Source organism: Papaver somniferum, chromosome 11, assembly GCF_003573695.1.
Source record: "Papaver somniferum cultivar HN1 chromosome 11, ASM357369v1, whole genome shotgun sequence".
NCBI classification, from domain to species: domain Eukaryota; kingdom Viridiplantae; phylum Streptophyta; class Magnoliopsida; order Ranunculales; family Papaveraceae; genus Papaver; species Papaver somniferum.
This window is the reverse complement of record NC_039368.1, coordinates 75,181,751-75,253,839: the sequence shown is the minus strand read 5'-3', so window position 1 is coordinate 75,253,839 and position 72,089 is coordinate 75,181,751. Positions and strand designations below refer to the sequence as shown.

The window sequence follows — 72,089 nt, the reverse complement described above, 5'->3', positions numbered from 1 at the left end:
CAGATGCAAATCTAAAATCCCAAACTCTTTCAGTTCCACATTTTTTCCTTCCATTGCTAAAAGCAGCGATACCTCGATTTTCAATGGAGGAAGATAACTCCCTAGTAATAAGTTATCGTAGGGTATACGATTTTGGTACAATTTCAGAAAACCATCAATTGGGAAGACATTTTTGGTCTCAGATTGTTGCCGAATTTAGTATTCAAATTGGGAGCGGTGGCAATGCGTATTCTAGACAAAGTCTCCAACAACGCATAACCACGCTTAAGAGGTATTGTATGCTTTTTAGGCAGTATCTTGTTCTTGCAAATGGTAATCGTTCAACGTCAATGACAATGTATGAGGCGGAACAATCACATCCTTTTAGACATTTCGTTGGGAACGCATTATTTGGTACATGCATATAATATTCAACTACGCTATTGGATGAGTTTTTATTTTGTTAATTTTTTCCAGTGTGTTAGTATAATGAAAGGTTTTGTGGGTGTACCTCGATGTAAGCCCTCACGAGACTAAACTCGTCTGTTAGAGTCGCCTAAGGGTTTAACGACTTGTTGCACGTGCTAAGTGTAACCGTGATTCCTACGAAAGTGAGCTAGGTTTTTAATTTATTATCTAAGATGTACTAAGAAGTTTATAATAAAACTCGTCATTAAAATAGTTGTTTTATACATAAAAAAATAAATAAATTCAACACATTACAACAGAATCATACAAGCACACTAAACATACTACGATACTTAACAACATAAACCACTCTTCATCATACTAAAAGACACGATAAAACATCAAACCACAAGTTATGGTCACCAACCTAAGCTACAATGATCCATATCATAATGAAACCTATTCCGCCCGTTCCACCGACTTACATTCTGGACATTTCCAGAAATGTTTCCCAAAGGTGCTAACATCTTTTGAGCGGTGGAGTTTCATAAAGAACCTATAGTCAGGGGTAGAGCAAGAAGCAATCTTTTGTTTTTCGATCTTAATTTTTCCCTTCTTATTCAAGTTTTTTCAAATCTCATCGATCATTTCATCCTCCTTGGCCCTCATTCCATCCGCCAAAAGTTGGGGTTCTTCACAACAGTTTTCATACATACACCTTAAGTATCGAATCTTCTCGCTAGGCGACTCCAGTACCATCTTAATGCCAGTACAATTTTTTTGTTGACACTTTGAGTACATCCAAGGGCACTGATTATAAATTTTTCGTGGTTGTAATAATGAGGTTCAAACTCTCGGATTTGTGAAGGATAATTATTTTAGACTTAATAAAAAAGGATAAATATATACAAAAATATTATCAATGGGCGAGAGGTACTGGGACTAGGATTCCGCCAAATTCATTTCTTAAGGTTCAAATAATAATTCTTTTATTAATAATAGCTCGAAAAATATATTAAATATATCGACTCTAGTTTATTGCCAAGATAGATTCTCAAAATATTAGGTGTAAATGTTAAGCATGGGACATCAAATCATCTAAGCTAAGCATGACCCATCAAATCAAATCACAACTAATTAATTTAAATCATAATTTCAATTAAAATTAATGCAAAAGTCATGAAAAGAATTAAATATAATTACCCAAGTGTCAAATAAGGCTTTTTCCATCGCCCCAGTGTTGGGATTTAGCTTCTCATATTAATCATAATCTCAAAATACATGTATGTTGCTCAAAAGTTGATTAAAATGATAAAAATGAGTAAAACAGTGAATGTACGACCAACAGAAGGCGTCACAAAAAGAACGATAAGGGACAGGTGCTGCTGATATTTAGACTGCGCTGCGACCCACGGATGTGCGTCTTAGACACTGTTTATAAACGACTGCCCACGCGAGTCCGTTCTTCGTGTTCTTGGTGTTCTTCATCAGCAGCAGCAGCAACAACAGAGTTTCATCAATTCTTGATTTCTGCTTCTATGGACCTCCTCTCGACCCCAAACTCTCGACAAACTTGCTATGAGACCCTAGGATGCTATTTATACACAACAGGAGCAACGAATCACTCACAATAACTCCACATAATTCTCATTTACTCGGAAAATATATTTTTTTTTATTTTCTTCACTGTCAGCCAAGATACGATCTTTTCCACCTCCTCTGCTTGCGCAAATGAGCTGTAATACTTCCATAAGTGACATACAAACTTTATAAGAGAAGATATCTTCCCCTGTTTTTCCACAACCTTTCCAAAATCGGCTCACAGTGCACCCGATAATATCTTCCCCTGTTTAACTTTGATTTCCTCCCACGGCTTATCTGGCCCATTTTGATCGATCAAAATCAAATCGAAAATTCAACAGCGTCTGCATGCATGTTTCCCGCCATTTTGAATTTTCAAATCGTGAAGAAGGGTGTCCCCCTAACCACTGTTGGGTGCCTTTAGCACTTGGGTGTCACAGGGTGTAAATAGCAAGTGTATGCCCCTTAGTAATTGAGTACCCCTTATCCAAATTGAGAGTCCGTATAGTAATTTTCTCTCACGAGCGCAAAAACTACTTTTTTAGCCAATTTCGCCGCAAAAGCTTAATTCTCCAAAAATACCTACGGGGACATAAAAAGCCATAATAAATATAAAATCGATCACTAATAATATATACAATTGAGATTATATAAGACACAAAAATGTGCCTATCAGGCACTGAAGTAAGTTGTGGTTATCATTGAAACACAATGGACATATTTCTCTTGCTTCAACACAAACTATTTGTTTTCCTTTTCGATTAGAACTCATTGTTCAATTTTTTTTCTGACTTGGGGTTTTTATTTTTAAAAATCTTATGTAATATGTGGATGTTTTCTTTTAACCTTTTGGGGGTTATCAACGAAAGGTACGTTTATGAACATGGATGGCCTCTGATAAAAAGTTGTTGACGTTTTGGACTAGTAGGGGGCATTTGTAAATAGTGATACTACTCTCTCGAAAAAAGTTATAGTCATTTACTGTAACCCATTTTGTTCTTTATCGGCTGTAAATATTAAAAGGAGTTTTGATTGTTGATGGGGTTATCGAATTTAACTTACAAGTATAAATAATTGCCAATACAAATTAGGAATTTTCTTTAAGATATAACATTACTCTCATTATTATATTTTGTAGGTTAACCCTACTTGTATCTACCAAGAAATGGCAACCAAGTACACGTCACAGGAATATGAAGCTCTAACACGGGATAACTGCAACGTTTCTAATGATCCCGACGTATTAACAGATGAGAAATCTAAGGAGTTTTGGATGTCTATTGGCAGGAGTTACCGATATAATTGGAAATCACAACCTTCGTACTTGTAAATCTTTACAATCATGTATATTCACCATCAAGAATGAGGTCACTTTTTTTGTTGCAATCCAGATACCAATATATCGCAATGTTCCCGAAGGGTGGTCTGAACAAATGATTGTAGGTTTGCCAATCTTAATGCATAAGTGCGTATGTATTTCTTGGTTTCCTTCGTACACTAATCCTAACTATATTTTTTTGTACTACAAGATACAAATGCGCGACAGTTTTACCTCCAAAGGAATGGAAAGAGATTTATGTATCACAATTGCTACCTCAGCATAAGGCATAACTTTTCTTATAAGGACCCCCAATTGTTAGCCCGTTGTGCAGCCTGAGGACATCATACAATTTGGTTTTGTGGGTATACCTCTATGTAAGCCCTCACGAGATTAAACTCGTCAAGTAGGGTCACCTAAAGGTTGAAAGGCTTGTTAAACGGGCTAAGTGTAATCGCGGGTCAGGAGACAATGACAACCGTTTGGATTTTATCCAGTACCTCATCCATTTTTTTATGTGAATGACAATGAGAATCCGAAAACACTTATAATAAATTGGTATTCTGTCCAAGCCAACTTGTCGGTTATTTATTTTGGTGGTGGATATGTATTTCTTTTTTCATTAATGGGTGATGGGGAGTTGTGATAATTATTATCACTTTTTTAGACCTTTTAAAGGGACTATGTTTGTGGACTACCGTTTTTTCAAAATAATTGAATATATGCGTCTCCTACGTGACCACCTAGACGTCTCCTACGTGATCCTACTTTTCTCAAGAGACCAAATATTGGGAACTATATAAGTTGAGTTTCATTCATCTAAAATAAAACGCACCAACAAACCTTCTATTTTATCTCCTCCCAAAAAAGAATCTGTATTTAATCAATTCAGTAACAGTTTCTTAAAGAATGTCTAGATTTACTCGCAATGAGGATGTTGCTCTTATTGGTGTGTGGTGTTCTGTTAGATTAGATCCACTAATTGGCAACGACCAAGAAAGCGTCGTCTTCTGGGACCAGGTTAGAGTAGAATACAGAACCACATGGCAAGGTGAGACGGTAAGGACCAGCCATTCATTGCAGCATAGGGTTAGGATGTTGGTTATAGAAGTTAGAAGATACATACGTTTTGTTAGGCGTTATTTAATGAACTTACCCAATGGATGGGACAATGAACGCGCGGTGAGTATTGATAGACACATTTTTGTGTCTAATTTGTCCTCAATGTCCGTATTGTTGGCACTCGATTTTGTACTAATTTTGTTATTTTATGTATTTGTAGGTATTTTTTGGAAATAAATATTTTAAGAAAATTCGGCTCGAGAAGTTGATTTTGGCACCCGGAGGACAAGTGTTATTCGGACTCTCGCTTTTGGATAAGGGGCGACCACTGGATAAGGGGCGACCTTCTTTCAAAATTTGTTTTGGCGGGAAAATTCTTTCCTTTACTGGCAGATTTTCAATTCGACATTTGAAGGTGTTTTAACGAGATTAAAGATCTGAGACTTAATGGGTATATGTGATATGAGTATATGAAGATATTATGGTGGTTGGGATCGATCAAATTTGTCCAGAAAATCAATTCCCAATCAAAACAGAGAAAAGAATATCGTCTCATTTTTGGAAAGAAAATCACGTAAAAGATGTTGCATGTTTGTGTAGTTAAGCCCAGATATTCTCTTAGGATGCGTATCAATCAGTTTATGAAGATTTCCAATACAATTAACGTACACAGAGGAAGAAATAAGAAATTATTCTCAAAAATATTTTTCTTCATTGTGAAGATTTTTGAGGAGTTATGGCGAGATTCAATGAGGCTTAGGTGTATAAATAGGTTGCTACTATCACAGGGAAGGGCTTTCGAGAGTTGGGAGTCGAAAGGAGGGCCAGAGGAGCAGAAATCAGACTTTTCAGAACTCTGTTGCTGCTGCTGCTGCTGCCCGTGAAGAACAAGGAATCAGCCACGGTTCCTTCATCCATTTGCAACTGTTTCTTCAACTGCTCTGCAACGTTTATCTTCATCGCAACAGTTTCTTCATCATATTTTGCAACAGAGAAGTAAACCACAGCATTTAATTTTCCGTCACCATTTGTTTCTCTGTAATAGTCCAACATCGTCTTCGCAACAGGAATTGCTGTTGCGATTTCTCTGTTGCATTGTTTACTCAATTGTAATCAACTTTGGAGCAATAATAAAACATTTTGAGATTATGATTAATATGAGGAGCTAAACCCAACATTGGGACGACGGAGGGAGTCTATTTTCGTCATTGTGGTAAATTTAATTTATTCTTTTTATGACTTTTGCACTGATTAAAAATTGAAAAATGATTTTAATTAATTAGTTATCATTTTATTTGATGCGGCATGCTTGCTTAAATGTTTGATGTCCCATGCTTACGATTTATAACTAATATTCTGAGAATCTATTTTGGCAAAATAAGAGTTCATATATTTATGTTTTGAGCAGTAATTGTTAAGAATAAATAAAATATACCACATGCATGAAGAATTGGCCAAGTCCTTAGTCCCAATACCTCTCGAACATCTTGTGACAAATTTGTACATATATTTTCGTTTTAAAATCTATTCAAGTCCGAGCAACGAACTTTTACTTACCTCTTGAAAAACTATAACAAAATGGCGCCGCCGACGCGGACTTGTATATAGATTGATTTATTTTTTTAGGTTTATTATTATTTTATTTTTTAGAATTGTTTGTTCCCTTTTACGTTTCTTTTTGTCTTTATTTTGCAGGTTCAAAGTGAAAACTAAGGACTTGGAGAGGAAAAATCTTAAAGCGAAAAGCGAAAAGAGAAGAAAAAAGGACAATTTTAGGATTTAATTTTTAATTTTTTTTTTTAGAGTGTGTGAGGAAAACTGTAATTTTTTTTCTTTATTTATTTATTTGGACTTTTGGACTTGGACTTTATTTTTTTTAACCCTACGGAAGGGTATTATTAAAAAAAAAAAAAATTATATAAACTGTGTGCAGGGAAGGACGACGATTACTATATCGTCTCGGCCCCTCGGGTTCACACGGCATAGGAGTCGTGGCCCGAGTCGACGACAACGGTTCATCGCCCGTCTGGTACGGGAGGTAAGTCCAATCGAAACACCCGCGAATCTCTGCAAGCGGGTTACTGTCTGCCTTAAGGTGATAATTGTTTGAGGACGAACCGGACTGTCTTTATTTTCCTAGTAAAGGGCAAGGCCTGGCCTAAACAAGATAAGGGTTCGGATTTCATCACCGTTCCCTTCTTGCCCGCCTTAGGAAAACGAAACCTAACGCGAACCCAAGCTTAAAATTTGGAATAGAACGAGACCGATAGGGTAACGAGCTTAATAGGAAACTCGTTCGAAAAATATTGGTTGCTCTTTAAGCACACTCCAAAGTTCATGATGGTTTCTGTGAGTTGAATGCGTGACTGCGCCGCCTTGTGATAGCGGTGAGGCCTTGGGTATCAAAGCTCCACTGAGCTTCCCTCGCCTCAATTCAACTTACTTTGACTCGGATTGATTCCAGAGGGGTTTGCTCAAATTGCAACGAATTCCCTTTCGAAAGATAGAAGCTGGTCTAGAAACAATCTAAGTGGAGCCATCATGCTTTTTGTTTGCTAGAAATCTTTAGGTTTGCTTTGGTGGAGTCGAGTCGGCCTTGTTTGTGATTGTATAGAATCCCTCTGTAGTTTATATTTCTTCGGTGATGAATCCTTTTGAGGAGACGCCACCTGCGATGACGTTGCGAGAATATATGTCTAGAAATTCTCGTTATCAAGAGACGTCTTCGGAAATGACTCTTGGTGAATATATGCGTGGGCAGCGATATATGGATACTCCAACTTTTATTGAGGAATCACCTCTAACGATCTATGAGAAATATTATAAACATAGACCATGTAGTTTGGAACAAAGATTGAGAATTCTTGAATTTCAAAAATTGTATCATGATGATGAGGATAGTGATGATGAAGAATCTGAAATATGTGGGAATAGTGATCAGGAATTTGTTACCCCAGTTGAGCCTTATAATGATTATATTATTTCTGATTCAGATCCTAATAATTTTAAAAATTATTCACCTATTCAAAAGGACGAGGATTTGACTAGAGATACCCCCGTTTCAGACGATGTAGTATGTCCTGTTTACGAAACCGATGATGGTTTAGAGGAACCAGTTTATCTTGAGATCGAGTCAAACGATTTAGAAACAATAGTCTTAGATGAACTCGTAGAGATTAGCGAGGATGAACCTGACTTAGAAAAATCAATTGCCGACCTAGAAATTAGGGAGGTTATGACTAGTCTATCTAGAGACGCCGAAAACTCTAAGTTTGGGGGTGAGTATCATTCTCCATGTGCTTTAACTCTTAGTAAGGTCCCTCACTTGGGACTTGACATCAATGCCTCAACCATCTTACAAGATTATCTTCATAATCGTTTTCCAGAACCTAATGATATCCAACAAGAGTCTCAAATGTTAGAAACCCATCCTCTGGTTGATGTGGTTAACCCATGCAATAATACCAAGATTGATTTTGTTTTCCCACCAAATAGTTTTCTTCCAATTGTGGGAACGTATAGATTTCAAATGTGTCACTTATTAAGTTCTGAGACTAAGCCTAAGTACTTTAGGTTAATGGAATCGACACATTTTCCTAAGAATGACCACTACTCTCACTGTGGTCAACTATGTAAGTCATATCTGATTGACTTAGAGGATCCGCAATTATTTAGGTTATTACTTCGTGATTCTAAGTTCGTATTTGAGTTTTTACAGACTCTAAGACCTAGTGATTCGGATCCCATCTATGAAGAAACGCAGCCAATGAAAATATTCTATCAAGATCCTTTCATAGAACCTGAACCTGAACCACAATGGGACATAGGTATCTTCATCAGGAAACTAGATAAGGGTATGCAGTACATGTTCACTTTCTTGGGTTATTGTAGTTTCCTTTGGTCAGCTCTATTTAGTTTTGAAGACCCACAGTTATTTCGACTGTTACTTTATGGTTCGAGTTGACTAATCCTTTCCTAAGTCTGGCTGAAGACTTTAAACTTAGCACTTCTTGGGAGGTAACCCAATCTCACGCAACACGGTAATATCCTTCCTTAACTCTTTTACTTCAAATAGTAACCGTTTCTCCTTGTTCATGTTTTTAATTTTATCTTTAGAACATTGAGGACAATGTTAGATTTAAGTTTGGGGGTATTGGGAGAAACTTTTTAGTTGCGTAATAAATAAACTCCAGAGCCTAGAAATTTATGCGTATTTAGGATAGCACTAACCAATCTAAGTGGATGGAAACATTTTTGTTTTAGGAGTTGAGGAACCAATCTGACTAGATGGAAACATCTATAGAGTCTATTCATAAAAGCACAGAGCTCAGGTGTTAGAAATAACATGATAGTTTCGCCATATCTTGTCGAGTCCTTTTCACTTTCTATTTTTAGTTTTCTTTTATTTCAAGTGATTTGGTGGGGCACACGATTCAAGTTGTTACCTTTGCTAGGGTGAAATAGAGTGACTGAGTTACCTTTTCAAAAAAAAAAAAAAAAAAAAAAAAAAAAAAAGACCGGACCAGTTAGACCAATCGGAATAAGTATTAACACTTGGATAGCAATATGCGTGTGTTCTCCCTGTTTCCGTCGCCTAAGCAAGCGTGGAATGCAGGACCCGTGGGAACTATCGTGTAATCTGCTGACAAGAAGCATGCGCTTGGATCCAAAAGATCTATTCAATGCCGTTAAGTTTAAAAAAAAAAAAAATGATTATTGTTATGTGTAGTCAACTGCTGGTTCCCTTGTATTTGCCAGTTTGTTGATCTAGATTTAAGTTATTGACCACTGGTTCCCTTGTATATGCCAGTGTGTTAATATTAGTCAGACCGGTATCTCAGTCATTTTAGGTTAGGTTCATCTTGGCAGAGGCCTTCAGACAGATATGGGAAACACCGTTCGCTTTTCAACCATCTACATTTTTCTTTTTCCATCTTCTTAATCTTTTCATGTGATTAGTCTGACTCCGAGTGTGATGTCCATCGTGAAACTATCTTAGTAGAGCTCTGTCACTTATATGAATTTTAGTATGCTTGAGTGCAAACTCGTATACAGCAATTGGAATTTCGCGTCAGGGTACTTCCTCCTGTAATTAATAAGTATGCCAACCAAGGAGGTTCTTTAGTGCTTTCCAAGATTTTTTGTAGATAGCTAGGGTCTGGAGTTGGTTTTTGTGGGTACACCTCTGATAAACCCACCCGAGATTAACTCGGTCACTTTTCAAGAATAAATTTATCTCGAGGACTAGCAAATAATAAGTTTGGGGGTATTTGATAGACACATTTTTGTGTCTAATTTGTCCTCAATGTCCGTATTGTTGGCACTCGATTTTGTACTAATTTTGTTATTTTATGTATTTGTAGGTATTTTTTGGAAATAAATATTTTAAGAAAATTCGTCTCGAGAAGTTGATTTTGGCACCCGGAGGACAAGTGTTATTCGGACTCTCACTTTTGGATAAGGGGCGACCACTGGATAAGGGGCGACCTTCTTTCAAAATTCAAAATTTGTTTTGGCGGGAAAATTCTTTCCTTTACTGGCAGATTTTCAATTCGACATTTGAAGGTGTTTTAACGAGATTAAAGAGCTGAGACTTAATGGGTATATGTGATATGAGTATATGAAGATATTATGGTGGTTGGGATCGATCAAATTTGTCCAGAAAATCAATTCCCAATCAAAACAGAGAAAAGAATATCGTCTCATTTTTGGAAAGAAAATCACGTAAAAGATGTTGCATGTTTGTGTAGTTAAGCCCAGATATTCTCCTAGGATGCGTATCAATCAGTTTATGAAGATTTCCAAGACAATTAACGTACACAGAGGAAGAAATAAGAAATTATTCTCAAAAATATTTTTCTTCATTGTGAAGATTTTTGAGGAGTTATGGCGAGATTCAATGAGGCTTAGGTGTATAAATAGGTTTCTACTATCACAGGGAAGGTCTGTCTAGAGTTGGGAGTCGAAAGGAGGGCCAGAGGAGCAGAAATCAGAGTTTTCAGAACTCTGTTGCTGCTGCTGCTGCTGCCCGTGAAGAACAAGGAATCGGCCACGGTTCCTTCATCCATTTGCAACTGTTTCTTCAACTGCTCTGCAACGTTTATCTTCATCGCAACAGTTTCTTCATCATATTTTGCAACAGAGAAGTAAACCACAGCATTTAATTTTCCGTCACCATTTGTTTCACTGTAACAGCCCAACATCGTCTTCGCAACAGGAACTGCTGTTGCGATTTCTCTGTTGCATTGTTTACTCAATTGTAATCAACTTTGGAGCAATAATAAAACATTTTGAGATTATGATTAATATGAGGAGCTAAACCCAACATTGGGACGACGGAGGGAGTCTATTTTCGTCATTGTGGTAAATTTAATTTATTCTTTTTATGACTTTTGCACTGATTAAAAATTGAAAAATGATTTTAATTAATTAGTTATCATTTTATTTGATGCGGCATGCTTGCTTAAATGTTTGATGTCCCATGCTTACGATTTATAACTAATATTCTGAGAATCTATTTTGGCAAAATAAGAGTTCATATATTTATGTTTTGAGCAGTAATTGTTAAGAATAAATAAAATATACCACATGCATGAAGAATTGGCCAAGTCCTTAGTCCCAATACCTCTCGAACATCTTGTGACAAATTTGTACATATATTTTCGTTTTAAAATCTATTCAAGTCCGAGCAACGAACTTTTACTTACCTCTTGAAAAATACTATAACAAGTATAGTTTTTAATAACTTTTTTTTCTATTAATGAAAATCGTGTATTAACACCTGTTGTAAATTTAAATCTAGTACGAGGAAGGTAGAAGGGATTATGAAGAAGATGGACCATCTCACCAAAGATGAAGACATGATCCGGTCTATGATGTGATAAATTTATACTTTTCTTTGTTGTATTATCCCAAGATCTTTGTACAATCAACTAATATTCCCCCGCTTCAAGACGGAGCAGAAGCTTAAGAAAGCAGGGTAATATACACAGGTTTTGTGGGTGAACCTCTATGTAAACCCTCACGAGACTAAACTCGTTCAGTAAGGTCGCCTAGCGGTTGAAAGGCTTGTTACACGGGCTAAGTGTAATCGCGTGTCAGACGACAATGACATCCATTTTTAAATGTGTGTGGTAACAATGACAAGGTAATTTTGTTGGTTAATAAATGTTGATGTGTCGTGTTAAAATGACATATTTTCCTTGATCTTTGACATGCATTATTAACAATGAGTATTTTACCCGAAAATCTTGATACAAATCTTCAAACTTTTGGAGATTTCCTTTTCCTTTATTTGATATATCCCTACCAACGTGATTCAATCAACCACGTGGTTTGAGTATTGTACCCACAAATCATGTCTGGAAAAAAGTAACCAGCCTTTGAGTTACGTTTTGGGTATTTTTTCTAGTGATTGTCTTTTGGATTAAGCAAGGGTTTCTTCGGCAACTGTGCTTAATAAAAAGGATTGTCAGCAAACACATAATAGACCATCTATAAATAGTCTTGGTAATACGCCTTATCAAAACACCATCAACTACTATTACTTTCGTTATCTCCTTTTTAATTTTTTGATACCAATATTTTCTGCTTTTACATACCACAGTATGGATTCATTTTCAACCGAATAGGATGTCGCGTTAATTCGTGATTTTTGCGTTGTTGCCAATGGTCCTGTTATAGGCAGAGACATGGATGTGAGGGTTTTTTGGGCACAAATACTAGGGGAACATAGAGCAGCAATTAACGATGACACTGCAAGAAGCACCAAGACAATACAGTGTCGAATCTCAATATTGAAAAAAATGTTAAGAGATACGTTGGTCATGTGAGAGCTCGTTGTCGTGGAATGGATGCGGGGGGTTATAACGTTGCAAAGGCTGTAAGTTTATTATAAAATTATTATTTACGTTTTATTTATAGATATTATAAGTAAACTAACACGACATATGAATTTCGCGCAATATCATCAAGGGAAAGTAGCATACGAAGAGGAAGGAAAACAATGGACACATGGAGCGGTTTTCGAAATTCTTAAGACGCAATTTTGTGGGGACTATGATCCCGAGTTCTTTCCTCTTCCGTTTCAGGGCAATCCAGAAGATGGTTCCGAAGCTTAAGAAATGAGCACGAACTCTAGAGATTTCATGGCTCCACCTGTATGTAAACCCTCACGAGACTAAACTCGTCCAGTAGGGTCGCCTAGTGGTTGAAAGGCTTATTACACGGGCTAAGTGTAATCGTGTGTGAGACGACAATAACATCCTTTTGTAATATTTATGTATTCCTGGTTTTTGTTGGTGCTCTACCATGCATTCGAATCAGTAGTTACTTGGATTATTGCTAGTGACAAATTGTGGTCCACCTATTATAAATAATAATTTAATTTCATATGGACAAAAAGTTTCTACTGCCAAAGACAGGTCGATTACACTCACCTAGTGGGTAGACATGTATCTTCTTTTCTACAACACTAACATTGAATGAGATAGCACGCCAGTTATGATTGACCCGTATGAGAACACATCAGTTTGTTCTTACCTATAAATAAATGCAGTCGCACCAAGATGGAATACACAATCTTCAACATCCTATTTGGATTTTTCTTCTATTATTTTATACAATTTAAATGAGGAATTCACCATTCAGGAAGACGTTGAAATTATTTCTACTTGGATTAGTTTAATGGCATCTCCGGTTGTGGAAGGGGTTAATAGACCCGTCGAAACCATATGGAAGCAGGTCCATAACAGGTTTGTACAAACATTTTCGAATCCAAGCGGTAGATCGAACCAAGCCTTAAGATACAGGGTTGGGAGCATAAAAAGAGACGTAAAATTCTATGTTATCATGCAAGGAAGAATAAATATATAAGTTCCATCGGCACTTTTTACCGCGGATATGGATATTCTAAGTAATTTTCTTTATAAAATACTTGTTTTTAACAAACATGCTATATCACTTGATCATTTGGTAACTTCATTCAGGAAACAATGACCAAAGCATATTTCCTTGAAAAAAAGGACTCCCGTTTATATTTTACGAATGCTACGTCCTTATGAAGGACGCCTTCAACGAGTACAACCCAACGAGGTTTCATAGGCTCGCACCATAATAGGTCTCGTTATGCCGCAACTAAATGAAGTTGAAGTTGGTGATGTCCCATTGGGTTTTTATGTTTTACCGTGTGTTTTAGTTTGGTTGACGGATGTTTATGATATTAAATGTGGTCGTACGTATTGTTTTTTTATCCTACTTTCAATGAGCTCATGAACAACTTTAATCAAATTCACTCATTGTATCTTATGATCTGGATGGGTAAAGAAAACCAATAAATTTGATGTGTGAAATATCTGTGTGTAACCCATCCATTTATAGGTTCCAAATTACCGGACCGTTTGCGGAAATTATTGGAAACCCATCCCCTACTATTCATAAACATCCTGACTGTTTTAAACACCCCTTGGATGAGGGGTATAGACCTATCACCGACACCCCCTACCTTGTTGCATTTTTACACCCTGTTGGAAATTTTGAAACCTGTGTCTATAACAATGTCATAGTGTTCGGATAACACGCATTATTTTAGAGTGTGTCGAGGGAGGACCCATCCCATCGTATCCTATAAAAAGAGTCCTTTGTATAGATAATTACACACCACCACTTTTAACATCTTATTTAATCTCTACATCTAATTATTTTTTTTTGTAATCTACAATATGGATCATACATCAACCCCTGAGGAGACAATAGCATTTATAGCGTCATGGATTGCAGTAAGGTCAGTTGCAGTTGTAGAAGTAGTTGAAACATATGAAGATAACTTTTGGACACGGGTACATAACCATTTAATTGCAAACTTTTTGAATCCTAATCGAAGAACAAAAGATGATGTAAGACTTCATGTTAAAAAAATACCGAGGCATGTTAGGATGTATGCTATCATCCAAGCTAAGCTGCTCAGAAAGCTCACATCTAATTCTATTCCAAATAATATCGTAAGTATTTTTTGATTTCATTCCTTATTTATAAAAAATTTGTTTCGAGGACGTAATAAATGATTTTATTGTTGTTTATTGTTGACTGCCTTTAGGAATGGATGACCGAAGTACGGTTCCGAAAAGAAAATGATATCAAATTTGAGTTTTATGAAAGATACCTTGTTTTGAAGGACGCCGTGGATGACATAAATCCCTTGTCGCTATAAAATATCATGGGCTAATTGAACATAAGCGTGCTTATTGGTTTTGTGGGTATACCTCTTGTAAACCCTCCCGAGAGACCACTCGGACGCTAGGGACACCTACCGGTCTAAAGGCTTGTTGTGCGTGTAATATCTTTGAACTTTTATATCGTTTAGCCGTAAGTGTACTAATTTTAAATTAATGAAGTAATTATATTATGTTTCAAAGAGATTTAATTCGTACTAGACATTGTATCCAAAAAAATATGTTTGGCGATAAAAAAACACTGGAAGATATAAAATCTTCATGTTATTATTTCCTTAATTAATTATTCAGACAGGGTTAGATGTGAACGATAAATTAAGGTAAAATATTTAAAGTGTATGACATGTGGGTGATTTTTATCGGGTTTATCAACCAACTTGCAAAACAAGATAAGCCTTACACATCATCGCTACATCAAATGACTGTTACATAAGGTCCCATATAAAATAACTTGTTCGTCAACCACAATTAGAGTGCAAAACATAAGATATTCAGATCCATCCAGTAACATATTCTCCGGGAATATTGTATCTTCTCGTGACTTTTATCCGGAAACTACAACACACTTATAATAGCTCGGTATACCATCTAAGAGGATGTTGCAATCAAAAATGCGTGGACAAGTGTCGTTACCCTTCCCGAGTTCGACCATCATATGGTTCCGTCTAACACGGTTTGGAACCGCATATTCGAAGATTACACACAACAGTTCGCAAATATTCATCAAAGATCAGCTGTTGCGATAAAGGGTGGGCTCAGAGTAATAAAAAAGGGGGTGAGGGTTTACGTGCGTTACCATAAAGAAATTTATATTTCCCAGAACGGATCTCCTTTATGGACAGTTGAGAGGCTTGTAAGTAGTTTATCTTTTTACTCGGAACACTTTGTTTTATTCTTAAACAAAAACACTGACTGAGTTATGTACCGATTTTGTGTAGGAGAGATATGCAAATTGGAAATACGCTCAGGATACAGGAAAATATTTCATGTTTTATCAATGCTACTTAATCATGAAGGCTAATTTCTCAGAACTAAACACGATACAACCACCACCAAATCCTCCTCAACATGGGGAGGAAGATTAAAACAACCGCATGAACGACATGATATTAATCGTTTTGTGGGCATACCTCTATGTAAACCCTCACGAGCAAAACTCGTCCGTTATGGACGCATAACGGTTTAAATGCTTGATGCACATACTTGGGGTTGCCTTGCTTTTAGGGAAATTTATCTAAGTTTAGGATTAAATAATCGTTTTCAGATATGTAATCATTCCCTCAATGTATCCTAAGGTTAATATCAATTTATTCATAATGGTGTATGTTTAACCAACACTCACTCTCATTTTCATTTTAATTTGGAGATTATTTATCGTTAAATAAGTATGTTTAAATTTTTTTTTAAGTTTTTAGGATGAGTTACGCCAGTTTACATCAAATAACTCTTTGCTACTACCAATATCTTTTGAAATAAATGTTGTCATGAAACCCCATGTGTTTTCCTTTACCTCACAACTTGCGTTTTTGTCTGACTTTTGGTATTTTTGGAAGAACCGATTTTGTGTCAATACAATGTAGAGGTTTTCGATAAATAGTCAGGGTCGCTAGATAAATAGTAAGCGTCCCTAGGTAACAGTAAATTACTTTCAGAAAAATATTCATGGGTGGTAAAAGTTTTGAGTAGTATCTGTATTATCATTCCCGGATGTATTTCCACCATGAATTGTCATATTTTTTGATGCATTATTTTGAGTGATCAAAGCATCTGCAGAGTTTTCTTGTCTTTACCAAGGGTCGTTCTAATATCTCTTCTTGCCGGAGATTGGTCTTTCATTGTCATCCAAGAGGTGTTTAAAACAGTAAAGGGCGTTTATGAACATGATCAGTTATTTGATATTAAGAAGGGTTTTCGGTGAAAAGTAACCAGTGTGTGTAAACATTATTTCTCTTACAAGTGAAATGGATGTGTTTAAAAAATTTCCACGCAGATTACTAATTTGGATCCTATAAATATACAGGTTTACCCAAAGGTACTTCACACACACGAGTACTTGGTATCCTTCAAAATTGTATTATCTATCTCCAAAAACCTATTTTCATACACCTCGCAAAACTTGTCACGTATTTCAAAACCTCAATTATCTATTTTTACGAACAAAACAATGGGATCATTTGATTCAATTGAAGATTTGTAAATCACCAAAACATGGTACAAAGAATCTCGAGTAGCGGATCTCTCTCCGGTAATGCCAGAGCCCGAAACCTTTTGGGCAAAAATATACAACCAACATAGATGAGATTATGGGAATCCAAAGAGAAGAAGTCTTCAACAAATTCACGATAGGTACCAGATTATACAAAAATCCATTTGCGATTTTATAGCTATTCGACAACAGATCTCCAACGGCGGCCGTATAAGAATGTCATCCTAACAATTTGTAAGTATTTTATAATTTCTGTCGTCCACAGCTAAACTGATTGATTTTAAATTACAACATTAAGTATATTTCGTTGTGTTTTTGTGGCACGAACTCGTTAAAACGGGGTATTTAGAGAAAAAAGGTGAAGCATTCACATTCGATGAAAGCTATAATTTCATGGTATCCAAAATCCTAGAGTATGAATCACCAGACAATTCACCTACTTCATCCTGTTAATATTTATGAAACTCAAATTTATGTTTGTGTAGATTTTATGGGTTAGTCTGTTATCAACCCTCACGAGACCAAACTCGTCCTCAGGGGTGACCCCGGGGTTTAACGGCTTGTTGCACATGCTAAGTGTAATCGCGGTTCCTACGAAAGTGAGTTAGGTTTTTAATTATGTTGTTCTAATGTACTACGATCTTTAAAATAAAAGTCGTCATATAAAAAGTTGTCCGTTGAAGTCGACATTGGTGAATTTAAGAAACAAACAAACCCGCGATTAAAATAAAATTGAAACTCTTCGAGCAGCATGGGTAAATTGGATAATCATCTTCATCTCCATCGTCATCACCTTCATCTTCTGGTGCTTGATAGAATGTATCCCTAAGATTAATATCAATTTATTCACAATGGTGTATGTTTAACCAACGCTAAATCTGAGAAACTATACGCAAATAACTTGTCATTTAACATAAGAGTGTAAACTGGGTGTAGGAAAAAAGGTCAAACAAATATAAAAGAGACACGTAGGTTGTAACCGCGTACAGAAAATACGCAGTTTCATACGACGTGCCACGCAGTTATGAACCGCGTGCAAAAGAATATCTCCGTAGAATATTTCTTGATACGCATTTAAGAACCGCGTATGATGTTTTTTTCACATGCAGTTACAAACCGCGTGCCGGATTACTTCTATCTTGGATCCAAGATGCACGAAGCACTCTCTGGGAATCATCTCAACAGTTCACCTATAAACGACACTTCTATAGTCACAATCTTGAATAATGGATCCCATTAGAGCTAGCCTAAAAGTAAGGATAAAATGGGAGGGTACGATTATTGTGTAGCCTCAACCACGACATACACTAGAATTTTTTTTCTTCTTCTTATAACGGACGGATGCGGATTAGGGGTGACCCGCATCTAATCCGTAAAGTTTCGGATTTGGAAAATCTAACCGTGTCTAACCCAATTACCCGCAAATCGGACACCCGCAGATTAACGGGTGATACGGGATGGATGCAGATTAACCGGGGGTTCTTAGATAGCATTCTGATTGCTTACATCTAAACTTACTCAAGTAGTAACTAATGTAATTGTTATTGTTTCATTTTTCAGGTGAATGGACTGGGATGCTTGGTGAAAAAAAATATATAAGAACAATCTGTTGGGATGATTTACTAGAGGCAATTGATCGTTGTGATGAAAACAAGATGATGAACACTGTCGAACTCATCAACCCACGAACATACTTATGCGCCTTACCATTCTGTCCTGGTAACACTTTAATCAACCAGTCTACAAAAATCATCATATGTTTTTCATTAATTCGTTATTGTGAATCCCGTAATTATAGTTGTGAACATTGCATGATGGAATCTTGAAGTTAAACTCAATTAAGAGAATGTATGATTAAAATCAAAGAAAACTAGCTACTGTTGAATGTTATGAGTATCAATTTCCTACATACGGATGCATATAAATGCTTAAAAATTGTTGAATACAACTAAGCTACTCAGAAACCTCACTAACGGATAAGCATATTGACAGTAATGTGCACTTGTTCTTAATATCTCTTCCTAAAAACACACATGGGAAAGTTTGTGTTCTTAGCTACTGCGTTATGTTGGGTAACATAATATGCTTACACTTTTCCATCCATTCTAACTAGATATACATTTCTCCAGTATAATTAATAACAACATATACATCCCACGGTGCGGGTGAATCCACAGGTTTCAAAGTCCAACTATAACTAAACCGTAAAAAGTGCGAATTTGATGATTTCACCCGTGTCCGGCCCATAAATCTTGTGGTTTGGGTTTCACCGCAATTTTGTGGGAGGATACAGGTGAAATACGCGGTTCTAGACTTTTTGCTCACCTATGTTTCTAATCAACGGATTCAACAAGGTAATGATCATCTCCACAATTGGTAAAATCCAATTAAAGGAACAAACTAGTACATGGTAGACTTGTTAGATTTAGCCCGACGAGCAATCTCTTGAGCAATATAATTACAAATTATTGGTTGAAAAGTAAAGAAACAAGCAATTAAATAGGAAGAAAAGAACAGAATATCATCATAAATAAAATCCTTTCTAGAATCACCATCGAACCTCCCAACAGAAAATTGGTCAATGAGATATTTAGAATCACTTTCAATGATAATATGAGTAAACTTTTGCTCCACAACTTTCTTCAAAACAACCCAAATTTCCATAGCTTCAGCTTCAGTAGCATAATCAACATCAAAGACTATTGATCCACCAAAACAAGCTTTACTTGAGAAATCCCTCATCACATAGTGTCACACCTGCAAATGCTCCAATTTTTCTCGTAAGTATAACCTGGCTATACATTGGTTCAGTGATCTCTTATCACTCACTCGTATTTCAGCCTTACAAGTCTGCACCTATGCAAACAACCAACTTCATTGAGTTATGCAACAAAAGACTTACTTAGATTTTCTCTTTACCAGCAGTGTAGCCCATTCTACAAAGGGGTTGGTGCAATGTTTATGCTTCATAGAAGTATGAGAGTGATATCAAATCAACATGGTACTAATTAAGGAAAACATATAAGCCAACAAACTCTGTTTTATTAGCTTAAGGGGAAGATTACAAAATCAGTCCGACCAATGGACTTACAAACTTATTCACTAAGCCTAAAACAAAATCACTCTCTACTGCGATGTGGTTCCTCAACACATGAAGACTTGCATTTGCATAATTTCTATAGACTTTTTATACTGCTAAGAACCTGAAAAAAAAAACCCATGTGCAACTTACTTGCACGGTGCGGCTGGCATGGTTTGCCATTGGCACAGTGGTGCGGCTGGCGTGGTTGGCATGCCTTTGCGCAAAGATGTGGTTGGCATGGTTTTCCATTGGAACCGTGGGGAGGCTGGCATGCTTGGCATGCCTTAGCGCGATAGCATGAGAATTAGGGTTTGGCATGGATGATGTCAGTCAATGTTAAGGGTAATGCCGTGGAACATGACCCATACAGTAATTCTTACGTAGGCATGCTGATTGATTCAATAAATGTGCTAATGGTCATAGCGATGTCATGTCAGATGTAAAATTTTACGACTTTAACCCTAAGCTAAAAACCACCGTCAACAGCAGGGTATCCAAGAAAGTATTGTAACCAACATATATTGTTGTTGTTTTCCCAATAAAAGTGTCGGCTCCCCGCGTTTGCCGGGTTTCAACGTCTGTTGTATTTTCTCTGATTCCTTTAATAGTGTTATCAGGGTGACCAACGCAATATTGTATTCAATACTGAAGAGATGCTTTCCTGATTTTGCCAATCAGCCAACTTTAATTGTTATCGTTTTCCCAATATAAGTGTTGGCTCTCCGCGCTTTCCGGGTTCTAACGTCTTGTTCAACTTTTCTAGCTTTGAAGTTTTCCAAAAATAATGTAGCTACTCTATTTTTTTATAAAAAAGTGTCCTTATCATAAATAAATTATTGGTCCTTTAACTTTTTGGTTATCAAACGTCTCTTTCTTTGAATATTGGTTGTCAATACATCGAAAGTGGGGAATTATGTAATTTAAGAATATGAGGAGGATTCAAAATAACCTGTATAGCATTACAACTAGATATTATACTAATGAATTTAAAATATATACGTTTCTCCCTTGTGAAATTATAAATAGGATAACCTAGACAGCATCATACGGTACCTTATTAAGAGTAATATTACTCCACTGTGAATTTATAATTTGAAGATTTCAACTCCATCAGTATCAACAATCGAAAGCATACCTAGAAGATGCAAGCGAACCACCAAATCAATTACCGAAATGGAAGCAGAGATAAGGAACAGAAAAAAACATTCAGATTCAAATGCAACTCCGCCTTCATCAGCTAACAAACGAAATCCTATAGCTTATGAAAGCAGAAATTCTCCAGAGGAAATCAAAAAATATGAAGAGAAAATGGTGTCAAAGAAACGAGGTGAAGATCAACGTAACCTACGGGAAAGAATGAATCAAGTTGAGGAAGAGACCGAATGGGTTAAAAATTATTTTATACTCATGGCCTTACCAGAAGAACATCAACATAAGGATTTATTTTGGGCAAATGTAGGGGATGGTCCTTTCGTAGGAACGTTTGGCGATAACCGGAAAACACCACGGTTTCATTATGAAGCTTCCCACGTATGTGGTATATTTGTTCATGTTAGGAAATTGTGCACCAAGTACAATGAGTTTCTCGCCAGGCACAGGGATGACCGGTATTGCCGCACATGATGCTTATACCAAATGGAAAAAATAGTCGTTTTATCATTTTGAAGCCGCTTTGATATTTGAATCTCACAGTAAGAAATAAATAAATATTTATTTCTTCTATTCAAATTAAATCTATGTGGGAGTCTAGTCCGGTTATAGTTTAAAACCCCCACCGATATTATGAGATGTGATCATTACAAACGTCGGTACGGTGGGGCAAATATGTTTAATAGGTAAGATTTTTATTTGAGTATTGATTGATTTTCTATATTATCAAGAGCTGTCATTAGTTTTGTATGTTTTCTTCTATTGTTTTCTCGTATGCTGTCCGTAGGTGGGGATCCAATATTTTATTAATTTATTTATTTTCCTTTTACACTTTGGGCCCAAATTTTTTGTTAGTTTCGTATCCTTTAGTATCATTTAATTTAAAAAAATTCTAACTTGGTCCCATTTGTCGAAATATAAACTAAACAGATACTTCAACAGATGCAAATCTAAAATCCCAAACTCTTTCAGTTCCACATTTTTTCCTTCCATTGCTAACAGCAGTGATACCTCGATTTTCAATGGAGGAAGATAACTCCCTAGTAATAAGTTATTGTAGGGTATACGATTTTGGTACAATTTCAGAAAACCATCAATTGGGAAGACATTTTTGGTCTCAGATTGTTGCCGAATTTAGTATTCAAATTGGGAGCGGTGGCAATGCGTATTCTAGACAAAGTCTCCAACAACGCATAACTACGCTTAAGAGGTATTGTATTCTTTTTAGGCAGTATCTTGTTCTTGCAAACGGTAATCGTTCAACGACAATGACAATGTATGAGGCGGAACAATCACATCCTTTTAGACATTTCGTTGGGAACGCATTATTTGGTACATGCATATAATATTCAACTACGCTGTTGGATGAGTTTTTATTTTGTTAATTTTTTCCAGTGTGTTAGTATAATGAAAGGTTTTGTGGGTGTACCTAGATGTAAGCCCTCACGAGACTAAACTCGTCTGTTAGAGTCGCCTAAGGGTTTAACGACTTGTTGCACGTGCTAAGTGTAGCCGTGATTCCTACGAAAGTGAGCTAGGTTTTTAATTTATTATCTAAGATGTACTAAGAAGTTTATAGTAAAACTCGTCATTAAAATAGTTGTTTTATACATAAAAAAAAATTAAATTCAACACATTACAACAGAATCATACAAGCACACTAAACATACTACGATACTTAACAACATAAACCACTCTTCACCATACTAAAAGACACGATAAAACATCAAACCACAAGTTATGGTCACCAACCTAAGATACAATGATCCATATCATAATGAAACCTATTCCGCCCGTTCCATCGACTTACATTCTGGACATTTCCAGAAATGTTTCCCAAAGGTGCTAACATCTTTTGAGCGGTGGAGTTTCATAAAGAACCTATAGTCAGGGGTAGAGCAAGAAGCAATCTTTTGTTTTTCGATCTTAATTTTTCCCTTCTTATTCAAGTTTTTTCAAAGCTCATCGATCATTTCATCCTCCTTGGCCCTCATTGCATCCGCCAAAAGTTGGGGTTCTTCACAACAGTTTTCATACATACACCTCAACTATCGAATCTTCTCGCTGGGCGACTCCAGTACCATCTTAATGCCAGTACAATTTTTTTGGTGACACTTTGAGTACATCCAAGGGAACTGAAGTAAGTTGTGGTTATCATTGAAACACAATGGACATATTTCTCTTGCTTCAACACAAACTATTTGTTTTCCTTTTCGATTAGAACTCATTGTTCAATTTTTTTCTGACTTGGGGTTTTTATTTTTAAGAAATCTTATGTAATATGTGGATGTTTTCTTGTAACCCTGTGGGGGTTATCAACGAAAGGGCCGTTTATGAACATGGATGGCCTCTGATAAAAAGTTGTTGACGTTTTGGACTAGTAGGGGGCATTTGTAAATAGTGATACTACTCTCTCGAAAAAGTTATAGTCATTTACTGTAACCCATTTTGTTCTTTATCGGCTGTAAATATTAAAAGGAGTTTTGATTGTTGATGGTGGTATCGAATTTAACTTACAAGTATAAATAATTGCCAATACAAATTAGGAATTTTATTTATGATATAACATTACTCTCATTATTATATTTTGTAGGTTAACCCTACTTGTATATACCAAGAAATGACAACCAAGTACACGTCACAGGAAGATGAAGCTCTAACACGGGCTTACTGCAACGTTTCTAATGATCCCGATGTATTAACAGATGAGAAATCTAAGGAGTTTTGGATGTCTGTTGCGCAGAAGTTACCGATATAATTGGAAATCACAACCTTCGTACTTGTAAATCTTTACAATCATGTATATTCACCATCAAGAATGAGGTCACTTTTTTTGTTGCAATCCAGATACCAATATATCGCAATGTTCCCGAAGGGTGGTCTGAACAAATGATTGTAGGTTTGCCAATCTTAATGCATAAGTGCGTATGTATTTCTTGGTTTCCTTCGTACACTAATCCTAACTATATTTTTTTGTACTACAGGATACAAATGCGCGACCGGTTTACCTCCAAAGGAATGGAAAGAGATTTATGTATCACAATTGCTACCCCAGCATAAGGCATAACTTTTCTTATAAGGACCCCCAATTGTTAGCCCGTCGTGCAGCCTGAGGACATCATACAATTTGGTTTTGTGGGTATACCTCTATGTAAGCCCTCACGAGATTAAACTCGTCAAGTAGGGTCACCTAAAGGTTGAAAGGCTTGTTACACGGGCTAAGTGTAATTGCGGGTCAGGAGACAATGACAACCGTTTGGATTTTATCCAGTACCTCATCCATTTTTTTTATGTGAATGACAATGAGAATCCGAAAATACTCATAATAAATTGGTGTTCTGTCCAAGCCAACTTGTTGGTTATTTATTTTGGTGGTGGATATGTATTTCTTTTTTCATTAATGGGTTATGGGGAGTTGTGATAATTATTATCACTTTTTTTTAGACCTTTTAAAGGGACTATGTTTGTAGACTACCGTTTTTTCAAAATAATTGAATATATGCGTCTCCTACGTGACCACCTAGACGTCTCCTACGTGATCCTACTTTTCTCAAGAGACCAAATATTGGGAACTATATAAGTTGAGTTTCATTCATCTAAAATAAAATGCACCAACAAACCTTCTATTTTATCTCCTCCCAAAAAATAATCTGTATTTAATCAATTCAGTAACAGTTTCTTAAAGAATGTCTAGATTTACTCGCAATGAGGATGTTGCTCTTATTGGTGCGTGGTTTTATGTTAGATTAGATCCACTAGTTGGCAACGACCAAGAAAGCGTCGTCTTCTGGGACCAGGTTAGAGTATAATACAGAACCACATGGCAAGGTGAGACGGTAAGGACCAGCCATTCATTGCAGCATAGGGTTAGGATGTTGGTTAGAGAAGTTAGAAGATACGTACGTTTTGTTAGGCGTTATTTAATGAACTTACCCAATGGATGGGACAATGAACGCGCGGTGAGTATAATTTTTAATAACTTTTTTTTCTATTAATAAAATCGTGTATTAACACATGTTGTAAATTTAAATCTAGTACGAGGAAGGTAGAAGGGATTATGAAGAAGATGGACCATCTCACCAAAGATGAAGACATGATGCGGTCTATGATGTGATGAATTTACACTTTCCGTTGTTGTATGATCCCAAGATCTTTGTACAATCAGCTAATATTACCCCACTTCAAGACGGAGCAGAAGCTTAAGACAGCAGGGTAATATACACAGGTTTTGTGGGTGAACCTCTATGTAAATCCTCACGAGACTAAACTCGTTCAGTAGGGTCGCCTAGCGGTTGAAAGGCTTGTTACACGGGATAAGTGTAATCGCGTGTCAGACGACAATGACATCCATTTTTAAATGTGTGTGGTAACAGTGACAAGGTAATTTTGTTGGTTAATAAATGTTGATGTGTCGTGTTAAAATGACATATTTTCCTTGATCTTTGACATGCATTATTAACAATGAGTATTTTACCCGAAAATCTTGATACGAATCTTCAAACTTTTGGAGATTTCCTTTTCCTTTATTTGATATATCCCTACCAACGTGATTCAATTAACCACCTGGTTTGAGTATTGTACCCACAAATCATGTCTGGAAAACAGTAACCAGCCTTTGAGTTACGTTTTGGGTATTTTTTTTCTTCCAGTGATTGTCTTTTGGATTAAGCAAGGGTTTCTTTGGAAACTGTGCTTAATAAAAAGGATTGTCAGCAAACACATAATAGACCATCTATAAATAGTCTTGGTAATACGCCTTATCAAAACACCATAAACTACTATTACTTTCGTTATCTCATTTTTAATTTTTCGATACCAATATTTTCTTCTTTTACATACCACAATATGGATTCATTTTCAATCGAATAGGATGTCGCGTTAATTCGTGATTTTTGTGTTGTTGCCGATGGTCCTGTTATAGGCAGAGACATGGATGTGAGGGTTTTTTGGGAACGAATACTAGGGGAACATAGAGCAGCAATTAACGATGATACTGCAAGAAGCACCAAGACAATACAGTGTCGAATCTCAATATTGAAAAAAATGTTAAGAGATACGTTGGTCATGTGAGAGCTCGTTGCCGTGGAATGGATGTTGGGGGTTATAACGTTGCAACGGCTGTAAGTTTATTATAAAATTATTATTTACGTTTTATTTATAGATATTATAAGTAAACTAACAGGATATATGAATTTCGCCCAGTATCGTCAAGGGAAAGTAGCATACGAAGAGGAAGGAAAACGATGGACACATGGAGCGGTTTTCGAAATTCTTAAGACGCAATTTTGTGGGGACTATGATCCCGAGTTTTTTCCTCTTCCGTTTCAGGGCAATCCAGAAGATGGTGCCGAAGCTTAAGAAATGAGCACGAAATCTAGAGATTTCGTGGATCCACCTGTATGTAAACCCTCACGAGACTGAACTCGTCCAGTAGGGTCGCCTAGTGGTTGAAAGGCTTATTACACGGGCTAAGTGTAATCGCGTGTGAGACGAAAATAACATCCTTTTATAATATTTATGTATTCCTGGTTTTTGTTGGTGCTTTACCATGCATTCGAATCAGTAGTTACTTGGATTATTGCTAGTGACAAATTGTGGTCCACCTATTATAAATAATAATTTAATTTCATATGGACAAAAAGTTTCTACTGCCAAAGAAAGGTCGATTACACTCACCTAGTGGGTTGACATGTATCTTATTTTCTACAACGCTAACATTGAATGAGATAGCACGCCCGTGATGAATGACCTGTATGAGAACACATCAGTTTGTTCTTACCTATAAATAAATGCAGTCGCACCAAGATGGAATACACAATCTTCAACATCCTATTTGAATTTTTCTTCTATTATTTTATACAATTTAAATGAGAAATTCACCATTCAAGAAGACGTTGTAATTATTTCTACTTGGATTAGTGTAATGACATCTCCGGTTGTGGAAGGGGTTAATAGACCCGTCCAAACCATATGGAAGCAGGACTATAACAGGTTTGTACAAACATTTTCGAATCCAAGCGGTATATCGAGCCAAGACTTAAGATACAGGGTTGGGAGCATAAAAAAAGACGTAAAATTCTATGTTATCATGAAAGGCAGAATAAATATATACATTCCATCGGCACTCATTACAACGGATATGGATATTCTAAGTAATTTTCTTTATAAAATACTTGTTTTTAACAAACATGCTATATCACTTGATCATTTGGTAACTTCATTCAGGAAACAATGATCAAAGCATATTTCCTTGAAAAAAAGGACGACCGTTTAGATTTTACGAATGCTACGTCCTTATGAAGGACGCCTTCAACGAGTACAACCCAACGAGGTTTCATAGGCTCGCACCATAATAGGTCTCGTTATGCCACAGCTAAATGAAGTTGAATTTGGTGATATCCCATTGGGTTTTTATGTTTTACCGTGTGTTTTAGTTTGGTTGACGGATGTTTATGATATTAAATGTGGTCATACGTATTGTTTTATTATCCTACTTTCAATGAGCTCATGAACAACTTTAATCAAATTCACTCATTGTATCTTATGATCTGGATGGGTAAAGGAAACCAATAAATTTGATGTGTGAAATATCTGTGTGTAACCCATCCATTTATAGGTTCCAAATTACCGGACCGTTTGCGGAAATTATTGGAAACCCATCCCCTACTATTCATAAACACCATGATTGTTTTAAACACCCCTTGGATGAGGGGTATAGACCTATCACCGACACCCCCTACCTTGTTGCATTTTTACACCCTGTTGGAAATTTTGACACCTGTGTCTATAACAGTGTCATAGTGTTCGGATAACACGCATTATTTTAGAGTGTGTCGAGGGAGGACCCATCCCATCGTATCCTATAAAAAGAGTCCTTTGTATAGATAATTACACACCACCACTTTTAACATCTTATTTAATCTCTACATCAATTTTTTTTTTTTAATCTACAATATGGATCATACATCAACCCCTGAGGAGACAATAGCATTTATAGCGTCATGGATTGCAGTAAGGTCAGTTGCAGTTGTAGAAGTAGTTGAAACAAATGAGGATAAATTTTGGCCACGGGTACATAACCATTTAATTGCAAACTTTTTGAATCCTAATCGAAGAACAAAAGATGATGTAAGACTTCATGTTAAAAAAATACCGAGGCATGTTAGGATGTATGCTATCATCCAAGCTAAGCTGCTCAGAAAGCTCACATCTAATTCTATTCCGAATAATATCGTAAGTATTTTTTGATTTCATTCCTTATTTATAAAAAAATTGTTTCGAGGACATAATTAATGATTTTATTGTTGTTTATTGTTGACTGCCTTTAGGAATGGATAACCGAAGTACGGTTCCGAAAAGAAAATGATATCAAATTTGAGTTTTATGAAAGCTACCTTGTTTTGAAGGACGCCGTGGATGACATCAATCCCTTGTCCCTAGAAAATATCATGGGCTAATTGAACATAAGCGTGCTTATTGGTTTTGTGGGAATACCTCTTGTAAACCCTCCCGAGAGACCACTCGGACGCTAGGGACACCTACCGGTCTAAAGGCTTGTTGTGCGTGTAATATCTTTGAACTTTTATATCGTTTAGACGTAAGTGTACTAATTTTAAATTAATGAAGTAATTATATTATGTTTCAAAGAGATTTAATTCGTACTAGACATTGTATCCAAAAAATATGTTTGGGGATAAAAAAACACTGGAAGATATAAAATCTTCATGTTATTATTTCCTTAATTAATTATTCAGACAAGGTTAGATGTGAACGATAAATTATGGTAAAAGATTTAAAGTGTATGACATGTGGGTGGTTTTTATCGGGTTTATCAACCAACTTGCAAAACAAGATAAGCCTTACACATCATCGCTGCATCAAATGACTGTTACATAAGGTCCCATATAAAATAACTTGTTCGTCAACCACAATTAGAGTGCAAAACATAAGATATTCAGATCCATCCAGTAACATGTTCTCCGGGAATATTGTATCTTCTCGTGACTTTTATCCGGAAACTACAACACACTTATAATAGCTCGGTATACCGTCAAAGAGGATGCAATCAAAAATGCGTGGACAACTGTCGTTACCCTTCCCGAGTTCGACCATCATATGGTTCCGTCTAACACGGTTTGGAACCGCATATTCGAAGATTACACACAACAGTTCGCAAATATTCATCAAAGATCAGCTGTTGCGATAAAGGGTAGGCTCAGAGTAATAAAAAAGAGGGTGAGGGTTTACGTGCGTTACCATAAAGAAATTTATATTGCCCAGAACGGATCTCCTTTATGGATAGTTGAGAGGCTTGTAAGTAGTTTATCTTTTTACTCGGAACACTTTGTTTTATTCTTAAACAAAAACACTAACTGAGTTATATACCGATTTTGTGTAGGAGAGATATGCAAATTGGAGATACGCTCAGGATACAGGAAAATATTTCATGTTTTATCAATGCTACTTAATCATGAAGGCTAATTTCTCAGAACTAAACACGATACAACCACCACCAAATCCTCCTCAACATGGGGAGGAAGATTAAAACAACCGCATGAACGACATGATATTAATCGTTTTGTGGGCATACCTCTATGTAAACCCTAACGAGCAAAACTCGTCCGTTATGGCCGCATAACGGTTTAAATGCTTGATGCACATACTTGGGATTGCCTTGCTTTTGGGGAAATTTATCTAAGTTTAGGATTAAATAATCGTTTTCAGATCTGTAATCATTCCCTCAATGTATCCTAAGGTTAATATCAATTTATTCATAATGGTGTATGTTTAACCAACACTCACTCTCATTTTCATTTTAATTTGGAGATTATTTATCGTTAAATAAGTATGTTTAAAATTTTTTTTAAGTTTTTAGGATGAGTTATGCCAGTTTACATCAAATAACTCTTTGCTACTACCAATATCTTTTGAAATAAATGTTATCATGGAACCCCATGTGTTTGCCTTTACCTCACAACTTACGTTTTTGTATGACTTTTGATATTTTTGGAAGAACCGATTTTGTGTCAATACAATGTAGAGGTTTTCGATAAATATTCAGGGTCGCTAGATAACAGTAAATGGCTTTCAGAAAAATATTCGTGGGTGGTAAAAGTTTTGAGTAGTATCTGTATTATCATTCCCGGATGTATTTCCACCATGAATTGTCATATTTTTTGATGCATTATTTTGAGTGATCAAATCATCTGCAGAGTTTTCTTGTCTTTCTGACAACATATATACATGTCGATTTAACACAACCAAGGGTCGTTCTAATATCTCTTCTTGCCGTAGATTGGTCTTTCATTGTCATCCAAGAGGTGTTTAAAACAGTAAAGGGCATTTACGAACATGATCAGTTATTTGAAATTAGGAAGGGTTTTCGGTGAAAAGTAACCAGTGTGTGTAAACATTATTTCTCTTACAAGTGAAATCGATGTGTTTAAAAAATTTCCACGCAGATTACTAATTTGGATCCTATAAATATACAGGTTTACCCAAAGGTACTTCACACACACGAGTACTTGGTATCCTTCAAAATTGTATTATCTATCTCCAAAAACCTATTTTCATACACCTCGCAAAACTTGTCACGTATTTCAAAACCTCAATTATCTATTTTTACGAACAAAACAATGGCATCATTTGATTCAATTGAAGATTTGCAAATCACCAAAACATGGTACAAACAATCTCGAGTAGCGGATCTCTCTCCGGTAATGCCAGAGCCCGAAACCTTTTGGGCAAAAATATACAACCAACATAGATGAGATTATGGGAATCCAAAGAGAAGAAGTCTTCAACAAATTCACGATAGGTACCAGATTATACAAAAATCCATTTGCGATTTTATAGCTATTCGACAACAGATCTCCAACGGCGGCCGTATAAGAATGTCATCCTAACAATTTGTAAGTATTTTATAATTTCTGTCGTCCACAGCTAAACTGATTGATTTTAAATTACAACATTAAGTATATTTCGTTGTGTTTTTGTGGCACGAACTCGTTAAAACGGGGTATTTAGAGAAAAAAGGTGAAGCATTCACATTCGATGAAAGCTATAATTTCATGGTATCCAAAATCCTAGAGTATGAATCACCAGACAATTCACCTACTTCATCCTGTTAATATTTATGAAACTCAAATTTATGTTTGTATAGATTTTATGGGTTAGTCTGTTATCAACCATCACGAGACCAAACTCGTCCTCAGGGGTGACCCCGGGGTTTAACGGCTTGTTGCATATGCTAAGTGTAATCGCGGTTCCTACGAAAGTGAGTTAGGTTTTTAATTATGTTGTTCTAATGTACTACGATCTTTAAAATAAAAGTTGTCATATAAAAAGTTGTCCGTTGAAGTCGACATTGGTGAATTTAAGAAACAAACAAACCCGCAATTAAAATAAAATTGAAACTCTTCGAGCAGCATGGGTAAATTGGATAATCATCTTCATCTCCATCGTCATCACCTTCATCTTCTGGTGCTTGATAGAATGTATCCCTAAGATTAATATTAATTTATTCACAATGGTGTATGTTTAACCAACGCTAAATCCGAGAAACTATACGCAAATAACTTGTCGTTTAACATAAGAGTGTAAACTGGGTGTAGGAAAAAAGGTCAAACAAATATAAAAGAGAAACGCAGGTTGTAACCGCGTACAGAAAATACGCAGTTTCATACGACGTGCCACGCAGTTATGAACTGCGTGCGGAAGAATATCTCCGTAGAATATTCCTTGATACGCATTTAAGAACCGCGTATGATGTTTTTTTCACATGCAGTTTCAAACCGCGTGCCGGATTACTTCCATCTTGGATCCAAGATGCACGAAGCACTCTTTGGGAATCATCTCAACAGTTCACCTATAAACGACACTTCTACAGTCACAATCTTGAATACTGGATCCCATTAGAGCCAGCCTAAAAGTAAGGCTACACATGGGAGTGTACGATTATTGTGTAGCCTCAACCACGACATACAATAGAATTTTTTTTCTTCTTCTTATAACGGAAAAATGCGGATTAGGGGTGACCCGCATCTAATCCGTAAAGTTTCGGATTTGGAAAATCAAACCGTGTCTAACCAAATTACCCGCAAATCGGACACCCGCGGATTAACGGGTGATACGGGATGGATGCAGATTAACCGGGGGTTCTTAGATAGCATTCTGATTGCTTACATCTAAACTTACTCAAGTAGTAACTAATGTAATTGTTATTGTTTCATTTTTCAGGTGAATGGACTGGGATGCTTGGTGAAAAAAAATATATAAGAACAATCTGTTGGGATGATTTACTAGAGGCAACTGATCGTTGTGATGAAAACAAGATGATGAACACTGCCGAACTCATCAACCCACGAACATACTTATGCGCCTTACCATTCTGTCCTGGTAACACTTTAATCAACCAGTCTACAAAAATCATCATATGTTTTTCATTAATTCGTTATTGTGAATCCCGTAATTATAGTTGTGAACAGTGCATGATGGAATCTTGAAGTTAAACTCAATTAAGAGAATGTATGATTAAAATCAAAGAAAACTAGCTACTGTTGAATTTTATGAATATCAATTTCCTACATACGGATGCATATAAATGCTTAAAAATTGTTGAATACAACTAAGCTACTCAGAAACCTCACTAGCGGATAAGCATATTGACAGTAATGTGCACTTGTTCCTGATATCTCTTCCTAAAAACACACATTGGAAAGTTTACTTAGGAATTAGATTCAAGGTTCTAGGTACATATGCCAGTCGATATACGATCTTAGCTACTGCGTTATGTTGGGTAACATAATATGCTTACACTTTTCCATCCATTCTAACTAGATATACATTTCTCCAGTATAATTAATAACAACATATACATCCTACGGTGCGGGTGAATCCACAGGTTTCAAAGTCCAACTATAACTAAACCGTAAAAAGTGCGAATTTGATGATCTCACCCGTGTCCGGCCCATAATTCTTGTGGTTTGGGTTTCACCGCAATTTTGTGGGAGGATACGGGTGAAATACGCGGTTCTAGACTTTTTGCTCACCTATGTTTCTAATCAACGGCTTTCAACAAGGTAATGATCATCTCCACAATTGGTAAAAGCCAATTAAAGGAACAAACTAGTACATGGTAGACTTGTTAGATTTATCCCAACGAGCAATCTCTTGAGCAATATAATTACAAATTATTGGTTGAAAAGTAAAGAAACAAGCAATTAAATAGGAAGAAAAGAACAGAATATCATCATAAATAAAATCCTTTCTAGAATCACCATCGAACCTCCCAACAGAAAATTGGTCAATGAGATATTTAGAATCACTTTCAATGATAATATGAGTAAACTTTTGATCCACAACTTTCTTCAAAACAACCCAAATTTCCATAGCTTCAGCTTCAGTAGCATCATTAACATCAAAGACTATTGATCCACCAAAAGAAGCTTTACTTGAGAAATCCCTCATCACATAGTGTCACACCTGCAAATGTTCCAATTTTTCTCGTAAGTATAACCTGGCTGTACATTGGTTCAGTGATCTCTTATCACTCACTCGTATTTCAGCCTTACAAGTCTGCACCTATGCAAACAACCAACTTCATTGAGTTATGCAACAGAAAACTTACTTAGATTTTCTCTTTACCAGCAGTGTAGCCCATTCTACAAAGGGGTTGGTGCAATGTTTATGCTTCATAGAAGTATGAGAGTGATATCAAATCAACAGGGTACTAATTAAGGAAAACATATAAGCCAACAAACTCTGTTTTATTAGCTTAAGGGGAAGATTACAAAATCAGTCCGACCAATGGACTTACAAGCTTATTCACTAAGCCTAACACAAAATCACTCTCTACTGCAATGTGGTTCCTCAACACATGAAGACTTGCATTTGCATAATTTCTCTAGACTTTTTATACTGCTAAGAACCTGAAAAAAAAAACCCATGTGCAACTTACTTGCACGGCCTATGAAACAACCATCTTTCCATAGGCAGTTTCCCTAACCGCCATTTCACCTTTTTAACTGCTAGATTTTTGCTAGCGTGCAGAACTTGTCTACACTTGTATTGAACGGTTAGGATATGCCAAACTCAGTTATAAAACAACTTTATAACTGTCTCAACCCACTCTCTTGCTCTGGCATGTGTGTGATGCACACACACTTGTAACTGACAGCTTGAACCAACACACTGCAATCATTGCACAACACCCAACTTGGCCAGTGTTGATATCCGACAATGATTATGCATCACTTTTCTTGGACACTTCCAATGTCTGAAAATGATTGTTCTTTACTCAACTTGGACTCTGACAAGTTCGTAAATGGTTGTGCTTCAGTCAACTTAGCTACTGCCAGTTCTGGCAATGATTTTGCAGCACTCAACTTGCATTTCTGGCAAGTATTCGGCAATGATTGTGCAACATTCATCCCGACCGCGTACTTAGCTTGTTTGGATGCCAACATCCAAATACTATGCCAAATGAGTCTTGAATTTCTTAGTTCAACTTCATACTTCATATGCATCACTTGCATTCTTTTTGCCTAAGCAATTGCCACCAATGGCGTATTTGGCAACGCCATTGTTGCATATGCATTTTCCAAGCCTTGGACAATGCTTGGGACAATTCAAAATTCATTCGATGATTTGCATTTCATCATTTATTCCTTCCTTGAGATGGGTTAAATATGAATAAGGATATGCAACACTATCGCATAATATTTCATGTGCCAGGTAGCCTTTCTTATCTCAGCCATGTTTCCGCTTCATCATCGGGTTATGTAGCTTCATTGGCCAGGCCACTATTTCAGTGTTGCGCAAGAATTGTGCAACACTACTGGGACCGACATAGATTTACCCCACCTAATCCATTCAACTTCCTCATTGAATGCAACATCAGTTCAGGCTCTGCTGAACTTCTTGGCCTTGTACCTTTCTGAACCACTTCAGAAATCAACAAACTTGTTTGGCCTACACTCTTGCCAACTCTTTCTCTCTAGTACCAAGTGTGAGACCCGTGTTTTCGGATAGTAGTTTTCGAACCTAAAACCCGGTAAAATCCAACCTGTGTAGTGTTGGGTGCGTATTTTTGAATTTGGGTGTTCATAATTAAGTTTAAGTAATAGATAAAAAAACTAGCTCTTATCTCTATGGTGGTTGGGAATAAGGATTTTCTTTCTAATTTCCCCTTATGAATTTTGTGCGATGTTCTCTAGTAGTTGCAAATCCATTCTCATAAATCTCACGTGTGGTATAGAAAGACCTAGTAAATTCTCTCTTATTTGCATTTATAACTAGGGTTATTAAAATATATATTTTGCCACTTTACAAAAACCTAAATGAAAAGTTTCTCTATCTGATTCCTCTACTCCATTAATCTCTTGGGAAGCGTGTTGGTGCATCAAATTTATGGATTGCTATTTTGAGGTAGGGGTTTCTACGTAATATTGAAAACTAAAATGTTGTGGCATGGATTTTGGTTTGAATCATGATTTATACTTTCTTATATATATATATATATATGTTGTAGGGGATTTCTCCTTAATATTGAAAAATAAATTATTTTTACATTATTTATTAGTATTTTCTCTTTTAAACGATTGGGTTTGTTTTATGAATTTTCATTACTGATCAAATATGCTGATAACGGCTTATCTCGTGATTTATATTGAGAAAGCTTAAAATTTTATGAAACCCATATTTACTGTCTAGAACTTGTGCTTCTGATTTGATCTTATCTTTGACAGTATACTCGTCTCAAAACCATTTTAAGAATCAGATCCTTAATTTACCATTTTAATCTCTTTTAGAAGGAAAAAATAGATTGGGGATTTTAATTTCTTTGATTGTAAACAAAAAGTGAAATGTCTGTCATTTTTGGAAAATGAAGAAAGACTAACCGCAAAAGAAACTATTATGCATCACGGGGTTTTGGGTCTTGCGTTTTGGATTTTATCGAGCTTGTTAGAGCAAAGCTCGGTCAAACTCACATGCGTTGCTATCTCAAGCATGTTTGTCAATTTCAGTGATCAAAACCATAAGTATTGATTTCTAGTCTCTTATAGCTAAGTCTCGGACTAGGTTAGTAAGTGCAGTTGAGCTAAAGGACTTCATGACGATTCATTATATAAGTAGAAGATCTATTCAAGGAACCCGTGGAACTTCTCGACTAAAAGGTTTGTGGAGATTTGAACGTATCCGTCACTCAAAAGTCTATCTATTATATCTCCCACTCTTTGAGACAAAAGTCGTATGCTATATATATAGACTAGATCATACACATTTGGTATTTCGAGCCGAGTATGACTCGCCTATTTATATCTCGAAATATGTGTTGGTAAGTTTTCGCTTCGACCAAGTTTATCTTTGCATAGTGACGAAAGTCATGATAAGTTTCAATCACTTCGAAAATTTCTCTGACGAGAAATGGTTTATGAATTACATATTATATAACATTCTCTGAGACTATATAACCAATGTATTCCTTGAACCGAAGTCTACGAAATTTGTTGATCAAGAGAACCAGAGAAGTGTGTGAGCCAAGTCCGCGAACTGGCGGAAGTTCTTGTCCGAGAATATTTGCTGGAGTTTGAGAACTCCATCTGGGAACTTAAGTCCGCGAATTTGAGTAGGTTGTGTCTAAAAACGGTTGTTCTTGAACTCATCTTTATTTAACTAAGGAATGATTTTTCAAACCGTGTCTATAAAGTTCATGAACCGATTCGAGTAAATCAAATATTTTTTGCTTCAAATGTGTCTTGTGTAATTACATAAGATTTCTTTGCAATTGAACAACTCTCTAACTAGTTCATTTGAGTCATTTGAACTAGTTGTGGTAAAGAAGAACATGGTTGGTATGAAATGCTCATATGGTTAACCTTTCGGTTAGACTATTGTTGAATCAACAATGTACACATTTGGGTGCGGTTAACAAACCTAGAAGCGTACAGTCATTTGTATATGACAAGATAAGTTTTCAATCTAACGGTTGAGAAATATTAGCTTGGATCTAAATCATGTTTTCATCACCAACGGTGGATATTGATTTCTTTGTAACTAAGGCAAAACCCTGATTTGAAAGACTATATAAGAAGACATCTAGCAAATCTGCAAAACTAACCCCCACACGTCTGTGTGATGCTAGTTTGCGTGCTAGAGTCGATTCTCCTTTAACCTTTGCTTTTCTTCTTCTAAAACCAGGTTAACGACTTAAAGACTTCATTGGGATTGTGAAGCCAGACCGATACTACTTCTATCGTAGTTGTGTGATCTGATCTTGCATCTTCTATCGTACGAGTACAATCATATTGATTGGCTTGAGATCGTGAGAGTTCTCCGATAAGAAAGATATAAAAAGTAATGACAAACACCTTCGTCTCATCGTTTGTGATTCCACGACATCTTGTTTCACTACCATAGGATTAAGATTGTTGTGAGGTGATTGATTAATCTAGGATGTTCTTCGGGAATATAAGACCGGATTATCAATTGTTCATGTTCACCTTGATTATTATCAAAATACGGAACAAACTTTTTTAGGGTTTTTCTGTGGGAGACAAATTTATCCTTTGATAGACTTGTCTGTGTGAGACAGATTTGTTTATTGTTAAAGCCTGCGATTTTGGGTCGTAGCAACTCTTAGTTGTGGGTGAGATCATCTAAGGGAATCAAGTGCGTAGTATCCTGCTGGGATCAGAGGCGTAGGGAGTGCAACTGTACCTTGGATCAGTGGGAGACTGATTGGGGTTCAACTACGGTCCAGTCCGAAGTTAGCTTGGAGTAGGCTAGTGTATGTAGCGGCTTAATACAGTGTGTATTCAATCTGGACTAGGTCCCGGGGTTTTCCGCATTTACGATTTTCTCGTTAACAAAATTCTGGTGTCTTTGTTATTTCCTTTCCGCATTATATTTTGTTTAATATACTAGAAATAATACAGGTTGCGTTAGATCAATCAATTGGATAGTCCGACCTAACGGTTGTTGATTGATATTGATTGATCCTTGGATATTGGTCTTTGGTACCGTTCAAGTTTATCTGTCTTTGATAAAGACTCGCAGATTTCTATTTGCTTGAGTAAAGATCAAATCGATAGATTGAGATATAAACTCGTTGATCTACTTTAAATTGATTGAGTCTTGATGATTCTCTTAAAATTATATTCGAGTTTGTCCATACAAATTGCTAAGAAAAATATTTGGCGGTGTTGTTAGACCCCCGCTTTTTCAATTGGTATCAGAGCAGGAAAACACGTTTAATACCTTATAAGCCTGTGTTTATAGCGATCTGACTCTATGGATAAGAGTAATATCTCTGATAAACGCATCACCAGAAATAAGAATACTATCTCGTCTAACTCTATCAAATAGAAGGGTTCTACTATCCTTAATATAAATAAACCTTATATACTTACGAGACAGGCTTACACCGACATATGTTCTTCCGTTAACCCTTCAAATGAACGGGAAACAACTGAAGAGAGTCAATTGATTCTAAATCTTGCTAGAATCCAAAATTTAGTCAGTTAAAACATCACGTTGATGCTCTACTTGGTGATATAAGAGATGCAAATCCAACTGAAATTCTGATGAGTCTTCGTGTACGTCTCTTGAAGCTAGCCTCAGTTGAGATGCCTTGGAAATTGAACATCGCTTGAGAAATCTCTCTATTCAAGGATGTTTAAAGCAGTATAATATGTCGAGTACTTCTGACAGAAAAATGGTTCTTACTCAGAAGGAAAAACATAAGTCTCTTCTTGTAAAACGAATGTGCCTGAAGTCACCTTCAATCAAAAAGGCTGCACATCAAATGAAGGGAAGAAATGTTCCAACGATGAGATTAAGACTGTGCTATCTAATTACCTTGGTGATCAGAAAGTGTGTCTTGTCTGTGAGGGGAAGTGTTATGCTAACCGGAAGGGAACCTATAAGTTGAAGAAAGACTCCTTAAATCAACCAACACACCTTAGATTTAATTTTTAAAGGTGTAACTGACTTACGTATGGCTAAACCAATCTGTTTTCGCACCTACCCTGTGTATGTTACCAGGAAATTCAGTTCAATAAGTTCCTCAAACACTCAAGTACAAGACAGACGTTTGAATAAACATTGTCTAAAAGAAGATCGTGTAATGGTCTCTGAAAATAACGCTGCTCCTGTTGAGAAAGGAAGTTCAGATGAAAGAAGAAAAATTAAAGAAATGGGAGATAATCTGAAGAAGATAATGGAAGGACATAAAGATTTCTCCAATAGGTTATCTCCCTCATCAGATCCGAATTCTTCGTGTAAGAACTCGAACCTTGTCTCATATTTTGATGACAGTAAGTTTTATGATAATTTCTCACATAACAAGGGATCACTCTCAAATCTCAGGAGGAAAAAGAAACGTGAACATAAACACAAATCTCTAGATGAGCATGTTGCTCATACTTGTGCTAAATTAATCACAATGTTTAAATAGCTTACTCATAAAAATTCTCTTGAGTAAGATGTGTTATTAATTAGGTATGCTTTCAGTTGATGGGTCTGTTGAGTGGAGCTATTTTCTTATCGTCCATAACAAAACTTTTGCAGACCTGTTTCACTTAAAGTATGGGTTTTGTCTCTAAGTTGTTGTTTCTCTTTGATTAGCAAGTTTTTTTTTCTTCTTCTTTCTCTGGTACTTGATACGACTACTCATCTTGAGTTTATTAGTTGTATCAAGAGTTTTGTTTTTGGGCTTTTCTTTTGGGTAATGTTACACTCGTACGGGTATTCTTATTCTGGCACGAGTCAACTGTGTTAACCCTAAAATCCCTTCCTCCAGAACACTTTAAATACCTTCTGAGTTACAAATGTCACGTACGCATACTCTAGGTTGGTTTCTGGGATTGTCAAGAATGTCTTCTTCTTCATCTTGCTATGGTGGTTTTGCAAGAGGATTCCTTGACAAAGGTGTTGTTGTCGAGTCTAAGAAGAAAAGAACTCTTGTAGATGAATATCATCCCAATATTTCATGTTACTTTGCATATGTCCACGAGGATGCTGAACAAGATGATATGATTTCTACTGAAGTTGTTCACGACTTTCTTAAGTACTTTGGGGAAGCAAAAAAAGAGCTCATTGTTGCTCTGAAAAATCTTGATGCATTGAAAACTGAGGTGGAAAAGGTTACTTCTGACCTTGGTCTCTTAAAGTCTTACATCAATGATCTTCGCAAACTGAGGTGGATATTGATTACTCTGTAACTAAGGAAAAACCCTGATTTGAAAGACTATATAAGGGGACATCTAGCAACTCTGCAAAACTAATCCCCACACGTCCGTGTGATACTAGTTTGCGTGCTAGAGTCGATTCTCCTTTAACCTTTGGTTTTCTTCTTCTAAAACCAGGTTAACGACTTAAAGACTTCATTGGGATTGTGAAGCCAGACCGATACTACTTTTATCGTAGTTGTGTGATCTAATCTTGCATCTTCTATCGTACGAGTACAATCATATTGATTGGCTTGAGATCGTGAGAGTTTTTCGATAGGAAAGATATAAATAGTAATCACAAACACCTTCGTCTCACGTTTGTGATTCCACGAAATCTTGTTTCGCTATTATACGATTAAGATTGTTGTGAGGTGATTGATTAATCTAGGCTGTTCTTCAAGAATATAAGATCGGATTATCAATTGGTTCCTGTTCACCTTGATTATTATCAAAAGACAGAACAAACTCTTTTAGGGTTTATCTGTGGGAGACAGATTTATCCTTTGATAGACTTGTCTGTGTGAGACAGATTTGTTTATTGATAAATCCTGCGATTTTGGGTCGTAGCAACTCTTAGTTGTGGGTGAGATCAGCTAAGGGAATCAAGTATGCAGTATCCTGCTGGTATCATAGGCGTAGGGAGTGCAACTGTACCTTGGATCAGTGGGGGAGACTTAGTGGGGTTCAACTACGGTCCAGTACGAAGTTAGCTTGGAGTAGGATAGTGTCTGTAGCGTCTTAATACAGTGTGTATTCAATCTGGACTAGGTCGCGGGGCTTTTCTGCATTTGCTGTTTCCTCGTTAACAAAATTCTGGTGTCTGTGTTATTTCCTTTCCGAATTATATTTTGTTTAATATAATAGAAATAATACAGGTTGTGCGTTAGATCAATCAATTGGATAGTTCGACCTAACGGTTGTTGATTGATATTGATTGATCCTTGGATATTGGTCTTTGGTACCGCCAAGTTTATCTCTCTTTGATAAAGAATCGGAGATTTCTATTTGCTTGAGTAAAGATCAAATCGAGAGATTGAGATATAAACTCGTTGATCTACTTTTAATTGATTGAGTCTTGTTGATTCTCTTAAAAGTATATTCGAGTTTGTCCATACAGATTGCTAAGCGAAATATTGGGTGGTGTTGTTAGACCCCAGCTTTTTCAGAGCTGTTGGTTTGTTTCAATTTTATACTTTAGTTTTGTAATTAGTATTTTATATTTTCTTTTGTAATTTGAAAGGAAATATTATATTTCGTCTAAAATTTAGTTGAGTAAGAATTTAAGTTTTTACTAGATTTTGTGCCCGTGCTACGCATCAGACGAACCCGAAAACCATCCACCATCGATTTTTTCTTTTAACCATATTTTTGGTTTGTTGTGATGTAACTTCGCCTCGCGCCGTCGTTCATTTTTTAATTTAGTGTCGTAGGGCTTCTTCACGCCCCTTCGCGATGAATTTTTTATTTGGTATGGCTTGGCTTCGCCTCACCTCGCCCCGCCCTGGTACATTTTTGATTTGGTGTCGCAGGACTTCGCATCGCCTCCTTGTGATGCATTTTTGATTTTGGTGTGGGTCCTCTTTGCCTCGACATGTCCCGATGTATGTTTAGGATTTTTGATTTGGTGTGGTTAAATTCTGGAGTGTGTTAAATAAACCCGTCAAATAGCACCTTGATCTTGTCATTCTTTCCAGCCACAACACCTTTTGTTCCCAATTCATCTGTTTATATTCTTGTATCCTTATGTCGCTAGACTCTCTGCAATCCACACCTCTTAACGTGCCCATAAATTTTGCAGAAACGTCGTCGGAAACATTTATTGTCAACAATGAATCCGTGAGTTTATTAGGCCAATGTTCGTATTGAGCAGTTTACCTTAATTCAATTATTATTATTTGTAGAAATTGTAGAGACTGGTCTCTCCTTTAAGACCAAGGTCTAACCACTGGATTCCCTGTTCTTTTCTGCTTCCAATCTCTTTTTTATTTTACAAGTTCGCTTTTGTGAAGCTAATATATCTTCCTTTTTAAAGGCCTAGACAAATAAAGCTCTCACATTAAACGGTGATGAAACATTCGTTTTATATTGGTCTAGAAAGGCTTTTTCTAATGCAGAAATTATGGTGAGGACACTTGGCATAACTCTATCGGTTGTAATAATTGGAATTTGGTTACAATATGGATACATTAATATACTTAACTGTCCGTTAGTAAAGTTGTTAAAAAAGAGTAGGTAAACAATACTTATATTAGAATTTAAGCTTGAATTATTTAGTTACACCGTGTTATACCTATACTTAACTGTACTTTAGTAAGGGTGGATATACTTAACTGTACTTTAGTAAGAGTGGACAAAAATAACTTTCAAACCGTTAAATAAATTAACAAAAAAAATTAGAAAAAAACGTCAAACTTTTAAAAAGGAATTCCTTTTAAAAAGAAAATCCTTGTACACCAAAAAAAAAAAAAATCGTTTGAAATTAGGGGATCGTGCCAGAAAAGGAATTAGCCTTTCTTTAATAAGAGTACTTAACGTCTGTAATATAAACAAACTGTTAGTACATAGATTAAAAACAACAGTAGCGTACCTGTGCCTTAGCAAAAAGAATCTGACACAATAAAAGTTACACACGTGTGCTTGAAGGAATATGCAATTAGTTAAATTAGTTGATACATGATCTTGGTCATACCATTAGCCCATAATTAATTGATTTGTGGGCATAATAGTATGATCTTTGCTACTTCATGCGAACAAGCTATGTTTTCATGGGATAGTAAACATGGCGAGCAAACGTATGTACATATGCGACACTACACTTGGCTCTATTTTGCACTTGCACATGCACATCACAACGTGATTAAGTGATTCGTAGTTGGTCCGTTTTTGATAGTTAAAAATAATATATGTAGATAAATACAATGCCTCCCCACACTAAATTTTTCCATAGATTATTGCCTTTTTCTTTTTCTTTTTTTATATAAAAAAAAAGTCAATTTAAGAAGTAGACGAATGTATAGAGTTTCTATCATAGATAGAAGGAAAAAAAAATAAAAAAAAATTACATGAAAATAGAGTCCCAGGTAATTAGTGCATAATTTGAAAAATCCAAGAGAGCATGGTGTCATGTTACAGCTGCCCAAGATATAAAACTGAATAGATTCTTGTTTGTGTCCTCCAGTTGGTTCATCCTTTGGCCGAAATAGGTCTTCTTTGAGTTTTGTGAAGGAATGTTTTGGTGAGGATAGTTGACAATATATGATTGGTTTAAAAATAATTGAAAAAGAATTAAAAAAAGGAAACGAAATTCAATTTGAAAACTCATGAAGTGACAATACTTATGTGAGAACTTGGCAACGTATGATTGGTTCAAAAATTTCAAACTTTAAGGGAAACCATAACTTACCGTGTTTCCAAATTAATATATAAAGGGGAAAAAATCCACATATATTTTCTACGAAAATAAATAAAATCTGCACATACCCTACACCTGTATAATGTATTTTTCCCACCACACCAAATCCAAAGATACATCTACACAGGGAGGGGCAAAGCCCCGCGCACACCAAATCAAAAATGCATTGCCATGGGGAGGGGCGAAGCCCCGTGCACACAAAATTAAAAGGAATAACCAAATAGAATCTGCACATATTTCCACCTATTTAATGTAATTACCCCGCCACACCAAATCAAAAATACACCTCCACGGGGCGGGGCGAAGCCCAGCTCTTACCAAATCAAAAATACATCGTCACGGGGCAGGACGAAGCCCCGCGCACACTAATTCAAAAATACATTGCCACGGGGCGGGGCGTAGCCCCGCGCTCGCCAAATCAAAAATACATCGCCACGGCAGGGCGATGCCCCGGGCACATTAACTCAAAAATACATCGTCACGGGGCGTGACGAAGCCCCTCGCTAGCTAAATCAAAAATACATCGTTACAGAGAGGGAAGAAACCCCGCACACACAAGGTTAAAAGAAAAAGTATCCCAGCACGGACACAAATCTAGTTCATCAAAATACGCAACCAAATAACCACTTGCAGCTATAGAAGTAGGCATCAACTCATCATCCCAAATAAAAGTTATAAATTGCACTGACGTTCTTCTTGTGTGATAAGAAGGTTTCATATCGTATGATCCTTGCTATGGTTATACCGTGTTATGGTGTATATGGTTGGTCGCACCATATATATCTCTCCCCTCTTTTATGCAAGCAAGCTAAATCAAAAATGGTTCATTACCCATTTTTAATTTATCTAACGGAAATTGGTTTACCAAACGGATTTGGTTCACCGAACGGATTAGGGACCAAAATACTTAACCAAATATGATCATTTGGTTAACAAATCTCAATATGGACTGAAATGCCTAACAGAATAGGGACTTCGAAATAATAATATGCGAAATCATTTATTTACAAAAATGCTATTTTTATAAAAATGATGATAAATATGTTAAAACTTCATATCTTCCAAATAGTATGTCGGATTTTAGTGAATTTTATATATTTCAAAAGCTCTTTGAATCACCTACGCAACGAGTATAAACAACTATTACCTTTTTTTTTTATATATTTATAGTTCTCCAAGAAAAAATAGTTATAATTTAAAGGTAAGTTGAAAGAGCCTATGTACTTTTTACATGTTGTATATATGATGCTCAAATACTTCTTCATTGATATACTATAAAATTACTTATACTAGATTTTAGTTTTGGATACGAAAGGTTTCCCCCGTTTACTTTTTACATGTTGCATATATGATGCTCAAATACTTCTTCATTGATATACTATAAAATTACTTACACTAGATTTTAGTTTTGGATACGAAAGGTTTCCCCCGTTTCATTAAAAGTGATATTTTCATTTCTTTCATTTTTATCTAATAATAAACCATATTGGAAAATAAAATGGAAGGAAAAAATTAAGAAAAGGTAATGTTGCCGACGTGCATCGCACGTGCTCACTACTTGTATAAATAACGGGGCGAGTTAATTAACCAAACTGTGTTTGAATATTTATAGATCACTCATCTTTCTGAATGGACATTTTTATAGACCACTCAACTTTCCTTGCGGAGCCATTATGAAATATTTCTAAACAAACAATCGAACGAAATATTTGCACCTGAAGTTTATCTAGATTGAAGTGGTTGTTTTCCAAGAGCACACCTTGAATCCCAACCTTTTGAGAAATCCCACGATCTCGATTAGCAGATGGTTCTAGAGATGTCTTCAACATCTTCAAGAGCACCTTCTTTTATCATTTCTAATTAACGCACCGCGCGGCGGCAACTTATTTCTCGTTAGTTTTTGTTCCTTGGATTTCAACCTCACTAATCATGCTTTCAGCACCCGCACTTGATTGAGAAGATTGACTAAGGTCTCCTTCATCCATACCAACATCTGCCTTCTGCTTCTTTCTTATATCTTCAATGCCCCTGCCTTGAAGAGACAAAATCTTTGTCATCTGCGCCATCCCCTCCTTATGAGTAATCTCCTTTAGATTTTTGTTGTCAGTTCTTCCACACATTCAATGATGGGAAACAACTCTAGATGAGTATTATAGGCTCTTGGGGTCATCGGAACTGTGAAGGAATAAATCAAATATATTTTATAAGTGACAAACCAAAAAAAAAAGTTTCAGTAATTCAAATTAAGGTAATAAAATGGCACCATATATTTTTTTTCCTTGATAATCATGCTTTCAGGAATAACAATGGAGGAATTGAACAGTTGCCTTATGTAGAGTGGAAGAGCTAAATGAATTATAGCGTTGTGTATTGGCTTAGCAGGAAACGTTGCAGATAACCATGAAAGATTGATTACTCAAGAAACTAACTACATGGAGGGAGAGCTTATCCATTAGTTCATTGTACCATTGCAGGGACATGCCTGTCATTTGTAAGTCTCCAGTTGACAGTTCACAACCATCTCTGTGCAAAATGTAAAATCTAAAGAGAAGAGAGATAGGATAATAACCACATGAACTGAAAAGGCATCGTTCTAATACAAACTCAAAAGATATCTGAGATAAGGATCACACTTCAAACCAAGAAAGCCAATCAACTATATATATCACGCACCAATTGTAAGGCTTCAAATGCAAATGTGATTCCTGTATGCTTCACTGAAGCTAGAGTGACTTTGTACCAACTTTATGATTATACACAGTTGTCACAACTTTTTTCAAGTATATCCAGAAGAAGAAAGGAAATTGGGTATGCCTTTGAGCAGGGCTATCATCTTAATTCACTTGATTAACAAAATGGCATCTGCGCAGCCTGGGCGAGACTGCAGAAATGTCAACGAATTATGAACCACCAAGTGTATGGTAACCAAGATTAGATTTCTCCAATTTAATATATACCACGCTACAAATACATACTGTAAGATATGTAGCCATACATGTATGTGTAGTTGCGCATTACCTCGAATTTCAAGTCACCCTGCACCAGACTCGCATAAAACATGTTGCTGCTGATTTTTAGAAACTATTTTCATAACTATCATAACACAATGTCTGTGTATGTCTACGTTACTACGTAGGCCTACAGTAAGTTAAGCACCTCCTTAATGCCAATCCTAGTTCAATTAGGAACTCAAAAACAACACAAAATTAACCTCAATTTACAGAATTTGTTTTGAATATTAAATCTAAGTAATTTTTTCAGGTGTTTGAGTAGTCTTTAAATGTCGGCCTCTCTTCTCCTCTCCTGTTCTATAGGCTTGTGCTTTCTTATGTCCTTGAGCTGTATGGTATTCTAAAAATGTCATACAACCAACTAAATAGAACTCATGTCTTATATTTTTCAATATCAACCACCATGGCTTTTCTACTCTCGAGGCGAAACCAAAATCAGAGAAAGTATTGTCTAACCAAATTAAGGCCTACTGTGTCAAAATGTACGTAGCATCCACCTATCTTGTCCAAAGACTAAATGTCCAAGTTGTCTAGCAGTAAACAGTAATCATTATTCAAGTAAACATCGAACTTATGCAACTTACTGCCCAAATATTCATCACCTTGTTAGCAATGCTGCTAGAATGCTAGAAAGCTGGATCTAAAACAATGTGCCACTTCCATTCATATTTGAGCGCCTTAGTGGTCCTTTTATGATTACCCACTGCAAAAACAAATACTGTATAAAAATATCAATCCTATATGTTTAATCAAAATATAAATCCAATATGTTTCATACTTACAAACTCAGCTTACCTTGATCTACAGTTGCAAGATTTCACTAAAAAACGTTGCCATTGCAATTCAACTCAATTAGTTCAACACTGTTAACTGCAAGTCTGCAACTCAACCTAAGCTGAACCCATCCCCTGTAATACTTCCTTAGATGGTTCACATACATTAGAAGGTTCAGAATCTACCATAATGTCCTTTCCTGATCCAAGTATTAGTGATGAAAACCCCTACTTGCATTGCAAACAGAAAAAATAAAAATTGACATTAATTTCATCAACAATCCAATTTCTCTTCTTGATTCCTTCATCTCAAAACAATACCACCGACTCTTATCTCTTTACTGTTTTGCCGGTCTTCAATCAACACCACCACCGACTCATCATCATTATTAGTAACTTTTCTCTTGGACTCAAACTCAATTCCTTCACCGTAACTGGTTGTCATAAAACCCTAATTCACTGATTCTTCCATGTGAGTAGAGAATCAGGAGCTAAATCTCCTCCCTTACTCCCAATACACAATACCCATCTCTAATCTCCATCTGCTTTTTCTAAATCGAACCCCTCTTCCAATTATACAACCTATTCAATTATAGCAGAAACCCTAATTTCCATTTCTTGTGATTTCTTCTTCTTTCGGAGCTCAATTAGCTTCCAGATTGATCACCCTCTTCTTCGATTTATCTGGATCTCAAGATTTACATGAATCTCTCACCAAAAAAAAGCTATGCATTGGATTTGAGTTCAACAGGGAGAAAGACATGAAGAACAGAAGAAAGAGAAGAAGAAAAACAGATATATTGGCGAGCCATATTTGGTGACTCTCACTTTGATCCTCTATAATAAACTTGGTTCTTCTATAAGTCTTCACCAAGGTGACATATCTTTCATCGCAAGCGGCATACTTATGTACTCAAATCCTGGGAATGTATCACGGCTTCAACTTTACTTCTTTTTCAGCAGCAAGCTTTAATCCTAATTGGTATGCGATTAGGCCGGTGAACCTGACATCTTACTCGACTAATCTTTTCTCAGTTTAGTTGTTTTCGTGTTCAAGCAAAGTTGTAATCTTTCGGTTCTTTAGTTTACTGTAGCCCTCTTGTATTTTTGAGTTTTAGTATTGTAATAGTTACTAGGTAAGGGTGTACACGCTACGGTACGGTTCGGTTCTTGTCGAGGCCGAGTACCTGTACCTCCCTAACCTCGGTTCCAAAATTTTGGACCGGTACCTGTATTTTGTATCCCGGTTTCGGTACCAATCGGTACATGTACGGTTCCAGGCACGGTACCGGTTCTATTCGGTTCCTTTAATTGTCGTCATCGGAGGGGAAGGTATCGTCCTCCCTTGTAATAACAAAGACTCATATTCATTAGTTCCTTCATGATCGAGGAAAAGACATCATCAAATCATCTGTACGTCTTATATTTTGATGTATAAGGATTTGACGTCAATAGTGGGGATTGATGATTAGCTCCAATCACTTTTTTCATCAATAATAGGACTTCGTTCCGCAGACGGCTCCTTCGAATTCTTTTTGTTCTTGACATAATCTTAGCATAAGCTGCTGCTATCATTCGTCTGACATTTGTTTATGCTACATGGCCATTAATTGAATGGCTCTGTTGATCTTCTTGAGTTCTCAAGTCAGTTAGCGCCTCTTTGTTGGGCTCATCATATCTCCAGGGATCCGTCTGGTGTTAACGGAAATCCTTCGTACTTCATTAGAAGGTGAGTTCGTCATGCAAAGCCCTTGCGTCTGGGATTAGATTCCTTCTATATGTCACTTCATATGTTACTATAGCGGTGATCGGTAATAAAACTCAATCAACCATTGCTCGGTACATTCGGTCTGGGACGGCACGGGATTTGGATTGGACCGTGTACCTGTACCTCCCAGAGGTCGGTTCCTATTTTTTTGGACCGGTACTTGTACCCCCTTCCTCGATTCGGTACAAAAACAGGTACGGTTCCATCGGTTCCGGGACGGTCCGGCTCGGTTTCTGTGCACCCTTAGTTACTAGTAGTAGTGATTTGTAGTACCTTAGTTTAATCTAGTAGAGTTTGCAACTCTTGCATCTTTATTTCAGTTTTAGTAACCTTGTAATAGTATATTAGCACTATTAGTTGTTCACCTTCAAGAACAAAGATGCGATTCTACTTCAAGACACAACCAAAGATGAAGTCTCGAATTGAAGTAATGGATCAAGCTGAAAATCGAAGGAGCAGACAAATATCATTTGGGCAGGTCACCACAATAACAAGATACAAAGGCATGACTAGCAACTTCAATCAATTGCATTGAACACCTCTACCACCACCTAAATTATTGTGGACATTGATGTGTCCACCAAAAGTACAGCTTTTCTTGTGGAAAGCATTGACCGAAGGCCTTCCGACCTTCGACTCCAACATCCCCTACCGATGCAACTCCGATCAGAAGACTGTTTTTCTGCCCCAAGATCATGTTGATGTAGATTCATGCCTTACCAATCTTATTGTAACCGATGAATCTTGGGGTACTATATACCCTAGTGTAATAGTCCCTCAATAATTTATTAAATAACATGCTTCAAAAAAAAATATTGGTATCTCTGTTAGCTTAAGGTTTAGTTTTTACTGTAGGTATTGTCCATATTAACGACGTCAATTAACGTACAGTTAATATTCGGTGTAAACAAAAACACCACTTCTTATGGGTGTGGTGAATGTTCCCTTTAAGACGATGTAAGGCGAAAAGTCTTGCGAAAAGTTTTGAGATGTTGACTTAGTCAACTGCTTAATCTCTTCGTTTTTTCGGATCAATCCTGGTTTCCGGTTCATCTTTTTTTTTTTCAATAAATAAACCGGGAAACCCGATGTTACAAAGAGAATTTTAAACAAACAAGGCTCAAAACTAAGTGACTTTCAACCCGAATCCCGTAACCCGAATCCTGTATCCAGAATCTCTACCGGACCATCATAACGTAACAGTAGAACCGTAACACCCGCCTTTACGGGAGAACTTGAATCGATTATGCTTGATTCACAGCTCAGAAGAACAAATTTTTTAATAACCAAAAATTCATCCTGATTCTCCTCATTTTTAGATGGTACAAAGAAAATTCGACGATGAACACGACGGAGCTTTATTTCCCACTGGAAAAAGACTAAATCCAACACAACTCTTCTTGAGGTAAACGACCAACACAAAACAACCAACAGACCCAGAGAACATATCCAACGAAAGGATTACAAGATTAAAGCTAACAAGGACTACATAGGGAAAGAAAAAATTAGCCTAATCCTTGAACTAACTGCCGAAAAAGTAAGAAATCTACCTGTGACTAAAAACCGATCAACACCATCACTAATTAAAAATTCCAAACCGAAAAGTTTAGGTATAGATGATGCCGAAGATAAAATAGATGTTGCTTCCTTTTGCTCGAAAATTGATGCTGAAATTGGTGATGTGCAGATATTACTTTGGATCCAAAACCCAAAACTCCTCACGCCACGGAGATAATAATCACCCAAAACAAAACATCCTTCTTTCCAAGTTGATAGAAACAGGTCTCGGGAATCTTCAAAATAAAATACCTACCGGAAAAACTCGCTGTAACGGGAGGGAACGCTGCAAATCTTAGAACTTTCAACCATTATTAAGCAACAAACTGATGGACATGAACTAGAGAACCCCCCCCCCCACCCCACCCCAAAAAAAAAAGTTCAAAAGAACCATTCATCAAAGGAAAAACTAGAACTGGATCTAAACTAATGAAAAAGAAAACTAAAAAACCACAAAACAGAATAAAAATTACATCATGAAATAAGATACAACCTAAGAAAGCGATAAAGCAAAGAAGCCTATCCATATCTGCTCCATATGAATCCGATCTGGGCAGAAGAAGGGGCGTCGGTGAGGAAGTTTTCGTTTAGGTAAGAAAGAAGAAAAAAGGAAAGAAATAAAAAGAGGAAGGTTTCTGGTTCATCAATCCTGTTTATTATTATGTTCTCTACCTAGTTTCGATCTGTAATTCGAATTTTTGCTTCTTAATTTAATTTCTAAATGATCAAATCTAGAACACAAGTTTTTCCCTAAATTTGCAAAATTTCTTCGCAAATTTTTCTTTGTTCTTAAATCCATTTATCTGTTAGATGTTTTCTAGTTTTTTAATTTGAATACGTTACTTGCTCTTCCATTTGATCTAATTTGTTTTGTTGTTTAATTTTATTTGAGACTTTCCCTTTTTAGGTCATGAGATGATGGATATGCAGACATACATACTCAGAGACATCATCATGAGATTTGATTATTCAACTAAGACATGGATGAAATTTGGGTTATCTCTCATATGGGTATGGTTCACTGAAGCTTATTTTCTGGTCTAAGCTCTTATCTTTCTGAAAATCACTGGTTTTGATCTTATTGGGAGTTATGAAGAATTGTCATTTTGATATTTATAGGGTGATTGAGATCCTACAATTGTAGGGATTTGATTTCAGGTTATATTTTTGAAGATGCTTAATCTTATCTTATGCTTTCTCGGGAATATTGGTGATAAATCTTTCTCTCATCATGATGAATTGGTTGATAAGTCAAATAGGGTTCTTAGCTTTAATCATCCTGGGTTATCTTGCTCGAGTTAAATTGCAGCTGCTTTATTGTTAAAAGTTTTTCTTATTTATTAAATAGCATTTAAGTATATTATTTTAAGAATAAATTGAATTAAAGTTCATGATAGTAGCTTAGATGCTGGGAAGCACGGACACTGACACGGGACACGGACACGACACAGGGATCGGCAAAACTTCAAAATTATCAGGACACGGATACGTCTATATATACATTAATAAAATGGTTTTTATATACTAAGATCATAGTGTTATAGTATATCAAATACATTAATCACGCAAATACATGAAAAAACTCTATTTTATACCGTTAGGTTAGCTCACATATTGAAAAATTAACTATTATACTGAGTTCCTTGACACACTAGGTCACCAAACTACTAAAATGGAGTATAGATTTCTTCACGTGTGTCGTGTCGGTGTCCCACGTGCGTCGTGCGTCGGTCGCGCGTCTGACGCGGACACGGCGCCAATACCGGTGTGTCCGTGCTTCATAGCTTAGATGTATCCTCTAGCTTAGGAAATGCTGAAGCAAATGTCATTTGGTCCACTACTTGTTCTTCATTTTCTCAAATTGTGCTTACTTCATCAGAATTTTCTTTCATCTTGGCCTCTCAATTGAACTACTCATCAAGATTTTTTTTTATGAATACTGATTTTGTTTGTGAATTTGTCGGGAGATCTAGTCAGATTAGTGATTTTAAAGAAGCTCTTATTTTGGAATCTATGACGTTATCTATGCTTCCTCTGGAACCTGTTATTTCTGATAAAGAATTTGAAAATGAAATAAATCTCATGATGGTGTCCTCTGATTCTATGGATGTTGAACCCTCAAAGGCTCATGACCTAGTTTGTCTTCTTAACTCACTTGTCTCTTTTATTCCTTCAGCATTATTGTGTTGTCCTGATTCCTGTCTTCTCGTTACTTTACTCTATATCTTTCATTTTTAATTTGTTTTGAGTTGCTTTCACCTGAGTTATCATTAAGTTTTTATGATGGAATATCAATGGTTGTTGTTCTGATAGGAAGTGGCTTCATCTTTTAAATCTTTTTAGGAAATACAAATTTGATGCAGTATGCTTAACAGAAACCATGGTTGATAATGAAACGGTTAAAAAATATTGTCATCTTTAGGCATTTGATTCTTGGTATGTTCCCTCTTATTGGAAAATCAGAAGGTCTCGCTCTTGGATATTTTGAGAAATCTAATTTGGAAGTTATCAGTTCCTCATTCAATATGATACATGTGTGACATCAATCCTCTTATTGAAAACTGTTTAATCTATTTTGTGTATGGATCCTTGAATATTTCTGGTAGAAGATCCCAATGGAATATATTAAATAATATTAATGAAGATGCTAACAGACGTTGGGTGTTATTAGGAGATTTCAAGTTTATTTTACATGAGTCTGAAAAACAAGGTGGAAATGCTGAGAACTCCTTAGTCCCAGATTTTATTAGAGCAAAAATGATTGATCTGAATGAAGTCTTTTCTTTTGGAAACCCATTTACTTGGTGCAATAGGAGGTTTAGGATTCCTGCTGAACTTATATTTGAAAAGTTAGATAGAGGTTTATGAATGACAAGTGGGTTTATGAATGACAAGTGGGTGTCTGTTCTTCCTCAAACTAGGGTCACAAATTTAGGTAGAGTTTATTCGGATCACATTCCTATTCTTCTGAATTGTTTTCATCTCGAAAAAAAGCTTCACATTCCGTATAAGTTTTTGAAATGCTAGCAATTGAGTCCTGATTCAAGAATATTTGGGCTAACTCTTGGTCTAAGAAAGTGAAGTGTTCTTCAAGCTTTATTATTGCTGGTAAACTCAGAAATGTTAAAAATGATCTTGTCCTTGGAATATTAACTCCTTTTGTCATATCAAAACCACCATTATTAGACTGAAATTTGATCTTGAAAATCTGCAATCCATGCCAGATTCCCCTGCTCTAGGTAATTTTATTTTAAACTACTCTAAGCATCTTGACTATTGGTATGAAATTGAGAACTCATTCTATAAGCAAAAATCTAGAATAAATTACTTTATCCATTATGACAAGAACACTCAGTTTTTTCATAACACTGTTAAGCTTAGAAACATGTATAACACCATTCATACAGTTATAGATGATCAAGGTAACTGTCTGGAATCTAGAGAAAAAGCTGTCTCCCTCTTTGAAAGTCACTTTAAAAAGAATTTCCGTTCTTCTAATCTAAAGTTGTTGATATTCAATATATTTTAAAAGATGTTCAGCCTATTATCTCTGATGATTTGAATCTTTCTATGGTGACGATCCCTACCATTGATGAAATTTTTAATACTGTCAAAATTATGGAGCCCTGGAATTCTTCGGGCCCGGATGGTTTTCCGGTGGGGTTTTCCGTGATAACTGGACTACTGTTTCTGATCAGGTTGTTGATCATGTCCAGAATTTCTTCAAGTCTAAGTTTTTATTGAAGCAATTAAATTACTCCTTCATTACACTCATTCCAAATGTGCAAAATCCTTCAACGCCGAATGATTTTCGTCCTATCAGTTTATTCAACACTGTCTACAAAATTATATCTAAGATTTTAACTAATCTTAAACCTTTGCTTGATTCTTTAATCTCGCCTTTCGGCTTTTGTTTCTAACATACAAATTCAGGATAACATCACAATAAATCATGAGATCTTACATTCTTTTAAGAGAATGAATAAGAGAGTTAAAAAAAGGTTATATAGCCGTCAAACTTGATCTATCGAAGGCTTTCGACAGATTCGAATGGTCTTTCGTCATAGTTGTCTTTAAGAAACTTGGATTCTCGGATGTTTGGTGTCATTTAATCTTTCAATGCATTAGTATTGTCTCGTATTCGGTGCTTATCAATGGGTCTCCGGGGGAGGTTTTTCTTCCTTATAGAGGTATTCGCCAAGGGGATTGTCTGTCCCCCTATATATTTATTCTTTATATGGAAGTTTTTTCGCAAATGCTTCTCAAGGCGGAGGCTTCAAAGTGAAGAACAACTGTCCTTCCATTACCCATTTTTTTTGCTGACGATTGTATGTTGTTCTCCAGAGCCTCAATTGCTTATGATAGAAAGTCGGGTTTTTTCACTAATGCAAATATGCATCATAAGTACATTAAGATGCTTTCTAGAACCTTGGGAATCAAATATATTTCTAGCTCTGAAAAGTACTTAGAAACTCCTTTGTTCATTAATAGGGATAGATCGAAACCTATTCAATTCTTGATTGACAAATTCTATGCTAGATTAGACAATATGAAAAAAACTAATTTGAATGGTGTTGGTAGAACATTGGTAACTAAGAATGTTTTATATAGAATTGCAACCTATCATATGTCATGTTTTCCCTTTCCGAAAAAACTTACTGCTAAATTTGATGTTATTCAAATAACTTTTTGGTGGTCGAAGAAAAATCCTCGTCGAGCAGCATATTTTCAATATTGGCTTGATATTAGAAAATATAAAAGTTGTGGAGGCCTAGGTATAAGAAATTCTTTTGCTATGAACCGAGTTTTTATTTCTAAGATAGCTTGGCGTCTTACTCAGTTTCCTGATCACTTAGTTTCTAAGTTCTTGAAATCAAAATATTTTCCAAATCAAAATTTGTTGGAAATCGATAAAAATGCTGATAGTTCCTCTTAGGTTTGGAAAGGTATAGTTAAAAGTATTAGTTTCTTAAGGTCTATGTAGTATATAAGATAAATAGTGGACGATCTACTAGAATCTGGTCCTCCATATGGTTACCTGAATCCACTACTCCTCCTTTATCCATTAATCCTATTTACAATAATTTTGCTTTGGTTAGTAAGCTTATTGACTCGCAACACAATACTTGGAATCCGAGTCTTATAAATTATTATTTTTTCCCTGAAGATGTTGTTAAAATACTATCTATCCGTCTTAATACTCTTTGTGATGACAAAATTATGTGGTCTCATACTATAGATGATAACTTCATTATTAAGTCTTCTTATAAGATTTTCACAAATGACTTATGTTCTTCTGAAGACTCGAATTTCTGGAAAAAGGTTTGGTCTCTGCATTGTCTTCCTAAGATCAAGTTATTCATGTGAAAGGTGTTTTCCCATATGCTTCCTGTTAACTCTACCATGAATGCATACAATAGTTCCATTGATACTTCTTGTTCTCTTTACATCTGCGACTCGGAAACTGTTTTTCATCTCTTCTTTCAGTGTCCCGTGGCCTTGCATATTTGGTTTGCTCTCTCCTTGAAGCATTTAGTTTCTTATGATCTCCCTTGGCCTGATAATTACTTTTTTTAAATGGTTTGATGTGAGGCTAGGTCGTTCGTCATTTCCTGTGGGATGACCTAGCATTGCTGCGATTGTTATGTGGTGCATTTGGAAACTGAGATGTGAAGTGGCTTTTCAGAATGTACCTATTCATTTGGATAAAGTCATTCTGAATGCTAGACGAATGATAAATACCTATATATCCTATCCCTTTGTGCCTCTTATTCTTCAGACTGTGAAAACTCCCCTTCGGGATGTCGGACATATCCTTTTCTTAAATGGTTCTTTTAAAAAATTTAACATGGGTGTCATGTGATTTTGCAGGAAGATTGAAGTTTTCCCGAGCTGATTTTGTATTAGTTCCAGATGTAGTGTAAGATGAAGCTACTGCTCTGATTTTAGATATCTCCTGGGCTCAGGAGTTGAACTTATCAAAAGTTCTCTTTGTAAGTGACCGCCTCCAAGTGGTAGATTTTGTTAATGGAGTTAGTTGCTCGGTCGGATGGAGATGTAGAGATCTTTTAGTAGATTGTCGAAGTCGTCTTTCAAGTAGTAATGGATGTAATCTTGTATATATTAGGCGTGATAAGAATAAACTTGCGGACCGGCTTGCACACCGTGCTAGGAAACTATGGTTTAAAACTGTTTGGGTTTCTTCTCCTCCTTTTTTGAACTCTCCTGCGAGGAAGGAACCTATTATGAAAGTTTGTAAGTCTCTTCTTAGTTAATTGAAATGGTTGTTTCTCAGGAAAAAAAAAAATCGGTGTAAACGAAGTGTAATGAATTTTTCAAGCCACAAAAACGGATGAAGTATTATATATCCACGTTTTCGCTAACATTGTTACTAATGGACAGTTAAATACAGGGTGTAATCCAGTTTTTAATGTCTCAGACAATAGAGTTCCGTCACTTGTCTTCTCCAGAATTGCTATGTGTGAAAGCTTTTATCTAATTTAATTTGAGAAGGGTGTCACACTTACCGTGCGACGTGAAAGATCATATGGCTTAGTGTGTTAAAGGAGGGGAGATTTTTATTTTTTTTCAAATTGTTTTATAAAAAAAAATTTGGTCCTACAAAGTGACTGTCCGAAAATTTGGGCTTGCTAGCTGGATCAGACCCGACCCAAAAGGTCGAATCTATGTCCACTGGAAGTCCAAAAATACGGGCTGTCACAATGACCATCACTTAGCTTATGTGCTTTATAGTAATCCTACAAATTCCATTTTCACTGTTGCATCATCGACCATGCTTCATTCCACTTCATTCATATCTTAACACCCAAAATCTATTGTAATATGTTGCTATGCCCTTGAATCATCACACAAATATTTCAATCAAAACATTCCTTTCCTATATATACACGCCAAAAATCCAACATATCATCTCGATATGCATAACTTAGATTATGGCCTTCAATTCCGACTGACATTGCATTCTTGCAATTCAATAGACCTTACTACAGACTAAGTGTTCTTAAATCACTTCGCAACTCTCTAATGCAACTTGAATGAAATGCATGACAATATCCATGACTTAGGAAACACGGGACATCCCACCATCAATTTGTACAAGGCTCATTTTCACGCGCCTTTGAAACTAACAAGGCCTCACTTGTTCTTTCAAAATGCTACGCTTTAATGTGGCAGAAAAACATCATCATGTTCTTATTAACTATGAGTTACTCTTAACTCATATGCTTGATGGAATTATATCTTCATTCTTGCTGCATTACTCCATGCTATCGCTGTCAAATATTGTCGCAATTCTACGTAACTCTCCTAATAAAAAACTCGCTTATGCCACCAACTTCAACTATTGCTTGGCCTTGCTTTCGACGTTTGTTATTGTATACTTTGGATAAGTATACTTGTAGTGCTTCCCCAATGAAATAGCTTTACATTAAGGAAGAAGATAGAAGGTTTTTGCTTAAACACCACCTTTATTCATTACACTATCCTTACATAAGAAACTTAGGGACTCCTTCCCATTTACATCAGTGGAAACACTCGACCTTACCGAAAGTAACTACACAACTAAAGCAAATACACCAACCAAAGCAAATACACCACAAACAATGTGTTATCTTTTAAGACCATAAGACCAGCAACACCCTGTTGGAATTTCAGCATCTTAACCTTTATGCTTAAGTACTAAACATCCTATAAGCCAACTATATGCTGAAATTATACTTTAAAATAACATTAGCATAATCAACAATTCACTGAAACCAACACCATATGCAACAAGAATATGACATATAGTTCATACAATAAAAAAATATTAGTACAAGGAAATAAAACACTTAACCTTCATGACTTATTATCAACTTCTATTTCCTCACGTTACTTCATGATGGAATGAAAACAAATTTGCTTTTAAAGGAAACTTGTGAGGCTATAAGAGAGTCCTAGTCATGCTTGCCACATGTCACTCCAATATTTCCATCATGAGTTAGAGGATACCTCATGGATACATTGAACAACTCATACGACATGTCAATCTAAAGTAAATGTCATACCTAGACTTAACCTTATCTAGCATTAACCTTAAACTAGTCTTTAGTGCATGATTAATACCATAAACATGCTTTAATGCAGATTACGACTAATCCGACTTAACATAGTATAAACAAGAATAGTTTAACCAAATGGAGAATTGTTGCGCAAAATACATAAATGCTAACATCTAGCACTTATTTAAGCAACACAACTTTTCTTAAAAACTTTATAAAGAATTTTTATGCTAGCCACACACTCGAGTCAAATACCAGTCATTTGTGGTGTATCGGTATGCCGCAGCTTATGTAAATTCTCTCTGGCTAGCCAAACAAGATTTCTTGGTAAGAGTTAACCCTTTAAAATGAAGTGTAGAGTTTTCATGAAACAGAATGGACTCAAATCTATATAAAAAACTTGATAATTCATTAAACAGAATGAACTGCTACAAAAAAACAACTAGAAATTAGCGTAGAAGGGTATTTGTGTCCATTTAAATATTTTCGAATAAGTATAGACTAAACACGAAACTTTTTTCCCGTTGGACCAAACTGTTGTGGTCCCAGATAAAAAAAGACCAAACTCCAATATGTGAACTCTGGATTATTTTGCAATAATGAAAAGCGCTCCAATTTTATATCGAAGTTTCCAATGTGCAGAAAAGCACCCCTGTTCATTATGTATTAAAAATACTTTATCAAATTTACATCAAGACTGGTAAATGAATTTGAGGCATATATTATACTCTTGAATATGTTTGCGAAATTATGTCGAACGGTCATCATCGTTGTGATATAAATCTATCAAAACCTGATTTACTTTCCCATGGCAATAACGATTCCTAAATTTTTTATTATCAGTTGGATAAATTTTTATCAGTTTTCCATTTTTCATATATTCCAATGCAATGCTCCACAATGTAAACTTGTAAAATTAATTGCTCCAAGATAGTGACAAACTATGTTTCGAGCAAGATTTTGATTTCCAACATTATTTTTTATTTTGTGTTTTCGTTGTTATCTTCATATGATGAAATACAAAATTTTTTTTGAATCATTTGATATTAAAACTGTATCGGTAGTCTAGATATATGAATGTTTATCACAAATGCAATTGATTTCTTTTTTAAGTAGATACATAATTAAATATCATATATAAACTGAAACTTTAATACAAATATTACGTTAGAGTGTACCGACATATGATGTGCTAATTGCTTAATCTGTACGCAGTATGCTAATGTCGACAAACACGTTGTTAAATGCAGTTTTTACATTCGTTGATATGTATGGGTCTGCAATAAAAGAATCATTTCAAAGTTTCTTGATTGTTGAAAATAACTAAACCCACGTATTAAATTGATTTTATTTTTCACCCATTATCTAAAAAAACACCGTTATGTCGATTTTTTCATACAACCACTGTGTATTGAACCAGATCGAGAATTTTGTCAGTATAATTTTTTTCTTAGCATCTTTTCTAAGAAGTCAGTGCAAACCATAACAATATGAACATTGATTTTAATACCTTCGATCAACATACATCTTATTGTACGTTGATTAATATACTTTTACACATGGTGTCTTGTCCAGAATGTGAGACCGTATTTCTTAATGGTGGAGCTTTTTCCTTTATCGCACATGCTTAATCTTTAGTTTTAGTTTTTCCATATATTTTTGGTTTTCCAATGAAACTTTTTAATGTAATGATTTTGAGAGTCGCGTTCTCTCTTTCTGTTTTTTTTTTCTTATAATTATTGTTGATGATCAATTTTATTTAATAGTAAGGCAATTGAATTACAAAGAGTTGGTAGGTAGCCTAGCAACAAGCTGGGCCCATACACCAGCTTAGTGTTTCCTCTTTCAATCAAAACTTCATATTCCCAAATATTTCTCCATAGATCATATGGATGACCAAGAAATTGGTCCGGAAACCATTATGTCTTTCCGTTGCAAAATACTAAAGTAACATTATTTTTAATATGGTCTTCAAGCAACAATTAAGAGTTTCAGTCAAATTCAAATTCTTCATAAAGGGATGAAATAATGCTCGATAGACCACTACCAAAATTCTCACATTGGTCCTAGTCGTTTCAAGTTTTGCATTCCGAAGCTGACCCATCTACAAAAGTATGCAGTTTGATGCAACTCCTACCCGTAATGGATTTTATAGTGCACCCTTGGCTAAAGTAGGTTGTCGATTTTATTGGTAATGTTGCATGTAACCAACTACTGGAATAAACTTCAGTAAGATTTCAAAGTTGTAGGTCCGGTAGAATGGAAGGTGTATGGCCAGGAGAAGATTGGAGACGTATAACATTCTACTTTGGCATATATATTTAAGATCTAATTAGGCATACAAATATATACATTAAAACATTCTACGCCAATCAGTAAACCTGTGAGTGCAATGTCTCATAGCTAAGGGAGACCGATAATGACAAGAATCAAATAAAAATGGAAAAATGAGTAACTAAACCTTAAAAAACAATCACAGCAGCAACTTAGAACAACCAGAAAGAAAATATGGAGTCTCCAGACGTCAACTTTGACCCATACACTAGTAGAGAATACATTGACGAAAGCAATTTTTTGTCTAAACTAAAAATAAAATAGATGCAGTAGCAAAGATACTTGCGACTGCTTTAGCCTGAACACGCTTGCTTTACTCTCATATTCATCTCTACCTGCCTGATTCATTAATCCTCCCATTCCTCCAATGTGTTACTTTCTTCACCTTCACTTCTAATCCATATGAGAAGATTTCTTCACCTTCATTATCCAATTTACATTCCTTGACTTCTACTTTCTCGTAGAAGTAATCGTAGAACTTTACACCAGGAACTCGAATTAAGAAATCTAATCAACTTAGGTATCTATTCTATAATAGGAAAACCATTTACGTATTAGTCTTTTGGTGCGTATTAAGAAACACGGTTTATGCCAAAACATGAAGCTGACATCACCGCTTGTTGAATATAGAATCAAAGTAAAGTTTCTTATTGTTAGAGCATTGATCGGTCGACCTCGCATGCGTTGCTATCTGTTGATGGTGGTTTTTAGCTTAGGGCTAAACTTATAAAACCTTGCATCTGATGTGACGTCACTATGTATGAAAACAGAGCCACGAGTGTTAAACTTTCCACTGGCATATTTATTGATCCATTCAATATATTTACATGAAATTTATCCAGACTGGCGCATGTAGCAACCATCCCAGATGTTCTGTAAATTTCTACGCCTCGCTTATATTCACCTAATATAAGTTTCTTTGAATGCTTTATGTTCTATGTTCCCCGGCTGAACCCTTAATATTGGTACATCATGACAATTTGTGCTCACTCGCAGCAGAGTAGCAAGAATTTCCAAGTATCAAGGATAAGGTCTTTGCATAAGGTATTCAATCAGAAAGCATGCTGCTCTCTGGCAATGAACTTAAACGAACTATGTGTCAACACATAGAATTCAATCAATTACCCTGACTAATTTACAAAAGTTAGGGTTTTTGCGCCTTTGCACAATATACCAGATCTTGCTTGTCGAAATCAAGCCTAGGCAAACTAGGTAATTAATCCATCATAGATTAGCAGGTGCAAAATATTTCCCAGAATCAGAAAACAAGGAGCCGCGGGATAGGAGCAGAATCAAAGGGAGGCGTGGCCATGCCTTAAGCCAACCAGCGTCATTGGCCACGCCCCAATCCTAAACCAACCCCATCTTCCTCGACTAATCAAGATGCTCTAAATCTACCACACTCAAACCATAAGTGTAGCTATACCCATGCTTGGCCGGCCCTTGTCCTTACTACCGACCAATCAGGTCACTCTAAAATACGCCACGAGCACTAGAGGTGTGGCCGCGCCTTATGTTTGGCCAACCCCTTTTATTGACCAATCAAGTCACTCTAAACTCGCCTCCATACATTAAAGGCCAAACCACCCTACCACGCCATCATACTAACTGGCAAGCCAGACACACCTGCCACAACGACAAATTAATCGACATGCCAACATGCCGCTCTGCCGCAGTAACATGCCAATGTGCCACTAATGACGCCACTACGTGCTAATCCACTTTCTGTTCATGGCCAATGTCGTAACAGACTCCAATTTGGATTTCATGACCGAAACAATACTTTTGCTTCAGTAGCATTAATCGAAACCCTAATTTTTGGTCATAGTTCACGACATGCCATGAGCCACTTTAGCCTTGTCCATGCCGCCAAGCCCTAAATTAGTCCACGATGCCAAATCCCGGCCTTGGCCATGCCGCCAAGCCCTAACTTTGTCCACGACGCCAAATCCCAGCCTTAGCCATGCATCCAAGACCTAACTTTGTCCACGACGCCAAATCCCAGCCTTGGCCATGCCTCCATGCCCTAACTTTGGCCACGAAGCCAAATCCTGGCCTGGACCATGCCGCCAAGCCCTAACTTTGGCTACGCCGCCAAATCCTGGCCTGGGACTGCCGCCAAGCCCTAACTTTGGATACGCCGCCAAATCCTGGCCTTGGCCATTCCCCCAAGTCCTAACATTGGCCACGACGCCAAATCCCGGTCTTTTCCATGCCGCCAATCCCTAACTTTGGCCACGACGCCAAATCTCGACCTTGGACATGCCTCAAAGCCCTAACTTTGGCCACAACGCCAAATACTAGCCTTTTCCATGCCGCCAAGCCCTAACTTTGGCCACATCGCCAAATCCCATCCATGGCCATGCCACGAATCCCTAAATTTGGCCACGACGCCAAATCCTAGCCTTGGCCATGCCGCCAAGCCCTAACTTCTGCCACAATACCAAATCCTATTCTTGGTGTGGATGGGGCAAAACGAGTTGCTGGTTTTTACAGAATTGAGGAGACGACCATGTGGAGGAAACTCCTTGAAACGAGCGAATTGTCAAACCTTACACAGATGCACTGCAAGAAGGGAATGCTTTGAATTCGAGAGATCAATCTGTAGTACTCCAGCCTAAACCAAGACAATGGCTGTTCCAGAGTAAATTTGGTCACAAAAGAGGATGGATCGATCTGTAGGAGGGAAGCTTAGAAATGTGTGAGATCAATGGTGATCGAAGATTGTAGGTGTGTTGTGTATTCTGAAATAAGATAAGTTGTGAATGATTGAATTTGCTTTGTTGATAGTAATTGCTCAGATGTTGAGTTGTTAATCTCTTGTTGTCTGTTTGACGTGAGATTATCTTGTTTTCAATCATGATTCAAAAACTTATTTATATTGCTGGAATTGTAAACACCATTATCCCATGAAGTGTGACAGTTGATGGAATCAAAGAGTGGGGAAGTGAAAATCATGTAAAACCAGTTGCTCATCGTGCGGAGACTTTGTTGATTTCTCCATCCATTACTTTGTTAACTCCTTCAACTGATTGCACGACTTGCTCACATTCTCATTGTGTGTATGAAAACACGTGTCGTAGACCGCCAGACCAAAACCCTAGTTAATATCCCCCATGTAACATGATTGATGTTTCGTGATTGTGGAGTCTGCAAGGCAGACATGTATTTAGTTCATTAGTTGCTGACTTCATGGGACGATGAGTTCTTGTATTGTAAAGTCGAACGTACAAATGTTCTGAGACCCATGAATTTAACTTGTCTGCTGAGACAGAGTTAATGTATGAATAAACATAGTTAGCGTGAGAAAATATTGCTCATTAGATGAATTATTGAATATTGATAGTTGAACCAATATTCCTTGGTTTGATAAAATATTGCTTATCTGAGCAAATGTTGCTCGTTTGATGAGTTATTGGTAGCGTAACCAACTAAAATATTAAACTAAATTCTGGCAACTGAACCAAGTATAATTAATAAAATGATGACCATGAGATCATCATAAAATTATTGAATATGGAATTATGAACCTTGGACTCAAAACCCTAACTCGATCAATTGATGGTTTATTGAAAATTAACCACAAAGGAAAGACCGGATACATGGGATCATGGGTCGACCATGTAGCGCCCAGATGCTCAAGTGAGCAAAATACCAAAGTCTCTTGAAGACCAGTTGGTCAAAGGATGATTAAATGCTGGTTTAATAATTTATTAAAATAATGCTCGTCTGAACCTTAGATGATAAAACCTAATTAATTATGACGGGATGAGGGACCGACCAAGGGGCCATGAAACCGATCCTTGGTGGTTACGGGATCGAATGACGATTGTTTCATGAAGTTCCAAAATTGTTTGGAAGAGTTCTGGACCTAATACGTGCAATTGCGCGAATTAGGTCAAATTATGAAAAATGCGTGGGACCGGCTTCTTGCAAGCCAAAGAGCCAACCTTGGTCGGTCAAGGTAATATGCTCATGTCACCATGCATCTCAGTCCTGAGAATTTTGATATTTTCTGGCGTGCATTTGAGCAATCATTTGAGAAAATATGAAGAAATCAAAGATTTTTGTTGAGGAAACTTCATGAGATGAAGGAAAAATATTAATAAAATAAAGGAATCATGAAGTGTGGGAACGACTATGGCCAAGGCATGACCGTCCAGCCAAAGAGCTAAGTCCAAGGTACTTTTCTAATTTTATAATATTTTTCATGATTTTAGGGAAATATCATAAAATCAAGGAGTTGGTTGAAACCAAGGAGTTTTCATGAGATGAGGAAAACATAAAAAATAATAATAATAATAATAATAGAATAAGGGATGTGTGGGACCGGCTAAGGCATGACCGACCGGCTAGGGCCCGGTCCAGCGAGTTTCCCTAATTTTATATTATTTTTCATGACTTGAAGGAAATATCATGAAATTAAGGAGTTTTCATGATATCAAGGATTTTCCTTGAAGTGAAGGAATTTCCATGAGATCAAGAAAATATTAAAAAAAATAATAAAAAAATAAGGGGCGTGTGGGACCGTCTAGGGCATGGTCGGCCGGCTAGGGCCCGGTCCCGTGAGTTTTCCCTAATATTATGTTATTTTTCATGACTTGAAGGAAATAACATGAAATTAAGGAGTTTTCATGAAATCAAGGAATTTCATGGGATGAAGGAAATAATAATAAAGTAATAAGGAATGCAAGGTGTGGGACCAGCCACAACTAGGGCACGACCGTCCGGTTAGTAGGCTTAGTCCCGCGATACCTTTCCTAATTATTTATTATTTTCTTGATGTGAAGGAAACACCATGAAACTGAGGAGTTTCCTTTAAACGAATGAATTTTTTTCAAATGAGGGAATTTTCATGAGATCAAGGAAAATAATAAAAATATGATAAAATATAAAATTGGGCGTGGGACAGGGACTGGCCACGGCACGACCGGCCGGCCGGTGGGTCCAGTCTCCCAGCGCCTTGATTAATATTTTATTATTTATTAGTTTCTTTCTATTTTGCATAAGTTCATCGTTCCTTTGTATTTTGCAATGCTCGTTCGTGCATTCAGATGCTCGTTAGCACATCATTGCTGAATACACTTGCATCGTCTTAGTCGGGGCTTACTCGATAGTGGTTCAGATGCCCATTCATTGAATATTTATCACTAACCCATGGGATTCTGCTGGGAAGAACCATGAATTGAAGTGATGAAATATTATGAAGAATGTAGAGTATTTCAGAATAATCAGTTAATGAATTTGAGGATTAGAGATAATTATTTGATGGCTCTATCCTAGCAGGCATGCTATCTAGAAGCATTAATTATTCAAGAATTGAGCGATATGAGCTTGTTGAAGCGTCATATTTATTATGTATAGTATAGTCAGGGAAAACACGTTGTTACATCCTGAAGACGTTATCGCTCTATACTAGCAGGCAAGCTGTCTAGGAGCCGTCCAATCAAAATGATTCCATACACATGTCTTTTATATAGTCAGGGAAAACATTGTTACATCCTGAAGACGTTATCACTCTATACTAGTAGGAAAGTTGTCTAAGAGCGTCACATCATTCGATTCTATATAAAAGTGATTACTGAAATTGCGCAGTATTCATGAGATATGTCGTTGTCTCAGTTGAGAGACTGCACATCTGCATATGCTCTGAGAGACAGTATTCTTAGTTTAGAGGTTCTTGCAGAACGAGCTTGCATTCTTTCAATGAGAGACATGAGCCTCAATACTCATCTGATTGCTGGATCAGGAGTATGTATAACTATGGTTTTACGATTTTAGCCTTTGCCGAAAATCCACCATCTACATTAAGTCCCCTGCTTAGTGAGGGACAGTCATGTTCCTCAGTCAGCACTCGATGGTGATTTTCTAGTCATAAACGAAATAAGTAATTGAACTTAGTCGTAAGATAAGATCTTACCGAATTTTCGATTGCGTGAGCGAACCAAGGCTTGAACGAAGATCCTAGTGGCATGATAGAGCATCATCTGATGAGCATAAATTGGTGTAGCACCGCTCTCTTTTTTTTATTTCTTTTTCAGAAGTTGATAATTTTTTCATGAGTTGTTCATGTTAGAATAATATATACATATGCACGTATAGATGTGAGTTTTGTAAAAACCCTTGTTTTAGGAACGGACGTTCGTTCGATCATTAGTTTAAGAAACTAGCAATAATGCCTAATGTATGAGATTTTTTTTTTAAATATTTCGTTTCAAAGGTGGATGCTTGTATGAGAGAAAATTTTGTCTATCAGCTTTCATGAAAAAATTTATTTTCGATATGTAAGCTTTGACAAATTTTTGAAAATAAACTCTCGAGGAAGAAAATATATATGTTTTTCAAATTCACGTGAGTTTCACTTTAAAACAATTTTTTTGTAAAAAACAATGTTTTGATTTTGAACAACTGTTGAAAGTTGACAATTATACATGGTGAAATAATGTATGTATGTGAGTTTTCACAATTGTAGAATGGACGTCTGTCCAACTTTTGAAAAAACAGTGGATGTTAAAATTAAAGGGTTTTCACGGTTTTATGAAAATCAAGTAATGATTTTGAATAATGAATTTTGCTCGTCTTTGCATATTTAAAGGAACGAGCCAGTTTTCGAAATTCTGACGTTATAATCACTACATCTAGTGAAATTGTAAATAGGTAAGAGTTGGATTGTTACCATTTTGTTACGCGTTTTTTATTGGTATATCCATGACTCCATGTCTTTCTCCTCAGATAGTGATGACTTCTGGTTACAAACACTCTTCTGGCTCTTCCTGGGAACGCTCTATGAAGTCAAAGATTAAGACTTCTGCAGGTGCTCATGCCAAGGTGAATCAACCTTTCAGAGACGCTGGAAAGCTGAGACATTGTATGTCACTCGATCATCTGGGATTCGTCCCTTATCAGCAGAAGCACTGCCAACTTCAGCAAGTGAGATTATAGGCTGAATATGAAGTTCGGATTTGCATTGATGGTGTATCTCCTGACGTGGATCAATGATGAACTTCGTCATAATTCGTCATCAGAAAATTCAGAAGTTAGGTCTTCATGAAAATGTTGTAGAATCTTCGTCCGATGTTGGATTTTCGCGATCTACCCATGTTTCTTCATGGCCAGGAAATTTCCAAGCTTTACTGTAGGAGATATTTGAGTTTTGAGCATATTTAGGGGCCCAAATAGGCGAAACGGTAAACTTCCAGGAGACTTCCAGAAAATTTTCAGCTGGTATGTAGTCCAATGTTTTGGCCACATCTTTTTGATCGTTTCTCCAATTGCTATGATTTTTGGATATGTTGTAGCGGAAATCCATACGAAGAGAATGGTATATGAACCATCCATAGATTCTTTAATAATTTATGCCAGCTCGCTTCTTTGTGCGTGACAGTGTAAAATCATCTCAGGCGAGCTTGTTGTAAAATACTCATGTTGTGTCTTTAGACCATTTGCTTGTGTCTGGAACAATTAGGGAAGAATTATATTATCGTTTATTCATTTCAGATTAGGACCCCTTGATTGATACATGAGCATGGTGCTTTGCGGTGCCATCTTGTTTCTGTCAGTCGTAGAAACATCACTTCTGAAACCTTGGTCACGGGACCATAACTGAGGTTGCTCTCAAGAGGGGGTGATTTAATGACCATAGTTGCATGTCCTGATGGTAGCATTACTTTTATGATGAATTATTAGCACATGAGAGTCTGGTGTCACGGGTCTTGGACTGTGAAACTGATCATCATGATCAGTGGACTGTCAGTCCCCAGTATTTTGTTAAATCTCTCTTTTTCGTTTTCTCTTCTTCTGGAAAGACTTGGATAGATGACCCAGGTAGAAAAATTGATGTAAATACCTAGGTGGTCTAAGTTGAAGGTACCTTGATAAAGTACTTAGTGGAAAGACCTGGTGGACACCGATTGACTGTGGAAGTTATGAATCCCGTATAAGAATTGTTGCTTGCGTGTTGTACGCTTTGGAAGTTGTAGGAACCTCATACGACGTCTTGGCCCCCGACTTTTGAAGATAAAAGATTGATTATTACATGAGAAAATAATCACTCAATTTGGAGTAGTAGAGGTCATCCAATGAAGCGTGCACATTTGTAATTTGTAATCCCGTACAAATTTTTTAGATTTCGTAGACCTGACGGTAAAGGCCATATCTTTCAGCTCGTATGTCCGATTGATGCACCCTTTTGGTATGTTGTAGAAGAGATACAGGCGAACATCTTTCGTTTTAGGAAGCATTGTCTCATTCCTCACCCATTGGTACATTTTTGTAAACCCATGGCCTGAAGTATGTTGTATCTCATTTGTAAAGGTGATGACAACAGTAGAAGACTTGGGATTGTGCCGTCTTGTTGTGTAAGTTTCGGAAATACTTTCATGTGAACATATTTCATGTATACACACCTTGATATGAATAATTAGTGCTTGGAGAAGACCGATCCATCGAGTAATACTTTAGAGAACATATAGTTGATGAAGCTGGTCATGAGGATGTTCCCCATGAGACCGTAGTTGATGCTGGATCACGATAGAAAATTCTCCAGAAATGATTGTTTATGACGATACTATGGTCGGAGTTGCTCCACATACCGAAAAGGTTAGATCCATGATTATTGACATAATCTTTACTCCTTCATCCAGTGAGCTTTTACATTCACGAACTAATTGATGAGTTGAGCGTACCTAAGATGAGGGTGTATGGTTCAACCCAAATTCTTCCGAACCTTTAATGTGAAGTTCCTTGTCAGGGAATCGATGTTGTTGCGGCAGATAGCAACAACAGTCTTCATTCTTTCCAACATGATCAAGTCCCAGTGTATGTTGAAGGAGTTTGTACCATCCATGGATGAATGATGTTGCATCTGATTCAGAAGTCTTATCATTGGATAATGAAGACTTATCGATTGTATTTCATTTACACCTTGATCTTGCTATTGTTGAATCCGTGTGTCATCATCGAGATATTTGTGTTGAAGCCAGATGCGCTATTATCGAAGGTGTACTCTTTGATTGGGAGTACAATTTGAAGGCTTCTTAGATGCTTGAGCGTTGAAGCGTACATTCCTTAAGCATCGAATATCTTAGGGGTTTGATCATATCGGCCCCGGAGTATCTTATGTTGATTAAACATCACTTTCGTTGCGGTAGTGGAATTCGACACTTGTGCAGACATCAAAGCTTTCTGATTTTGGGGAACACATGAACTTGCAGGAGAAACGCCAAAAGTGTTTTTTTCCATGTTTGGACATCATCTCAGTAATGAATATTTCAATGCTTGATTCGGAGAAACATCAGGTTAAATCACTTGGTAAAATACTAATGCGGTGAAGCTACCATTCATAACGTCTTGCAGAGTTAGAATTGAGTCCCCATGCTAGGATAGCATGTGAAGAAATAAATGATTGAAATGAGACTTTCCTGAGTGTGAAACCTCTTGATGAATGTCTATGCATCTTTTGCAGGTACTTGCTTCAACCACGTCAAAGTTTGAAATTCCTCCAAGTACTCTGATGATGGAATGTCCGTCAAATACTCTGGATCAGAATTTTCTTCGTTGGAGGGATGTGTAACCAAAGGCGCTTTATAAGTACCGATCTTTTCAATGTGTATCCACGGTCGTATGAAGGACATGTCATATCCTGGATCTTCCTGATTATGTAAAACTTAGTTTCTGTCCAGGTTGAACTTATGTTCACTTTGAGAGTGATGCAGCCATAAGTATTTCCGAGCGTTCCTTCAAGGTCTCTGATTGAGATGGGAGCATGAGTAGCTTCTTGTCGAGTGATTCCTGTGGATCCGATGGTTTTCAGTGGCATATTGTTGATGGCTGTGCCAGCATCGATCAATGTTCTTCCAAATTCATTTCTTCTGAGATTGACCGTGGTAACCAGTCTCAAGTCGTACATCTCTTGGTATGTGAATGAAGGCTCAAGAAGTATTTCCTGAATGGACTTCTTGACACGATGTGGTTAAGTGTTGTGAACATGTCTCTCCTTTGTGCCTTCGACAGATAGAACAATTTCACAGATATGCTCGATCAACGATTGAACTGTTTCTTTGACTGGTTGTTCAGAGAGTGTAAAGGTTCTAATTAAGAGAGGATTCTTGTGTACTCCTTGGGATTCTCCATTTCTTATTCAGTTGGTTATATCCTGATGAATGGAAGTTTCATTGCACCATCTTGGATCCATACTTACAGTAACTCGGTCACTTCTTCATTGTGAATATGGAGGTTTGAGTCTGTCTGATTATTTCCCCATTTGTTGATGCTAGGTCGAGGTTTGTGCATTTAAGGAATGGTTATCCTTTCTTTGCGCTTTCGGAGGATCCTGAGAGATTGGAGGAGCGTGCTTGTGTTGTGGTGCCTCGGCTTTCCTTTTGCTTCCTTCTGCAACAATATTTGTGGAAGGTTGGAGATTGTATTGTTCGTTGACTGAGTGTTGGATGTCGCGAGTTCCACAAGGTTCCTCAATATTTGTAAACTTTTCTATTTCCGTTTATGCAAAAGTCTACAAGTTGTTGCTCTGTGACGTTTGGGTCGTGACATTCCAAGTCTTGAACTCTGAACCTTTTCACATAATCATTGGGATGTTCATTGCTCCTTTAAAACATCCTTCCTAGATAAGAGAGAGTAACTCACTTTGACATGAAGAAGTAAAGAAACATTAATCATCTCTCCCCAACTGGTGATGCTTTCTGGTGCGATGATGTTGTACCAGGTGTATGCTCTGCCTTTTGGAAGAGGAATCATCTGTTTGGCAGCAGGTGACGGTAGACAGATGATGTCTTGTCTTTTCCTCGATCCTCAAAAAACTACTCTAGGTCTTCACGAGTGATGAAACTTGCAGGTTCCATTGCTGGAAAGTCATCTGCAGTTTTGCGGACTTCTTCATCGTGTACAACATGGATTGGAGAGATTTCAGGATC

The 72,089-nt window shown here is 36.6% G+C and overlaps 2 long non-coding RNA genes across 2 annotated transcripts; one reads left to right on the top strand and one right to left on the bottom strand.

Moving 5' to 3' along the window:
• Positions 1-45,170: 45,170 nt before the first annotated feature.
• Positions 45,171-48,509, bottom strand: LOC113322718. The gene is made up of 2 exons (XR_003347269.1): positions 47,465-48,509; positions 45,171-47,387 (listed from the first exon to the last, which is right to left on the bottom strand). It is a non-coding gene; the product is annotated as an uncharacterized LOC113322718 (long non-coding RNA).
• A 1,853-nt stretch (positions 48,510-50,362) lies between these two features.
• On the top strand, positions 50,363-57,062 carry LOC113323388. Its single transcript, XR_003347564.1, has 3 exons — positions 50,363-51,358; positions 51,675-51,778; positions 56,639-57,062. It is a non-coding gene; the product is annotated as an uncharacterized LOC113323388 (long non-coding RNA).
• The last annotated feature ends 15,027 nt before the right edge of the window (positions 57,063-72,089 follow it).